Source organism: Bufo gargarizans, chromosome 2, assembly GCF_014858855.1.
Source record: "Bufo gargarizans isolate SCDJY-AF-19 chromosome 2, ASM1485885v1, whole genome shotgun sequence".
NCBI lineage: Eukaryota > Metazoa > Chordata > Amphibia > Anura > Bufonidae > Bufo > Bufo gargarizans.
The window spans coordinates 76795167-76849274 of NC_058081.1; the positions used below are offsets into that span (position 1 = coordinate 76795167).

At 45.8% G+C, this 54108-nt stretch overlaps 1 protein-coding gene and 1 long non-coding RNA gene across 2 annotated transcripts; one reads left to right on the forward strand and one right to left on the reverse strand.

The window, feature by feature from the left end:
- Positions 1-2421: 2421 nt before the first annotated feature.
- LOC122925567 lies at positions 2422-4999 on the forward strand. Its single transcript, XR_006387636.1, has 3 exons — positions 2422-2574; positions 3854-4082; positions 4192-4999. It is a non-coding gene; the product is annotated as an uncharacterized LOC122925567 (long non-coding RNA).
- Positions 5000-9506: 4507 nt separating this feature from the next.
- VAMP8 (vesicle associated membrane protein 8) lies at positions 9507-51073 on the reverse strand. Its single transcript, XM_044279218.1, has 3 exons — positions 50970-51073; positions 14823-14987; positions 9507-13045 (listed from the first exon to the last, which is right to left on the reverse strand). The coding sequence occupies exons 1-3, from the start codon at positions 50982-50984 to the stop codon at positions 12902-12904; spliced, it is 324 nt and encodes a 107-aa protein (XP_044135153.1). The 5' UTR covers positions 50985-51073; the 3' UTR covers positions 9507-12901.
- Positions 51074-54108: the final 3035 nt, after the last annotated feature.

Consider the following 54108-nt stretch of genomic DNA (forward strand, 5'->3'; position numbering starts at 1 on the left):
CACAACATATAAAGAGCCAAGAGGCCACACCCAAGACACACCTAAATCCACACCAGCCAGATAATTAACCCCTCCGGTACCTGACAGGGAAGGACCCAGGGGAAAGGAGGAGCCACCTACATGCTGCAACAACACAATGCCGCAGGCAACAGCATGCACGGCAACCGTGTCACGGCGCACACTACAGAGGCCGTAACATGTACTTGGGCTCTTCCTGGAGGCGGTCTTTGACTCCTGGAACTGTTATCCACACCCCTGCTGAGCACTTTGAGGCCTCTTTAGCATACAAATCATAGTAACATAGTACATAAGGGCGTTATCGGCCTGTTATCCTGCGGCATTGTGTTGTTGCAGCATGTAGGTGGATCCTCCTTTCCCCTGGGTCCTTCCCTGTCAGGTACCGGAGGTGTTAATTTTCTGGCTGGTGTGGATTTAGGCTCACAACACAACATATAAAGAACCAAGAGGCCACACCCAAGACACACATAAATCCACACCAGCCAGATAATTAACCCCTCCGGCACCTGACAGGGAAGGATCCAGGGGAAAGGAGGAGCCATCTACATGCTGCAAGAACAAGTTGATCCAGAGGAAGGCAAAAAAATACCTGTGAGGTAGAAGCCAATTTTCCCCACTTTAGGGGAATAAAAAAATCCTTCCCGACTCCAATCAGGCAATCAGAATAACTTCCTGGATGAACAACCCCTCTCTAGTAACTATAGCCTGTAATATTATTACACTCCAGAAATACATCCAGGCCCCTCTTGAATTCCTTTATTGTACTCACCATCACCACCTCCTCAGGCAGAGAGTTCCATAGTCTCACTGCTCTGACCGTAAAGAATCCTCTTCTATGTTTGTGTATAAACCTTCTTTCCTCCAGGCACAGAGGATGTCCCCTCATCACAGTCACAGTCCTGGGGATAAATAGATGATGGGAGAGATCTCTGTACTGACCCCTGATATATTTATACATAGTTATTAGATCTCCCCTCAGTCATCTTTTTTCTAAAGTGAATAACCCTAATTTTTAATCTTTCAGGGTACTGTAGTTGCCCCATTCCAGTTATTACTTTAGTTGCCCTCCTCTGGACCCTCTCCAGCTCTGCTATGTCTGCCTTGTTCACAGGAGCCCAGAACTGTACACAGTACTCCATGTGTGGTCTAACTAGAGATTTGTAAAGTGGTAGGACTATGTTCTCATCTATGCCCCTTTTGATGCAACCCATTATCTTATTGGCCTTGGCAGCAGCTGCCTGACACTGGTTTTTGCAGCTTAGTTTGCTGTTTATTAAAATTCCTAGGTCCTTTTCCATGTCAGTGTTACCGAGTGTTTTACCATTTAGTATGTACGGGTGACTTGCATTTTTCCTTCCCATGTGTATAACTTTACATTTGTCAGTGTTAAATCTCATCTGCCACTTATCTGCCCAAGCCTCCAATCTATCCAGATCCCTCTGTGATTTCTGGAGTTCTAAACTAAGGATAATTCTAACAAAGGCATGAGTTTGATCATAGCATTGCCAAGGGTTAAATAGAGTCAAACTAGGTGACAGATTCCCTTTAAAGAGGTTCCCTTTAAAGACAATCAGCCAACCTTTCACCACGGCTGCCCTATAATCAGATCACCCCTGCTCGTACATTCCAGTGATAGAAATATTTTGGGGAATTGTTATACAAGCAATTTCCTGCTGTAGAAAAGTGGATTGATGTAAGGGGGGCTGTACTTCTTGTAGTGTCATAGCCGGCACCAATGCTCTCGCTTATCTATATTTAGAGCCACCTGTCCGGATCACTAACCATTGGATGTCAGCTCCACCAGAGCTGGAGACATCACCCTCGGCCCATACGCTGTTTTCTTCTCTATTACAAAAAATCATTTGAAGTTATAAGATCTGGGAGCGGATAAGGGCAGGACAGTTGCCTATTCTGGCAGCACCAGAGATAAATTATTTTACTGTAAAACCTTGTTCACACTCTTTAAACTTACATCTCTTTGTAGTTGTAGGTTTTGCTGTGTTGTAACATAGGGGTGTTCCATGCCCTGAGTGACGTTGCTGCTCTGATGCCACCAATGTGCAGTGGCAGAGGCTACTGCATGCTACAGGGCGCAGCCTGCACACAGGAAAGTGGGTGCGCCAGTGCCAAATGCTGTGTACAGCCCCAGGGGTGCACCACTGAAAAAGAGCTGCAGACCAAGCCTGGCTAGGGATGTGGAGCTGCAGTGACCCAAAGATGGTTGTGTGTGTACGTGACAGCCCACAGTGACGTGGTGGGAGACCTGTGATGTGAAGGGGCTGCCGGAGCTGTGGTATGGGAGGAGAGGGAGTCTCACTTCCTGTAGGTGTGCCACCAAAGCAGATGGGCACAGCAGGAGGAGTAAGTGTGAAAAGCTGATCATTTTGAGGAGACACAAAGCGAAGGCACTTGAGGTCAATTATCGCCCTGGATAAGGAGGATAATATAGACTATTGTGTATTCGGAGAGTGCTATCTGAGAACAGAGCCGCTTGTCTACCCTTAGGAGACTGCAACCACTAAGAGTACTATGCCCTCTCACTGAGTGAAGTAACTGGTAAGCATATATGTAGTACCCAGGGGAGTGTTGGCAATAGACTTCCTTTCTACTGCTGGCCAAGTAAGCTGTCAGTGGTAATTAATGCTGTGAGAATCAAGTACTCATGTACCCAGGCCAGGGACCAGACATGCCCCCTAAAATTCAACTGGTGTGGCCCGCATCTCACCTCCTGCCACCTGCTGCGTATTTTAATCAGAAATAACTGGAGGAGTTCAGAAAATGGCATCTATTGAGGGTCACAACAGAGATTGTTTAGGGCAATATATCGTGCTGCTTTGTGGTATACGGTTCTGCTGGGACTGTATTTTGCGCTGTGATATGCTGACCCTGACCACTTGTGTTGCCCTGCCTTCTGTCAATTTGGACCCCCCCCCCCACACACACACATAACATGGGGCCACTTAAAATTTTATTTTTATTTTTGCAGGGCCACTTTAAAGGGCTTCTGTCACCCCCTAAAAGTCATTTTTGTAGTGCGATTATTCAATATATAGTGCTCTTACCTTTTTGTGTGGCTTAGTTTCTATAAAAAACGCACTTTTTTCATATGTAAATTACCTCTCTACCAGCAAGTAGGGCGGTTACTTGCTGGTAGCCGCCGCATCCTCCTTTCAAAAAAACGCCCCCTCCTCCTGTTGATTGACAGGGCCAGTGAGCGCTCTCCTCCTCCGGCTGGCCCTGTCTGCATTCCAAATCTCGCGCCTGCGCCGTACCGGTCTTCAGTCGGCGCAGGCGCACTGAGAGGAGGACGCTCTCTCTGCCGCTCCTTCCTCAGTGCGCCTGCGCCGGGTGTAGATGTGACGTCATCGGCCCAGGCATACTGAGGAAGGAGCGGCCGAGCGAGCGTCCTCCTCTCAGTGCGCCTGTGCCGACTGAAGACCGGTACGGCGCAGGCGCGAGATTTGGAACGCAGACAGGGCCAGCCGGAGGAGGAGAGCGATCGCTGGCCCTGTCAATCAACAGGAGGAGGGGGCGTTTTTTTTAAAGGAGGATGCAGCGGCTACCAGCAAGTAACCGCCCTACTTGCTGGTAGCGAGGTAATTAACATATTATAAAAGTGCGGTTTTTATAGAAACTAAGCCACACAAAAAGGTAAGAGCACTATATATTGAATAATCGCACTATAAGGATTATAATTAGCCCAAAAATAAAAAATGACTTTTGGGGGGTGACAGAAGCCCTTTAAGTTCCCAGTCCGTCGCTAGCAGTACCCCAGACTGGGGTTCTGCAATTGCATGTAGTGTACATTGTTTTATATTGTTATGTATGTTTCCAGATGATATTTCCAGCAAAGGAATGGATGGCAAATGGTTGACCAGGAACAGGGTGGTTAGCCCCCCTCTTGATAGGGGTGGGCCAGTCCTGCTTCCTGCCAGGATGAGGAGTCCCGGTTGGGCTACAGACTAGAGAGGAGGCACACTACAGAGCTCCTGCATCTAAAGAGGATTCTCCAAAGTAAATTACAGTTATATACTGCCTGTGTCCTCTCTATATCCACTCATTGAGTTAAGTAACTGTATTACCCAATATATGTAGTACCCCAGACTTCGGGGAACTACAATTGTTTATAGTTTGCATTGTTTTATATTGTTATGTATGTTTATATGTTTCCAGATGATATTTCCAGCAAAGGAATGGATGGCAAATGGTTGACAAGGAACAGGGTGGTTAGCCCCCCTCTTGATAGGAGTGGGCCAGTCCTGCTTCCTGCCAGGAGGAGGAGTTCCTGTTGAGCTACAGACTAGAGAGGAGGCACACTACAGAGCTCCTGCTCCTAAAGAGGATTCTCCAAAGTAAATTGAGAAGACATACAGTGGAATGAACAGCTACATCCAGCATCTGAAGACACTGCTGACACCCAGGACATTACTAGGCCAGTACAACCTAAGTGCTAAACTGCAGCCATCCAACCTGCCTCCATATTTTTTATTGGTGCCAGAAGATTTCCCTCAAAATATGCTGCTACTGGGTGTATTTAAAGTTCTATGTTGCATTTAGTAAAAAAAGATGATTAATTCTGGCCTTCTGCGATACCTCATTTCCGCTGCACCAATCCCCAGGGAGCAGTGGCCTGAGGGAGTACACTGTGACACAACACCTCATCAGGGCCACTACCACTCCCATTCTCTGCACTGCCTCCTTTGGGGCTTGCAAAATATAGGCTGCGATATGTTAGTGATACAGTGTTTTTCACATATCATGCCCTCCCGTGGAGTATGGATACTTTTATACTAGCGTTGCCGGAACTTCCTGCCAGATCCGGAAAGCCGCGTACAAACGAAAAAACTTTTTCCGAATCCGTTAGTCGGATCCGATGAAATACTGGATCCATCTCATCCGGAATAACAGATCCGGTATTCAAAGATCAAAAGCAAAAATAGCTCCTCCTATGTCCCGGCCCATACGCAGACCGGAAAACCAGATGCGGCAATTTCCGGAACACTTGGTACCGGATCCAATACATCTCTATTGAAATTAATGCTGGATCCAGCAAGTGTGGTAATGTTCCCGGATTTTGTCTGGTTAAATACCGTACAAGGGACGGAACGTAAGACATCCTGATGCATACTGAACGGATTGCTTTCCATTCAGAATGCATTAGGACAAAACGGATGCGTTTTTATTTTGGTATTGAGACACTTTACCGGATTTCAATACTGGAAAAGAATAACGCTAGTGTGAAAGTACCCTACGTTTGTGTAACATATTGTGCAGTAAAGTCCTGTGTTTGCTGCACGTGCCTCTGTCTGACTTATTCTGCGCTATTCAAAGAACTCGTAATTTTTTATGAAAGGGAAGTCCCCAAACTGATTTAATTACTTACATGACCAAAAGTTGTATTTTTTTTTCTTATGACGAGAGCTGGTTCCAGGGTGGGAGGGAGTGATCTGAGGGTGCTTACTGTCAGTGATGAGTGCAGTGCCAGCTCTGACACTACACAGATGCCTCATGTCCTGCCTGGAAATGCCAACTCAGACAACTGCTTTCCTAGAGAAATGTCAGCATTTCTGCTTAGAACTCACTCCCACATGCAGCTGCATTGGAAAAACTATAGGAAGAGAACTTACATATACTGCATACTCCTCAACATTGAAATTGCAACACCAAGAACACAAGCCGTAAGGTTATGCAAACCGAGAAAATCTGGAAAAGATTACATTTTCAACTACCTGTGGCATCTTGGAGGGGCATAAAAGCCAGATTAAAAGCAAAGTTTTATAGCCACATGAAACCTCAGTAATTGAGTCAAGTCGTGTGGGATGATTGTGTGATGCCTCATGTTCTTCAGCGTGTCAGGTATCTCCACTGAGAGGGACAGAATCCTTAAACTAAGAGACCTAGTTCAGTTCATTACTGCGGCAGATTGCTACGTGTATAGGCTGAAATATCAGCACTGTTCAACGTTGTGTCCAGGTGGTTGGGAGAACAATGAAGAACTGGAATGACAGCAAGAGGTGGACAGAGGAGAACCTCTGCATGGACGGATCGTCTGATTAGAAGAATGGCGCGTCGTGATCCATTCTGTACTGCAAGTGAAAGTGGACGTCACATCCCAAGCCTAGGGCGGCAAACAGTGTCTACACAAACCATCAGGCATCTGCACGACATTGTCTCAAAGCTATCATGGTGTACAATAAGACGACAATGGAGATCCTCTTCAGTGATGAGTCCCACTTTCGTCTCAGATGCAATGATAGCTAGAGATTCATCTGAAGACCACATAGGCAACATCATGACAAGGCCTTCACAAGGGAACATCAAACAAGTCCTAGTCCTGGGATTATGGTGTGGGGTGGCATAATGTATGGTCATCAGAACCCTCTTGTCATTTCAGGTACACTAACAGCTCACAAAGAAAAAGAGGGAGTAAGCACATCCCAGTGCGCAGATGCACATCACCATGGCTGAAAGCACAAAAGCAAAATTATTTTTGCCTGTCCACCAACGACAAGGTGATCTCTTTAGGACAGGAACCTACACAAAATACTACCTCCTCTGGTGCCACTAACGGCGCAGCGTTGCATTAATTTGGTCATGGAATCAGTTTTACTGCCAATTCTCCAAAGTGTCCCAGGAGCCATTTTTTCAACCGGACAATGCCAGGCCGCATGTTGCTTGTGCTACTGTGAGCAGCATGTGGCCTGCAGCATCTCTGGACTTGTCTCCTATCGAGCACATCTGGGACATCATTGGTTGGAAATTGCAAAATGAGCTGCCAGCAGTGGATCTTGATGATTTGTGTGCCCAAGTACATTCAGCATGGAAGAACATTCCTCATACCACCATTTATAACCTCACTGATAGCTTGCCAAGGAGTGTAAGTGTATTACTGTGCGTGGCGCTCATACTCGGTACTGAATAAACTGAGATATTTTTAATATTTTGTTTCCATTTGTTATCATTTGCATATCATTATCATGTCTGACAATCCTGTGATTTCCAGAATTCCTTGACTTTTCCTTCTTTTCCACTTTTAACAGCCCATCACAGGCTACAAAAATAGAGTGATTTTATAAATACATTGCTTTACTTATCTAGTCCTGATTTTTCTGTAACATGAGGTTTTCTTCTCCGTTCACTTCATAAGCTAAACTCTGCTGCCTTGTTGTTTACCATGACGCTGTGCATGATGGAAACTCAGATGACACAATGGTTTACATTTAGTTTTTTTGTGTGGTGAATAAAAAAATGCAAAACGCTGTAAAATTTTTCAAAAAATGAGCCTTCAAAAAGTTGCAAGGCCCTATAGTGCAAGTTTTTTAAGCCAAAATTCTGTAGCGCCGGTCTTGATAGATTTCCCCCTAGTGTCTAGCATAATGGCAGCGGTGTGTATATGTATTCATATTGATTTGACTGATGATTTGGTTTCACATAATGTCCCTATAACAAGTCTGACCAAAGTCCAGGGCACAGGCAGGAAGTGTTTTCAGAAGGAAGAGGGGCTGAAGGCCTTCGATAAGTCTAATACTGGTCAAATACATCATATTTTGGCTGAAAGCTCTCTCTCGCTCTCCTGCCCCTCCCATACACATGCATGCTCAGTTCGGCCAAGCATGCATGTAAAAGGGCAGAAAGACGCCGTCAGACTCATCTAGCAGCAACTTACCCTCAAGAACAACAAACCGATCAGGCAATGGAAATCCAACTGCCTGATGAGGTCGGATGCTGACCCATTCATATCAATGGAGCTACAAAAAAGGCGGACAGCAGGCCGTGTGCGGTCCGTATGTTCGTTCTGGCAAAAAGAAAGAACATGTCCTATTCTTGTTCGTAAAAACATAGGGTGGGATGTGTGGAACGGAAAAATGCGGAACACACACAGCCGGTATCTGTGTTTTGCGGATCCACGGCTTGCAAACTGCAAAACGGATACAGTGATGTGCATGGGGCCTTAAAGGGATTGTGCAGGCAGTATATGTTGATGACCTATCCACTGGATAGATCATCCATATGCAATTAATGGTGGTCGAAAACCTGGTACCCCCGCCAATCAGCGGCCGCGCTCCATGTGAGCGCTGCTTCTTCTTCTTTACACGGTGTGTCGTCTCCCTTGCGGCGGTGGCGTAGTATGAATGGAGTGAGGACTAGTCATTACACTACACTGCCAAGACTTTCAAGATAAAGAGCAGTGTAATGAAGCAGTTCTCGCACGGAGCGCTGCCTCCTCTTTAAAACAGCTGATCGGCAGGGGTGTCGGATCCCCACGATCAGATATTGATGACCTATCCTGACGATAGGTCATCAATATATACTAGCTGTACAACCAGTAGAAGGATTGTATCACAATCTGCAGCCCTGGTGCCCTGTAGATTGGAATGACCACACACATTATCCATCTCACGAGCCATGGACTGGGCCTGTGTGGAGTGTGATGTGACACCATGCTCTTGCATAGGCCAGGGGTACTCCTACTAAGGCTCCATTCACACGACCGCAAATGGGTCCGCATCCGTTCCGCAATTTTGCAGAACCATTCATCCTCTATGGGGACAGAATGGATGCGGACAGTACACAGTGTGCTGTCCGCATCCACAATTGCAGAGCGTGGCCCCGATCTTCGGGTCCGCAGCTCCGCAAAAGATAGAACATGTCCAATTCTTGTCAGCAGCTGCGGACAAGAATAGGCATTTCTATAGGGGGTGCCGGCTGGGTGTGTTGCGGATCTGCAACACACCACGGACGTGTGAATGGTCCCTAAATCCTAAGAAGGATTTGGAAAAGGGAAAAGCTTCCGCAGGGGGAATCTGTGAGGAGGGGCTGCACGGCCCTGGAGGAGAAGGGCAAATTCCAATGTATCGAAGACACCTGTTACTGGGGAAAATATGGCCTCAATGTTCTGCTCTCAGGAGCACAGGGATCAATAACCGGTTTAAAGGGGTTGTCCCACGAAAAATATTCTACAGTTTTCAAACCAGCACCTGGATCTGAATACTTTTGTAATTGCATGCAATTAAAAATTTTGCCTAGCCACTGAGTTATTCAATAAAATGTATCTGTATAGCGCCACCTGCTGTTTGTTGTTTCTTATTTCTTTTACCTGCTCACTGAGATGGCCGCACATGCTCAGTTTCATCCTTCATCCACCTCCTGAGCTGTGATAGGGAGAGCTGGGACACGCCTCCTGAGCTGTGATAGGGAGAGCTGGGACACGCCTCCTGAGCTGCAGAAGAGAAGACACTCCCCTGAGCTGTCCGCTTTATATAAATCTAGTAGAGCAATGAATGGGGAGATCTCTGGATCAGTGTGAGGTACAAGGCTGGTTCTAGCTGTGTTAGAAAGAGCTTTTCATGTACTATAGGATGTCTGGTTTTCATTTTTTTACATTAGTCATGGGATAACCCCTTTAAAACATCTCTATGGTCACCAGAAGAATCACAGGAAAACTATAGGAAAGAGGTCACCGCAAATCAAATCACACAGAAGCTGAACTAATTTAACTCTTTAATGCCAAGTCTTATAAATAATTCCAGTTAAATTATAGAACAAACAGCTTCATATTCATTTATTTGAAGACAGATTTACAGGACTACAGCGGAGGCTAAAATCCCATGGCATCCCATATATTCTGGTGTACAGCAGGAATGGTATTGTACAGTGCTTCCTCGCTGAGATTTATATTGCACATCCGCCCTCTGGTGTTTGGATTGAGTATAGCAAGTATATATTTTTAAATTTCACTTTCATATTAAATGGCGCTTCTTGGAATTTTTTTTATAGTCATATATATCTTTTATTAGATAATGACATGAAGGAAATCTCTGGGGCAAAATTGTATATTTTAATTCTCCATTCTTAGTGCAGGAGTACTAAACCTCTCCGTCAAGGAACCTAAAGGAAAATGTATCTAATAATATTTAAATATATAGACATGAACTGGAAATAGTAAGTTTCTCTTGGCTGAGAACTAATTTTATTTTTCTCCATACTATAATTCATGTGCAGTAAATCCTCGACGCTGCAGAAAAATCAACTGTTGCTCTTAAAGGGGAGTCAGTTCTCCTGACTTGTCTGTCTAAGGCACCATTCACACGTCTGTAAAATGGGTCCGCATCCGTTCCGCAATTTTGCGGAACAGGTGCGGATACATTCATTTTCAATTGGGCCGTAATTTGCTGTCCGCATCCGCACTTCCGTTCCGCAAAAAAAATAGAACATTTCTTATTCGTGGCAGCAATTGCAGACAAAAAAAAAAGGGTATTTTCCATGAGAGTGACGGCGATGTGCAGTCTGCTAAATGCGGAACGCACATTGCCAGTGTCCGTGTTTTGCAGATCCGCAAAACAGATAGGGACGTGTGAATGCACCCTTAGTTTATGCTTGCATTACTCAAAAAAAACAATGCTGGAACATCTTTGTTGGCATGTTGCTCTGTTATTCCTCCCTGAAATGAATAGATTGACAAATGGGTGTTACTGTTCAGCTTTTCAGAGGGATGTGTCCCTACAGTATTGAACGGCCCAATCAGTGCTGATAGAATGACAACACCTTCATTCAGACATTTTCCAGGAGGAATAACAGAGGGTCAAGCACAAGCATTTATTTACTAAAGCAGACATGTCAAGCAAAATTGTTTTAACAGTAGGTGGATTTACCTCTCAAGAACCTATCGGCACAGATTTGTGGCAGCTTAGACTCTTCATCTAGTGCCCTGGATGTCCTCCTGTAACTGCGCATGGCAGGCATTCGCTATAATTCAGGGATGGCCAACCTGCGGCTTTCCGGCTGTTGTAGAACAACAACTCCCAGCATGCAAAGGCTGCCTACAGCAGGGCATGGTGGGAATTGTAGTTCTACAACAGCTGGAGAGCTATATACACACCAGCAGGGTTGTCACCCTTCCCGACAACTGCTGCAGTGTCACACCACTTAGTCAATGTGAGATCGTGTAGTTGAGCTGGAGTGAAAACACCGGTGAAGCACAATCACGTATCAAAAAGGAGAGAATCATGACATAAATGTTCTCCGCTTGCATAGGCGCAGCCTGCTGATATAACCGGAGAAATATAAAGAGGATGCTCGACCCGGCTATTAAAAAGACAAAAAAATAAAATAAAAAGCACGAAAATGTTACAGTATGCTCAGGCCGAGCTGCCAGAAAGGATGTTTAGGAGACATTTTTTTTTTAAAGGGATTTTCCAGGTGTATAATATTGATAATCTGTCCTCAGGATAGGTCATCTATATCTACTTAGTGAGGGCACCGACGAGCCCTGCATGGCATACCAAGCACAGCGCCGTACATTGTATAGAGGCTGTGCTTGGTATTGCAGCTCAATTGTATAGAGGCTGTGCTTGGTATTGCAGCTCAATCTCATTTACATGAATGGGACCGAACTACGCCTAGGCCACGTGACCGACCAGAGGCCTCTTCAAACGGTCAGACCCCCAGAGAGCAGATATAGTTATGACATGTCCTCAGCACAAGTCCTCTACATTATACTCCTAGAAAACCCCTTTAACATACATTTAGCTAAATTACATTCTTTTCGCATCAGTGATACATTTATTTTGTATGTACAAGCACAGGCCTTCCTCATCCCCACTGTGGTGTGACTTCCCTGTCAATTGGGATTGATTATCCACCATGGCCAAGCAATCAATTTACACTAAAGAGGTCCAACTTTTATTATCCCATTGTTTTTAGGTCTAAAATTCTGCGCAAACTAATTCCTTCATAGCGATTGGAGCCCTTAGTCCTGTGCATAGACTAAATACCTGTAGCCGCCACCAGAGGGAGCTTACTGAATACTGTGTTATTGCTGTGATCAATATATATATACACAATATGCAGCCTGCTCCCTCTAGTGGTGGCTACAGGTAGTTTGCATATTCCTGCTTAAAGGGGTATCCCCATATAAGAAGTTACACCCTGTTGGTGAGAGTCTGATCGCTGGGACCCCCAGAATCACGAGAATGGAGAGAATAGATCGACTGGTCAAGCATGCCCCATGCTGCTCCATTCATTCTGTATGGATTAAGTATATCTCCAGCAGTCCCAAAGAGAATGAATGGAGCAGAAGTGCACATGCTCGACCTTGCTCCATCAGGACAGGAGTACAGGACCTCTATTCTCAGGATCAGTGGGGGTTCCAGCAGTCGGACCTCCACCAATCCTTTAGTCATCTCCAGTGGATAGGGGATAAGAAGTTAGCGGAATACCCCTTTAATGGTTTGGTGACTGTAATATTACAATAGGTAGTAAAGCAATACATTATAAGAGGGCAAAGGAGAGTAAAAAAAGTAAATAAAGGGCAGATAAGATTTAATAGTACCGTTTACAGATCACAGTGGAGGCCGCTATTTTGTAACGTCATGACATATGTCCAAGCTTATAGGGTAACTCTGGGCAAAAACTGAAATTATCTTCTGCCTATTGTAGACTCTAGTCTCCCGGTCTGCTTGAAGCATAGTCATGACTTGCCCCATACTCTGCATGAATAAATACTCCCTCTACTGGACAGATCAAGAGCCAGCAGGGCACGTCACATAGCCATTACGTGGCCCTAATGCGTCACTTTAAACTACCACCTCCACTGTAAGCAAGCGCTGGCCGCCCCAAAATCCAGGCAGCTTGGCACATTGCAAGAGCACAAAGGGTATTTGATCGGCTTAGCGATTTTCTGAAATTACATAACATGGAAACCAGACATACATATAGACATGGCGGATATTAAAAACAGGATCCATTCATACACAGACAATTTATATCCCGTGGAGGGCGCACACAGTCGGTCACAATATCAGGATTCCTCGCCAGGGGTTCATTCGGGATCAGCACGAGTCTTCAGGGAAGGGATGAAGAAGAGCGTGGATATAGAAGATATCTATGTGGGGATGACCCCGGTGGCCAAGAGGATGATGAGCAGGAGTATGACCCCAACAACGACGCAAATTATAGCGATCATCTTTGCGTTTTTCCACCAGTATTTCCTGGCAACTTTCTGCGATGTCGTCTTGAAGTGTTCAGACTGAAAAAAAAAGGGACAATAATAGGGATAAGAGACAATGAAGTAGATGATCGGAGACATCAGGCTACCTGGAGGGGAGAAGAGGCGCTCCACATATCCACACAAGCTGCCCACTTCATGGAAACCTCCTTCGAGGAGGACCCTACCATAAGGGTATGGCCGCACTGTGCGGCGAATTTTGCTGCGGATTTGCGGTGGATTTCAGCCTGAGGAATATATGGACATACATATGGATTTGAAATCTGTACCACGGGTCAATTTCTGCTGCAGAGGAGAGTGGCTAAGAATAAGATATGCCTAAATCTCCAGCAATTCTGCTGAGGAAAACGCACAGTGTATACGCCATGTGTGAACCTGCACACGTTGTGGAATATGCAAGAGTTTTTCACGTGGATTCATGTTCAGAAAAACCGCCGTGTGTTACAGTACCAGCAAAGTGTATAAGATTACACAGATCCCATGTACACTTTGCGGATATTTTCTGCGTGGAAAATCTGCAGCAAGTCAATTAGGTCTGCGTTTTTCACCCTTTTTAGTAGAAGGGTGAGATCTCCAGCAAAATGGCATCTAATTCGCACAAAAATCCGTAATTAGAAATAAGGATTTTGGCGTGGATATGCCGCAGAAAGCCACACATCTCTGCATGGAAATTCGTGTGGATCTTAAAGGCTACCTTCACACGGTTTACAGATTTTCGTGTGGATTTCTCTGCATTTCCACACCAAATCCATGTGTTGCTTGCAGATTTTCTTACCGATTTTAACGCAGCGCCAATCTTACCCTTTGTAAAGAATAAAAAAATTCACTTTAAAAATGCACACAAACAACTGACGTGCTGCAGGTTTTTAAAATCAGCTTGGTCGGTTAATTTCCAGATGGAAAAAGTAAGTGTACATGAGATTTAGCAAATCCCATTCACTTTGCTGCGTTTTTGTTGCACGAAAATCCGCAGGGAAAAAACACGCATAGTCTGCAAGGTGTGCAGATACATAGTGCGCATTACGTGCAGAGTAACACAGTGCCAGATTTTCAAAGTATTATGTTCACAGGGTGGAAAAGTTGGTCTGCGGAGCGGATATTGAAATCTGCAGCAGGTCAATCCTTTGCGTGGCTCTTCACATCATATTTCACTCTCTGCAATGCAAAGGATAGTATCTGGAGCAAATCAGAGTCTAAATCCGTAAGACATGCAGATACGGTGCGGAAATGCAGCGAATTCTACATAAACTATACTGCCGTGTGCACATAGCCTTAGTGTTGCCCAACAGAGCAACTATAGGAACGCACCTGCTGCCCAGCCAAGCCCCCATGGTCCAGAGCTGCAGCAACTAGCCACCATACAGCTGAATGGGTATTCTTATCTTCCTCTGGGAACCCCACCTAACCTGAAAAGGGGGGTCACTGTGTCCCCTTTATTGCTTTGCTCTGAACATCAGCACCCTAACTACCTCCATGCAGGAACTGCAGCATGGGCCCGAGAACTCTGAAGGTGACCGGACACTAAACCAGCTCTGTGACCCCTTACTTTTCAGAATCTGTGGGGGTCCCAGAAATCAGACCCTTGTGACCATAGACTGATAGCCTACCCTGCCTGCTAGCTGGTATCACCACAGGTGACCTGAAGCGTACTGCCTACCTTCTTTACTACTCCTGCAACAGCATCAAAAGCTTTTACAATACTGCTGGGCCATGTGGTGCGGATCCCCGGAGGTCATGCATGTAGGTCTGCATGCTGGCTGCAATCACTCGGGGGTCCTATATGGAGAAGCATACTCACACTGGCCTCCAGGTCCTCTGTCACATTTCTCAAGTGGTCCAGGTTCTCCCCTCGAGCTAGGATTCGCTCCACATTTTGAGACATAATATTCTTCACACCCTCCACCTCACTCTGCAGGTCCCTCACGCGATCCGGGGCCACTTGGGCCGAAGGCCCTCCTGTCTCCTGAAAATACAAAAATAAAGGAATGTTATTATACAGCATGACCGCAACCTGCAAGACAATTCCTTAGTTCTCAGGCACGTTATATAGGTTATACTTACCCCGCTCCCCGGAACCCGCGTTGCTCCTGATGCCCGCATGGCCGCTGCAGCATCTGGCCGGTGTGCGTATGAAAATATCCGGCCATGAGGGGGGGGAATGATGGGATCTTGGCCAGCCAATAGCAGGCCGCGATGGGAACAAGCCTCCCTAGCGTCACCTGCTATACTAGGTAGGCTCGTCCGATCCCGGCCTGTGATTCGCTGACCAGAAACCCCCCTCCAAGCCTATACCACCCTCGTTGCTGGATGTTTTGATCCACGCAACGAGGCGATGCAGCAGCGGCCATTCGGCCATCAGGAGTGACGTGGGTTCCACTATAGCCATCATACATTTTACTTTTTATAACATGCATTTCAGGAGGACTTATCATCTGCACTTTTAATGCTAGTCTTGTACCTAAAAGTGTTGTCCCACGAAATACACAAAAAAAAAAAAAAATGCACCTGGATCTGACTAGTTTTGTCATTGGATGTAATTAAAAACATTGTATGGCCACTGAGTTAATCTATAAAATCAATTTGTATAGCGCCACCTACTGTTTTTTCTTTTCTTTATTTCTCTGTCCACCTGGCTAAGGTGGACGCACATGCTCAGTTCCATCATTCAATTTGCTACAAGTTACAGGGCGAGAGTGGCAGCAAAAAGGATGTTCCCCATTGAGCTGCCAGTCTGATATAAATCTAGCAGAGCAATGAATGGGGAGATCTCTGGATCAGTGTGAGGTACAGGACTGGTTCTGGCTTTGTTAGGAAGACATTGGCATGTACTATATGATGTACATGGGATAAGTATAAAGTGGAACTCTGGACAAAGACTGAAAATTCATCTTTAGATCATATCCACGTTTCACATATCACATGTATGTGGTTATTCATTCAAATTCAGGTCTAGGCTTCAGCTGCGGCCTAGTAGAGGACAGTAGGTAATCTATGAAAAGGTTGAACTTCTGGTACAGAAAATTTTGAGGACTGACCCAAGCAGAGTTTACTAAGTGTTTAACGTGGCTGAGGTGCCGTGGACCTTCTTCAGTCATACGCCCTTCCCCTGAGGGTTATATCAGTGCATAAATGGAGAGCCAGTCAGCTCTCAGAGATTGCTACCTGACGACCACTGTGAATTATAACCATACTATGGCCGTTCAGCCTACAGCCCTCTCTCCACCCTTCCACACACGTGCATGCTTGGCCTCATCCAAGTATGCATGTGTCCATAACAGAGAGAGGGGAGAAAGAAAAGGGTTCAGGCAGGGGAAATTCAACATGCTCAATCCTCATCTCCCACAAACCCCGAACTGTCAGGGAAAAGTCAGGGAAAAGTCAGGAGACCCCCCCCCCCCCCCCCACACACACACACACACACACTCACTAGATCAGGCATCCTCAAACTGAGGCCCTCCAGCTGTTGCAAAACTACAACTCCCACAATGCCTTGCTGTAGGCTGATACCTGTAGGCTGTTCAGGCATTCTAGGAGTTATAGTTTTGCAACAGCTGGAGGGCCGCAGTTTGAGGATGCCTGCTTTAGAGGGTTAGCAGCTGCTGCCAAAAAAATAAAAAAACACAAAAAAACGGCAGCCAATATTTATCTAAGAAACGTAGATAATTCAGGCATCAGATTTACTGTGCCTTTAACAGGACGGCGCGCGTCTGGTAGTATGAACCCAGCTCTGGCCTCAATAAGCAAATCTATGTAAAATGAGTTTACTGAACATCTTGTTCTTCAGGGTGAAGGAGGTTAGAGATCACAGAATATGTGGGGTGGGGGCGAGGAAAAAAGAGGAAGGAACAAAAAATGTAAAAGGTCGTTAAGGATGTGGAAACCGCTTCTGTGAAAGATTTCAACCAAAGGCTTAAGACACAAATGGCGCCAAGTCATTTACGACACACAGCCAAATGTGGTACTGCAGATTACAGGCAAACCCTCCGTCGCAATGGTATAAATCAGCAGGAACATTAGGCAGTCTGTGTGCCGCCATATGGTACCTCCATAAAGCACTGCACCAATTCAGCATCCGTGAGAAGAAACCTCCATCTGCCTTCATTTTATTTCTTAGCAGATGCTCCTGGAACTGGATTTGAAATATCCCTGTATATCTATTTGGTTCACATAAAAAAAAAAAAAAAAGAAGATCTAAAAACTAAAGCACCAGCAGGAAACATCATAAAGTACACATGGCTGCTAGTAGTCCTGGAAACTCATACAGGCCTTGGAATTTTGAAAAAACATGCGTTGGGTCCACATGGATTAATGATTAATGTGGCATTAGCAGGGGTGTAACAGGGATTGCGGGCGACCCCTCATCACTATTCGGCTAGGTCTACACGACGACATTTGTCGCACGACAATTTTTCATATGTCGTTGTAGGCCTAGCCTTACTTTCATCAGCAGTTGCAGAGCATGAAAAGCACAAAATTATTTATTCTTGATGTGCGCAGTGATGTCACGGCACAGGGACAAGGCGCGCAGTGATGTCACGGCACAGGGACAAGGCGCGCAGTGATGTCACGGCACAGGGACAAGGCGCGCAGTGATGTCACGGCACAGGGACAAGACGCGCAGTGATGTCACGGCACAGGGACAAGACGCGCAGTGATGTCACGGCACAGGGCCAAGACGCGCAGTGATGTCACGGCACAGGGCCAAGACGCGCAGTGATGTCACGGCACAGGGCCAAGACGCGCAGTGATGTCACGGCACAGGGCCAAGACGCGCAGTGATGTCACGGCACAGGGCCAAGACGTGCAGTGATGTCACGGCACAGGGCCAAGACGCGCAGTGATGTCACGGCACAGGGCCAAGACGTGCAGTGATGTCACGGCACAGGGATAATACACAAGATGGGGGAGATGTATCATGATCTATGTATGCTAGGTCAGTCTATATATCTCCTGCGTCACCAGAGGATGCACTTGAGTTATGGCGAGGGGTACAGCTAATCAGGCATTAATCTTATCCTCTGACAGACTGTGTGCCCTTATTAAAAACTATGCCAACTTGTAGCTGGTGCAGACTTCATTCATCATTTACTCCAGATAACTGGCGTAAATTACGATACATGTGGTGGGGTGACAACGGCCCTGCCCATACCATGCCCTCGCCACGTCCACTTTTCAGAAAGGGTGGTGTAGAAATGCCAATTGTGGCTAAATTTAGTCAAAATGCCGTCCAAAAATTCACAAATTTTGCAAATTATGGGGAAGATCAATCTCACCCAGTGATTTCGTAGCCCAAGGGGTCACCAAAGGTTACCTGTGACCTCACAGCATAAAAAATTATGTCGTCACTGGCAGGTATAACGCACTCATGATGTCACAGTGCAGGAGTAATGAAGATGTAACGCTGTAGAGAAGGGATCATTCAGACAACATTTGTCACAGAGGGTCCCCAAAATAACAATAGACTGGAACGTGCTTATATCCTATGGGAATGGAGAGCGGTTGAGGCCATACTTGGAAGCCACTCAGACAGCAGCATAGAGAAGTCTTTCTTTCCTATCAAAGTAATTAAACTGAAAAATCTTCATTCTTCAAGGGATTTTCTGCTCCTTACACAGAGTCCTTTATTCTGCACACAAACATTCAGAGGTTTTCTTTCACCACCCAAGATCTGGTGTCCCGAGCAGGCCAGCAGGGCACCCACCCCTGGCCACGGACTAATGATTTCTATGGAATATTTATATGCTCAATATTTATTTGCTCTTGTGGTTTCGTGTAATGACAAAACACCTCAAGTCTTCACATCTACATGATTACATCGGCTTCAAGAAGCTCACAAGGAAATGCTCTTTGTTTAGTTTTTTTTTAACTTTGGAAATGTACCTAAATCTACACTATACCGAGTACACCAGGAAATCAGGTGCAAAAAACAAAATCAAGCACACAGTCATGCAACCTCCATAGATAAACACAGGGTGCACCACCAATGAGGCCAGGTGAGGCGATCACCTCAGGCAGCACCAGGTAGGGGCAAGAGGGGAGGCAGCCGAAGGGAAGGGGTTAGGTTAAGAAATTGACATGGGAGGGGGGCGCTCTTTCAGTTTTGGTCTTAGGCAGCTTAAAAGATTAGGTGCACCCCTGGGTAGGGCTGTAACTATTAATCGATGTAATCGAGAATTCGTTTTGATCATGTGACCACGGAGCATGAGTGAAGTGAAGCCTATCACTCACCGCTCCATCGCCTCCCGTCGGCACTGCGCTGCACTGTCCTGCTGTGCACACATCGTCAGGTTCCAGTGCATGTTGGGAAGAAGAAGATGCTGTGGTCCTTCTCCTGGGGACTCCATACCAGCCAGCCATGCACTGTGCTGGGAAAGGTAAGTATTACAGGGGGGACATGATGGCATAGAGGGGCTGATGGCAGTGGGGGGACACGATGGCATAGAGGGGCTGATGGCAGTGGGGGACACGATGGCATAGAGGGGCTGATGGCAGTGGGGGACACGATGGCATAGAGGGGCTGATGGCAGTGGGGGACACGATGGCATAGAGGGGCTGATGGCAGTGGGGGACACGATGGCATAGAGGGGCTGATGGCAGTGGGGGACACGATGGCATAGAGGGGCTGATGGCAGTGGGGGACACAATGGCATAGAGGGGCTGATGGCAGTGGGGGACACAATGGCATAGAGGGGCTGATGGCAGTGGGGGACACAATGGCATAGAGGGGCTGATGGCAGTGGGGGACACAATGGCATAGAGGGGCTGATGGCAGTGGGGGACACAATGGCATAGAGGGGCTGATGGCAGTGGGGGACACAATGGCATAGAGGGGCTGATGGCAGTGGGGGACACAATGGCATAGAGGGGCTGATGGCAGTGGGGGACACAATGGCATAGAGGGGCTGATGGCAGTGGGGGACACGATGGCATAGAGGGGCTGATGGCAGTGGGGGACACGATGGCATAGAGGGGCTGATGGCAGTGGGGGACACGATGGCATAGAGGGGCTGATGGCAGTGGGGGACATGATGGCATAGAGGGGCTGATGGCAGTGGGGGACATGATGGCATAGAGGGGCTGATTGCACAGAGGACTGATGGCATGGGTGGGGGGGACCTGATGAGTTTTTATAAAGGAAAATGTTCTTTTAATTCATTTTTTTATTTTATTAGAGTACTCGATTAATCTTTGGAATAATTGATAGAATACTTGATTACTAAAATAAATCCATAGTTGCATCTCTACCCCTGAGTAAACACTGTTAGTAGCAAGCACTATACTGAAGAACTCATCCTATGCCACAACACTTGGAACATTTGTGATGTGCTAGATCTGCAGTACCCTAAAACGAGGACACCTCAAAAGGTTGATTGTTCTAATGTTGTATTGCTAAATGAAATGTTGTGACTTATTGCATTTGTATGCCGAATAACAGTCAGGGTTAACTCCTTGACTAAACACCTTTGAGGTTACTAGAATATGGACCTGGGTCCACCCCCCTCCCCCCTCTAGTTAGTGGAAAGTCTATTCTAGCTGTGCTACTGAGAGGACACAGGATTAGGGCTAAGTCCAAGAGAATGATCATCTCTGAAACACTTACAGCTAAGAAGAAGTTAGAAGGTCAAGAATCTGCACCTTACAGCCTGGGAATTGCAGAAATGGTTAACGAACACAGAATTGCATGTCTGTGGTTATTTGGGAAGATTGCAAAGCGAACTTATGGGCTCATGTACACGAGCGTACTGGCTCCGTGCCCGTATTGCAGACTGCAAACAGCGGGTCCGCAATATACAGACACTGGCCTTGTGAACTCCATGTAGCGGATATGGACCCAATGACTTCAATGCGTCCACAATCTGCCAACTACGACCAAAGATAGGACTTCACCTATCTCTTGCGGAGTGGAGATACAGATCAGAAACACTATGAATCGCTTCAATTGGCTTTCTGTTCCGTGCCTCCGCACGGAACATGCTCTGTCTTTGACCGCATCTTGCAGATCATGGACCCATTCGAGTCAATGGGTCAGCATCCGTATACAAAGGCACTGAGCCATTGCGCTTGTGTGTATGAGCCCTAAGGCCCCATGCACACGGCCGTGTTTCACAGCCGTGTGCGGGCCGTGGAACCGCGGCCTGGATCCCTCCTGAGAGCAGGAGCGCACGGCGTCACTGGTTGCTATGACGCCGTGTGCTCCCTGCTGCCGGCACAGTACAGTAATACACTGGTATGATCTATACCAGTGTATTACTGTATTGCGGCGGCAGCAGGGAGCGCACGGCGTCATAGCAACCAGTGACGCCGTGCGCTCCTGCTCTCAGGAGGGATCCAGGCTGCGGTTCCACGGCCCGCACACGGCTGTGAAACACGGCCGTGTGCATGGGGCCTAAGAGTGAGACTCATGGAGGACTACTACTACCACCATCATTGTTGCCGTTTATACACAGATATTGGGAAAAGACTACACTGTAATGTACTTTGCCTATTGCTACTTGTACTACTACTCCCATCATCAATTCAGTAAAGAGAGACTTTATTGTAACCAACAGGCCTGGTTATCGACTCCATCATTCATTCACTTGCCCTCCATCCATCCATCCTGGCTCCCCTGCCATCCATCTACCATAAAGGGCACCCCAGCCACCACCAGGATGAAGACCCTAAAAGTCTAGGGAGAAGAAAGGGCGTGCATGATATTCGCAATAAATTCCTGAATTCTAGAATTTGTGATCTTGTCATTTTTGCGATTGCGCAAATCGGCACTAATAATGCGCATATTTTTTGCGCAAAACATGCAACTTCACATTTTATCAGGTCTGAGTAGATATTACTGATTGGTGCACTAAGTATTGTTGTGACATCACAGCACAATGTCTGTAGCATGTATGTATGGACAGCAGAGAAAATGTAACTCCTATCACACTACCTAACACCCTGCACTGGAACCTATCAGCTACACTATATCACTATCTAACCTACACTGACTATCTGTATTATATATAAGAACTAACTAATGTAATGTAATTGAATAAGGTACAGGATCCAGATGAAAGCACAGAGCACAGCAATGTCACTGCTCTCTCTCTCTCAGAACTGCAAAAAATGGCTGCTGGGGAGGTTCTTATACAGTAAGGGGTAGGCAGCTTTCCTATTGGTTGCTAGGGGTGTTGCTAAGCTGTGACAAAGACATTGCAGCCTTCTCATTGGCCCACAAACAAGAAGGGAGGTTACTGATAAAAAAATAAATTAAAAAAAAGCTAGAATATTTGCGATTACGAATATATAGCACAAAATTCTACAACTTCGCGAATTCTCGAAGTAGAATATTCGTGATCAACACTATTGTGCACCCGCCATGGCTTCCCTACTGCTCTGTACAATATACTGTACAATGGTGGAAGTCTCGGCAGTGACAGACTCTGCCAGTATCGGTTATGCAGGCAGAACGAGTTCTATGACTGACAGTGTCATCCAGTGTCGCAATGTAAGCTGAGGATTGTGCTGGCCAACCCTTGTCTCCACATCACTACACAAGAGCAATTAAAACGGCTCATGCAGGTTTTAGGAAAAATGCTCTTAGAACAGTTTATAGTTCAGTCTATGGGCTAGGGACTACAAGTCTAGGGACTACAAGTTCCGGCAGAGTTCGAATGGGCAGGCTTAAAGGGAACATGGATTTTGGGTATAGAGCTGAGGACATGGGTTGCTAGATGGCCGCTAACACATCCGCAATACCCAGTCCCCATAGCTCTGTGTGCTTTTATTGTGTAAAAAAAACAACGATTTGATACATATGCAAATTAACCTGAGATGAGTCCTGTACGTGAGAGGAGTCAGGGATAGGACTCATCTCAGGGTAATTTGCATATGTATCAAATTGGGTTCTATACACAATAAAAGCGCACAGAGCTATGGGGACTGGGTATTGCGGATGTGCTAGCGGCGATCTAGCAACCCATGTCCTCAGCTCTATACACAAAATCCCGGTGACAGGTTCCCTTTAAGTAGCTGGTGTACTTTACATTGAGGCTATAGGTCACAGCAACTGTGGACAGGGTCGTACAGCAGTTACACATAAGATATGACTGTGCCCTTAAATCAGCAGGCACCGTACAGGCTGTTCCAGGGCACACTCGCTTGCACAAGTGAATTCCTTTGTGCGCAGTATGGGACACCAGGGAGCTCAGCAAATAAGCTTTCCTACGGAGACGGCCGCATTGATTTTTAGCATGTGTGCCATCATGTACATGTGTGGACCCGCTGCGCCTATATGCACACTATCCGGTATATTTAACCCATTCCGGTGCCCGAGAGGCACACAGCTCTTGACGTCCCCGTCATGAAAGCATAGATAAATGTTATGCAACAGATTTGTAAAAATTACACAATTCTTAGCTCCATTAGGGTCATTGATGGCATGGGCCCCGCTCCACCAGGACCATCATTTCCCTTCCCCTGGTCTCAGTATTTGATTTTTCACTCTCCCCTTCCCATCTTGCTAGGATATGCCATTGCCTTATGATCAGTGGGGGTCCGACCTCTGCGAGCTCCACCAATCTGGATAAGGAAGAGGCTACAGAGCCGCCCGCTAGGTGGGGAACTGAAGCGTGGCCTCATCTAAGTGAAACTTAAAGGGGTTAGGCTACTTTCAGACTAGCGTTTTTCTTTTCCGGCACAGAGTTCCGTCCTGGGGGCTCAATACCGGAAAAGAACTGATCAGTTTCATCCCCATGCATTCTGAATGGAGAGAAATCCGTTCAGGATGCATCAGGACGTCTTCAGTTCAGTCACTGAACAGCGTTTTGGATGGAGGAAATGCCACATGCTGCGGTATTCTCTCCGTCCGAAATTCCGGATTAGTTGCCGGAATTACATTGAAATGCATTAGGGCCAGCCATTAAAAATACCGGAATGCCAGATCCGTCCTTCCGGTCTGCGCACGCGCAGACTGGTAGAAATGTGAAGTAAAAATTTAAACTGATCCGTTTGTCCGTATGACAAACGGACAGACAGATCCGTTCTTGCAATGCATTTGTGAGACGGATCCGCATCAGTCTACAAATGCTGTCCGTTTCCATGCAGATTGCTGGATCCGGCAGGCAGTTCCAGCGACGGAACTGCTTGCCGGATCACTCTGCCGGAAGTGTGAAAGTAGCCTAATCTGCAATTTTTTTTTTTTTTTTTTTTTTTTTTTTTTAGTACCGCCCCCTTTAACGGATTAAGCGCTTTAACAGGTTAAGGTTGAAAATGTTGCTACCAGGCAAAAGCTGTGCTCCCCGGTGTATTTAGGTGGTAGGCACTTCCTGGACCACGTGCCATACATTCGGCATGCGATCCTAGCCTGGTTACAACATGGGCTGCACCTGCGCAGTCAAGCAGCTTCTGGAGCTGTGAGCAGTCAGTGCCAGAGGCTGCCTGACTGCGCAGACGCAACCCATGTAGATCACGGGTTGTAACTAGGCTAGGATCACATGCTGAATGTATGGCACATGATCCAGGAAGTGCCCACCACCTAAATACACCGGGTGCTCAGCACTGGCCCCGTAAGAATATTTTCAACCTTATCACTGTTAGGGCTCACGCACATGACCATATGCGTTTTGTGGTCAGCAAAAAAAACACGGATCTGCAAAAATAAAAACGGATTACATCTGGGTGACATCCATATTGCATCTATTTTTTTATTTTTTTCCCAAAACCATTGTAACAATGCCCGAAGGAGAAGAATAGGACATGTTCTATTTTTTTGAGAAACGGACATGTGGACATACGGAAACTGAATGCACACGTAGTAGTGAAGTGAATGGTTCCGCATACAGGTCTGTAAGAAAAAAAGAACACAAACAGAAAAAAATATGTTTGTGTGCCTGAGCCCGTAAAGTGCCTGGGGCTCTTGCACACAACTGTATCCATTTTTGCGATCTGCAAATCCCAGAGATTTACAGCCATCTCCAAGCCTTAAAGGGGTTATTAAACCAATAACACTGATCCACAGGAGGAAGGATAATTGTGTAATCTCTGTTGGTCCAGACACCGTGACCTCCAGTGAGCACGAGAGGAGGGGGCCACAGAGTGCCACATGTAACTGTAGCGGTAATGCACATTGACATCTATGGGAGTGGCGAATACATGATTCTCATAGAAGTAAATGGAGTAGCGGTCACACATGTGCACTATTGCTCCATTCACCTGGAAGACATCATCATGAAAACCATGACTGTACAAAACAAGCATGAAAGAATTTTTTTTATATGTGACAACAAGGCACAAAACTACAAAAACAAAACAACTATAAATGTATATGTAATTTAACACCCTGACTACTAGGACTGGGAATTTAGGCTTCTGATTAAGGGCTCTTTCACACTTGCGTTGTCCGGATCCGGCGTGTGCTCCATTTGCCGGAATTACACGCCGGATCCGGAAAAAAGCAAGTGAACTGAAAGCATTTGAAAACGGATCTGTCTTCAAAATGCTTTCAGTGTTACTATGGCAGCCAGGACGCTATTATAGTCCTGGTTGCCATAGTAGGAGCGGGGAGCGGGGGATCACGTCATCCATGCGTGTGGGGCGCCCTGACGTCACTCTGGAGCGCCCCGGGAGCCGCACGGACGGTAAGTATACCGCTCCCTCGCTCCCCGCTACACTTTACCATGGCTGCCAGGACTTTAGCGTCCCGGCAGCCATGGTAACCATTCAGAAAAAGCTAAACGTCGGATCCGGCAATGCGCCGAAACGACGTTAAGCTTAAGGCCGGATTCGGATTAATGCCTTTCAATGGGCATTAATTCCGGTACCGGCCTTGCGGCAGGTCTTCAGGATTTTTGGCCGGAGCAAGAAGCGCAGCATGCTGCGGTATTTTCTCCGGCCAAAAAAACTTTCCGGTCCTGAACTGAAGACATCCTGAACGGATTTCACTCCATTCAGAATGCATTAGGATAATCCTAATCAGGATTCTTCTGGCATAGAGCCCCGACGACGGAACTATATGCCGGAAGACAAGAACGCAAGTGTAAAGGGGCCTTAGCTGGAGGAGGATCCAACTATTTATTAAAGGCTATGTACACCTTTGGAGGCAATTTTTGTTTATGATTGTATTTTACTAATTTTTGGCTAAAAAATCATATTTTCAATTGGCTTTTATAAAAAAAAAAATATTGAGCCATTCTTTCACAAAGGGTTAACTGTTTAGCTAGCTGTGTGACTTCACTTTGTGCCAGTCATCTAATAAACCTGATCTCTAAACTACTGAGAAGTCATGAACACTTATTTTATCAGTAAGAGAAGGATTGAGCTAGAATGAGTGTTTATAATGTCAGAGAGCAGAGATAAGGAGCCTGTCTGCTCCCCAGATGACGGGAAAGACAGAAAATCCACAGGCTGCTACTAGAGCATCTCAGCTCTGTGCACAAAAAAGGATTCCATATTTTTAATAAAGAGCAATTGAAAAAAGGATTTTAGCTCAAAATAAGCATTGCAATAATAATAAAAAATTGCCCCCAAAAGGTGTACACAGCCTTGAAAGAGAATCTGTCATCAGCGACATCCAGGGGCAGCTTGGCCATAAACCTTACAGGGAAAGTTCCCGGCGGGCTGATGCCCAGGGGGCCGCACAGGCCCTCCTCAAGGCCGGCCAGTGGAAGTTTTTGGGGATGTATTTTGTGCTGCTGGTGGCAGCATTTTGTGATGAACTATAGAAAACCTCCGATACGTTGCCAGGACTCAAAATGCTGCAGGTCCCAAAAAGTGATGTGGGTCAAATTCACACAGTAGAATTATGCGTTTTGTGCTTGTCGTGTTGGAGGAAGGAAGCTTATTGGTGGAGACTGAGCGTCTTCTAGGTCTACATCTGCTGATGAAAATCCTGTGATATAAAGAAGGTGTCCGGACAGTCCAGTAATCCTGTAGTAGCGCGGTCCTATCTAAAACGCAGTATTTTGTGATGGACTGTAATTTTTGGCTCTGTTGGGGTGGTATAATGTGCCAAGATATGGTATTGCTGGCCCTGCCTTCCATCAATTTGGACCCGACTACAAAACCTTTAGTGTTTTATCCATCCAGGGGCACTTTAAATCCCCAGTCCGTCCCTGGCGACCTCCCTATCAAACTGTTTGCATAGACACATAGCTGTGGTTCACCAAATTCAGTTTTTCCTTTTGTTGATCTGAGACTTTGTTCCAGTTATCATACTTTTTTCTTAATATGCAAATTAGGCCTTTGGTGCAATGAGGGTGTCGCCATTGCTCTCGCTGCACCCAAGCGCCACTCCTTTCTGTGCCTCCCTCACTGTTTTGACACTGCCTGGCCTCCCAAGGCATCAAGGGAGGAGCTGGCCACAGAACGGAGTGGTGCTGGTGTGCAACAAGAGCAATGGTGATGCCCTCATTGCACCAAAGGATTAATCTGCATGTTAAGAAAAAGTATCATAACTCAGGAACGGAGACTCGGATCAACAAAAGAAAAACAGAGTTTTAATCAGGTGAACTACAGCTATGGGTCTATGCAAACAGTTGGATGGGGAGGTCGCTGGTGACAGATTCCCTGTGACAAAATGTGTGACTTTTCTACTAAAGAAAACTGGCAAAGTTAGCACATGACCCCCCTGTCATATGGATCCTGAATACTATTGTATCATAAAACTAAAAGCTGAGTGGAGTGGCCCCAAAAATATTATCTTGTCATGTCTGTTTCTTTGGACGTGTTTTGAAGGTGCATGTACTATTTAACCCCTTAAGGACTCAGCCCTATTTCACCTTAAGGACTTGGCCATTTTTTGCAAATCTGACCAGTGTCAATTTAAGTGCTCATAACTTTAAAACGCTTTGACTTACCCAGGCCGTTCTGAGATTGTTTTTTCGTCACATATTGTACTTCATAACACTGCTAAAATTGGGTCAAAAAAGTGAATTTTTTTGCATAAAAAAATACAATTTTTACCAAAAATTTCGAAAAATTAGCAAATTTCAAAGTTTCAGTTTCTATACTTCTGTAATACATAGTAATACCCCCAAAAATTGCGATGATTTTACATTCCCCATATGACTACTTCATGTTTGTAGAATTTTGGGAATGATATTTTATTTTTTGGGGATGTTACAAGGCTTAGAAGTTTAGAAGCAAATTTTGAAATTTTTCGGAAATCTTCAAAATCCCACTTTTTATAGACCAGTTCAGGTTTGAAGTCATATTGTGGGGCTTAGATAATAGCAACCTCCCAAAAATGACCCCATTCTAGAAACTACACCCCTCAAGGTATTCAAAACAGTTTTTTCAAACTTTATTAACCCTTTAGGTGTTCCACAAGAGTTAATGGCAGATGGAGAAACAATTTCGAAATTTCTATTTTTTGGAAAATTTTCCAATATAATCAATTTTTTCCAGGAGTAAAACAAGGGTTAACTGCCAAACAAAACTCAAAATGGGTTGCCCTGATTCTGTAGTTTGCAGAAACACCCCATATGTGGTCGTAAACTACTGTTTGGCCGAACGGGAGCACATAGAAGGAGGGGAACACCATATGGGTTTTGGAAGGCAGATTTTGCAGGACTGGTTTTGTTTATACCATGTCCCATTTCAAGCCCCCTGTTGCACCCCTAGAATAGAAATTTCAAAAAAGTGACTCCATCTAAGAAAGTACACCCCTCAAGGTATTCAAAACTGGGTTTACAAACTTTGTTAACCCTTTAGGTGTTTCACAAGAGTTAATGGCAGATGGAGAAACAATTTTGAAATGTCTATTTTTTGGAAAATTTTCCAATATAATCAATTTTTTCCAGGAGTAAAACAAGGGTTAACTGCCAAACAAAACTCAAAATGGGTTGCCCTGATTCTGTAGTTTGCAGAAACACCCCATATGTGGTTGTAAACTACTGTTTGGCCGAACAGGAGCACATAGAAGGAGGGGAACACCATATGGGTTTTGGAAGGCAGATTTTGCAGGACTGGTTTTGTTTATACCATGTCCCATTTGAAGCCCCCTGTTGCACCCCTAAAATAGAAATTTCAAAAAAGTGACTCCATCTAAGAAAGTACACCCCTCAAGGTATTCAAAACTGGGTTTACAAACTTTGTTAACCCTTTAGGTGTTCCACAAGAGTTAATGGCAGATGGAGAAACAATTTTGAAATTTCTATTTTTTGGAAAATTTTCCAATTTAACCCTTACTTTATTACTGGAAAAAATGGGTTAACAGCCAAACAAAACTCAAAATGAGTTGCCCTGATTCTGTAGTTTGCAGAAACACCCCATATGTGGTCGTAAACTACGGTTTGGCCGAACGGCAGGACATAGAAGAAGGGGAACGGTTTTTGGAAGGCAGATTTTGCTGGACTGGTTTACTTACACCATGTACCCTTTCAAGCCCCCTGATGCACCCCTAGAGTAGAAACTCCATAAAAGTGACCCCATCTAGGAAACTACGGGATAAGGGGGTTGTTGTTTTGGGACTATTTTAGGGGTAAATATGATTTTTGGTTGCTCTATATTACTCTTTTTTGAGGCAATGTAACAAAAAAATTCTAAAATTGTTTCTACATTCGCTATTTAGTTTGTGGAACACCTAAAGGGTTAACATAGTTTGTAAAGTAACTTTTGAATACCTTGAGGGGTGTAGTTTCTTAGATGGGGTCACTTTTTTGGAGTTTCTAGTCTAGGCTACATCAGGGGGGGCTTCTAATGGGACATGGTGTCAAAAAAAAAAACTGTCCATCAAAATCTGCCTTCCAGAAACCGTATGGAGTTCCCTTCGTTCTATGCCCTGCCGTGCGGCTATATAGCCATTTACGACCACATATGGGGTGTTTCTGCAAACTACAGAATCGGGGCAATAAATATTGAGTTTTGTTTGGCTGTTAACCCTTGCTTTATTACCGGCAAAAAGGATTCAAATGGAAATTTTGCCCAAAAATTGTTGTTTTGGCACCGTTTTTTTTTTATATTTTTAACACCGTTCATCCGAGGCGTTTGGTCAAAAGTTATTTTTATAGCGACGACTTTTACGCACGCGACGATGCCCAATATGTATGGCTCTCAGACTTTGGAGACACTAAGCAGGCATCCTAAAACTGCGGCCCACCAGATGTTGTAAAACTGCAATTCCCACCATGCCCTGCTGATGGCTGTAGGTTTTTCTGGGCATGCTGGGAGTTATAGTTTTACAACATCTGGAGGGCCGCAGTTTGAGGATGCCTGCACTAAAACTAATATTTTTTGGGGGAAAAAAAAATGTTTTCGTGTCTCCAAAGGCTGAGAGCCATAGTTTTTTATGTTCTCTAGTGGACTGTTGGGGATTATAAAAATTTAGTACTCCATGGAAGTGTGATACTCCCTGAAGCAATCGATAACGCAGAGGCCCGGATGATCGGGGCACGTGTCGCACTGAGTGGTGGTGTCCTTCCGTATCCCCCTCCTGCGACACACTCTGCACTTTTTTTGGGTTCGTCCCTTCTTTCCAGTATGGGGGACCACACCTGGAAAGTGTTGGCCAGGGACGATCCGGGCGCCTCCAGTTCCCGAGGTACTCCGGCCTGCTCTTTCCCGGTCCGAAAAGATCAGGTCCTTGAGGACTGCCTCATAGAATTGGAGGAATGTCCCTGTGCTGCCAGCGCTTCGGGATAGTACAAAAGAGTTGTACATGGCAACCTGCACCAAGTAGACCGCAACTTTTTTGTACCATGCCCGGGTTTTGCGCATGGCGTTATATGGCGTGAGGACTTGATCAGAGAGATCAACTCCTCCCATATACCGATTGTAGTCGACGATACAATCGGGCTTGAGGACCGTTGCCGTGGTACCTCGCACAGAGACTGGGGTGGTGCCGTTACCGTGGATTGTGGACAGCATAAGGACATCCCTCTTGTCCTTATACCTGACCAGCAACAGGTTTCCACTGGTAAGTGCACGGGTCTCACCCCTGGGGATAGGTACCTGGAGGGGGTAGGCAGGGAGGCCGCGTTGATTTTTCCGCACGGTCCCACAAGCGAACGTGGATCTGGCGGCAAGGGACCTGAACAAGGGAATGCTGGTATAAAAGTTATCCACGTACAAGTGGTAACCCTTATCCAGCAGTGGGTACATAAGGTCCCACACGAGTTTCCCGCTAACACCCAGAGTGGGGGGACATTCTGGGGGTTGAATACGGGAATCTCGCCCCTCGTACACACGAAATTTGTAAGTGTACCCTGAGGTACTCTCACAAATTTTGTATAGCTTCACGCCATACCTCGCCCGCTTTGTGGGAATATATTGGCGGAAACTGAGTCTCCCCTTGAACGCAACGAGAGACTCATCAACCGCGACCTCCCTTCCAGGTACGTAGGCCTGCTGAAATGTGGCCCCAAAGTGATCGATGACCGGCCGTATCTTGTACAGCCGGTCATAGGCAGGATCACCTCGGGGGGGACATGCTGCATTATCGGAATAATGCAGACATTTCCGGATGGCCTCAAACCGGGGACGTGTCATGACCATACTGTACAGTGGGGTCTGGTATAGGACGTCCCCACTCCAGTATTGCCTGACACTGGGTTTTTGGACTAGACCCATATGCAGCACGAGGCCCCAAAATGTCCTCATTTCGGCTGCACTGACCGGCGTCCAGCCACCGGGTCTAGACAAAAATGAGCCTGGGTTTTGAGCGACGAACTGTTGGGCGTACAGATTCGTCTGCTCCACCATCAGATTCACCAGTGGGTTACTGAAAAAAAAACTAAAATAGTCTATTTCAGTAAACCCCACTGTGGGAATCTGGATTCCAGGATTGCCAGCAAAATCCGGAATCTCAGGCTCAAAGTCCACTGGGGGACACCAGCTAAGTTCATCGGCAGGGGGCTCCGGTGAACTTATTTGGTGGGCCGGGAAACCAGTACGAACCCCAGGGCGGCTCGTACTAGGGTGGGCCACAGGATCCCTAGCATGTGGGGCCCCTGGCTCCGCCTGGCGGCGTCTCCGCCGCCTTGGTGGCTCATCGTCATCCGATGATGATGAGGAGGATGCGGATGATAAAAGGAATGTGGGGTCATCCTCATCCTCACTGGGGCTCTCAGAGTCGGAGGCAATCTGGGCATATGCCTCCTCGGCCGAGAACACCCGGCGGGCCATGGGTGTGTGTGCGTGTAGGTGTGCGTGTGTGGCAAACTTTATTATATGTGCGTGTGTGTGGGGGCAACGGGTGTTCGCGTACTAAAAAAGGCAAGAAAAAAAGGGCAAGTGTTAGGAAAAAAAGTTAAAACTTGCTGATCAGCGGTACAAGGCTGATCAGCGGTGGGGTGGTGGGGCGCTAACAGTGGGGTGGCGGGCGCTAACAGTGGACGGACACTAAAAAGTGCCGACCAGTCAGTGCACGCAGAAAAAAAAAAAAGGGGGCTGGTGGTGAAGTGGGGGGGGGGGGGGGGAAGGGGCTGGTGGGGGGTGGGGGGGCTGGTGGGGGTGGGGGGCTGGTAGGGGGGGGGCAAGTGGCAGGGGGGAGGCTGGGGTCTGATAGATGGATCAAAAAAGTTAGGAATAAAAGTTTTTGGTTTTTTTTCTAACTTTTCCCTTCTTTCCCTGCCTAACGGTGCCTCTCCCTCACTGACCCTAACCTACCTGGGTGGCGATGGGTGCAGGAGGGTGATGGATGGCGATTAGGGGGACACAGGAGCTGGTGCTGGACGATGCTGCCGGGTGCTCGTGCAGAACAGGAAGAGGAGGGGAGAGAGGAGCGCAGGAAGTTTGAATCTCGCGCCTCTCTCCCCTGCACCAATCAGCACCCTGGACAGCAGTGTTCAGCACCAGGGCCAGCACCGCCTCCTCAAATCCTCGGACTGCGATTGGTGGTGTATAATTACGCCACCGATCGCAGTCTTTTTCCGGTTCATCGGGTCACAGGACACCCGAATGGACCGGAAACGCAGAAAACCGCAGGTCTGAATTGACCTGCGGTTTTCTGCGATCGCCGATACGGGGGGGTCAAATGACCCCCCCCTGCGTTGTTACGGGATGCCGGCTGAATGATTTCAGCCGGCATCCCGTTCCGATTAACCCCCGCGGCGCCGGAATACCGATTTAAAGTTAGGACGTACCGGTACGCCCTGAGTCCTTAAGGACTCGGGAAATAGGGCGTACCGATACGCCCTGCGTCCTTAAGGGGTTAAACAATGCCATTATTGTCATTTTGTGGAGGAGGATTCTAAGTTTACTACATCCTTCTGTATGGTTCTTTAGTATACTTCTCAAGGACGAAGATTCAGTTACAGTAATCTGGAGGTGTAATTACATCCAGGCCAAGGGCAATAAAAAGCAGGATATATAGGGCCTCAAGTATACAAGCCCTCATGAGGTGCAGCACAATATTGTGTAGGTATTAAAGACAGCTATTGAGGGTATATAGGCACTCCTAAAAGGGGTTCTGCCATAATGTTAAAAATGAAAATCATACATCATATAGCACATGACAATCTCTTTGTAACAAAGCTAGAACCAGCCCTGTACCTCACATGGGTTCAGAGATGTTCACTGCTCAAATTACTCTGCTAGATTTATTTTAAGCTGGCTGCTTGGGGATGGGGGTGTCCTTATAGCGACAGCTCAGGGGGGAGTGTCCTTTTCCTAGCACAGCTCAGGGGATGCCTTTTTCTCTGCTGCTGCTCTCTCCCTAGCACAGTTCAGGGGATGCCTTTTCCGCTGCTGCTCTCTCCCTAGCACAGCTCAGGGGATGCCTTTTCCGCTGCTGCTGTCTCCCTAGCACAGCTCAGGGGCTGCCTTTTCTGCTGCTGCTGTCTCCCTAGCACAGCTCAGGGGCTGCCTTTTCTGCTGCTGATCTCTCTCCCTAGCACAGCTCAGGGGCTGCCTTTTCTGCTGCTGATCTCTCTCCCTAGCACAGCTCAGGGGCTGCCTTTTCTGCTGCTGATCTCTCTCCCTAGCACAGCTCAGGGGCTGCCTTTTCTGCTGCTGCTCTCTCTCCCTAGCACAGCTCAGGGGCTGCCTTTTCTGCTGCTGCTCTCTCTCCCTAGCACAGCTCAGGGGCTGCCTTTTCTGCTGCTGCTCTCTCCCTAGCACAGCTCATGGGCTGCCGTTCCTGCTGCTGCTCTCTCCCTAGCACAGCTCATGGGCTGCCTTTCCTGCTGCTGCTCTCTCCCTAGCACAGCTCATGGGCTGCCTTTCCTGCTGCTGCTCTCTCCCTAGCACAGCTCATGGGCTGCCTTTCCTGCTGCTGCTCTCTCCCTATCACTGGTAAGAGAGCATGTCTATTCTCAGGGGACGTATCCTTTCTGTTGCAGCTCTCTCCCTATCACAGCTCAGGGAACAAATCCTTTCTGCACCAGCCCTTTGCCTGTAAATGTCACAACTTCTAACAGTAGATACGGCAGGTAACAGTCCAAGGACGGAACTGAGCATGTGTATCCATCTAAACAAGGTGGACAGAGAAATAAGGAAACAAACAGCAGGTGGCGCTATAAAGATACATTTTATTGAATACCTCAGTGGTTAAACAAAATTCTTAATTCCATGCAATTACAAAAGTTTTCAGATCCAGGTGCTGGTTTGAAAAATGTAGAATATTATATGATGGGACAACCTCTTTAAGTGCCTATGCTTTTTTTTACTCCACAGAAGTTGTATTTAAGATGGCAAGGTAAGCCTGCATATGCTGTTACTATGCCTATTGTCTTTAAATATGACGATAAGAGGTTTGGCTGCCTTAACTTTTCTATGTCCGCCCTAGTGACTTAGTAAAGTAGAAGACAGACATAAGTGCATCTAGTTCACTCATAAATGCCTGCCTATGAGTGTGCTGAGATTGACATGTTCATCATGGTGCCGTCCACGTGCCATGAATATTTATATCCATACGACCGTACACGCTCCAGCACATGGCTGTAATATGGCTCCATAAACCCCTATAGGAATGTACCATACCTCCATAAGCCTCTTTTTATTAGTAGGTGTACTACATTGAATGTCTCTCCCGCGGAAACACTATTTGTCGAAGGAAAGATCTGCAAAATACGGTGCCTTAAGGAGCCCCATATGGCGGCACATGTTATGCCTACAGTTCCATTCTGTGGAGGTAGTTCAATCAACAAGGAGATAAATTTACACAGGTAAGTGATCTAGCAGGGACAGGTAGACAGAGGACGCTGCAGACATTGTTTTCCGTGACGTTTTCAGACACCCCCATAGTTAAGGCTCCAACGTCCTCTCATTCGCCCTGCATAACACTGGTCAACATTCACTAATCAATGGGACAGAGCTGCAATACCAGGCACAGCCTTATGGACAAGAGTGGCGCTGTTTCAGTGAAAAAAATAAAATAGACCCTTTTTTCCCTCTAACCCCAGTATTTTGCTACTCTATTGTATTATTGTATAGTGTTACCTTTATCTGAATTAGCCAGGATCCCTGTTTACTCAGTAAATGATCTCCGCGTGGCTTGCCCTATGCTGGAATTTACTCTGAAAGCTAAACCCACATGTGACGTCACTGCCATGCAGGGTAAATAGCCCGCCCTGCCACCTGCCAATAACTGGTATGTCTAATAAACCGATTATTACCACCAGGTAACACAATTTACTTTTATTATACACAAAACAGCTTTCTTCAAGAACCGTACCCTAATAACAGTATACCGCACCATGGAGCCTGTGTGCCCCACAACGTACTGGACATATTTTTGCGGAATAGTTTTCACCTTTGGGGGGGGGGGGGGGGTGCGGCGGACAAAAGCATGATGTGGCTTTGATAGCAGTGGAAGTTTTTACAGATGCTCTTGGCAATTTGCTCCCATAGGACCTCATGTTGCCAAAATGCATCAAAAACTAGAACCACTGTGTGAATGAGGCCTCAAGCAACAGTGCAGCCTTTAGGGGAGATTTAAAAAATTGGAGCTAGGGCTGAAATGATTACTCGATTGAATCAAGTAATTCCACACCAGAAAATCCTCGATGCATCGAGGATTTGTTTGTGTTATGTGGCCACGGAGCAGGAGCGAAGTGCTTTCCACTACTCACCGCTCCGTGGTCACCCGCCGGCCCGCGCGCTGCACTGCCCTCCTGACACATCATCAGGTCACGAGTGCACTATGTCCTGATGATGTGCCAGGAGGACAGTGCAGCGCGCGGAGAAGAAGACAGAGGAGTTGTGGAGGGGCGCCCCTACAGGAGAGGTAAGTATTAAAGGGCTGCTGGAGACTAGGAGCGGAGATGGTGGCACTGGGGGAGCTGAGGGCACGCTGGCATTGGAGGGGATGATGGCACAGAGGGCTCATGGCATTGGGGACAGATGGCACACAGAGCTGATGACACTGGGGGACTGATGGCACGGGGGGGTGATGGCACAGAGGATGGATGGCACTGGGGGGGTGATGGCACAGAGGACGGATGGCACTGGGGGGTGATGACACAGAGGACGGATGGCATGAGGTGAGCTGATGGCACAAAGGATTGATGGCACTGGGGGGGAAGTGGTGAACTGATGGCACAGAGGACCCTCAGCGATGCAGGCTCCCATCAGCTTTCCAAGGACAGCGCCGTACATTGTATAGTGGCAGTGCTTGGTATTGCAGCTCAGCCCCATTGACTTAAATGGGGCTGAGCTGCATCTAGGTCATGTGATCGATGTACAGTGATGTCACTGGCCTAGGAAAAAGCTGCAGCCCTCTGGTAACAGCTAATTGGCGGGGGTCCCCAGTGTCGCACCCCCGCAGATCTGATACTGATGACCTATCAGGAGGATAAGTCATAAATATATTTTCCTGGATAATCTCTTTAACTGTGCTACCTAGGACAGTAACCCCCAACACTAGTGTGGCTGCTGCTGGTACTGCAGCTCGGCACACGTCACATGCGCTGGTGGTAGGACCCCCGAAAGGGATAAGCTATCAGTTGAAAATCCTGGACAACCCCTTTGAAAGTTTTAGTTTTCTTTTTATCCAAGGAATTTTTTAGCTTTTTAAAGAGAATGAAAACCTAATGGACTTTTATTCCGATTTGCATCAGTTATCCTATCCATTTTGTATATCTTAAGGGGGTCTGTCAGCAGAAATGATAGGCCTAGTTCACAGTATTAGGGCTCATTCACACGACCGTATGCGTTTTGTGGTCTGCAAAAAATACGGATGACAGTGTGCATTCCATATTTTGCGTAACGGAACACCTGGCCCCTAATCGAACAGTCCTATCCTTGTCCGCAATGCGGACAATAATAGGACATGTTCTATTTTTTGGCAGAAACGGAAATACGGAAACGGAATGCACACGGAGTAACTTCTTTTTGCAGACCATTGAAATGAATAGTTCCGCATACAGTCCGCAAAAATAAAACAGAACGGACACGGAATATGTTTGTGTGCATGAGCCATTAGTCAGTGTTTGGTCAGGGATTGTGAGCCAAAACCAAGAGAGTGAAGGCTACACAGAGATGAGGTATAATGGAGGGATTGCCACCATTTCTGTGCATTTGACCCATATCTAGTTTTGTCTCACAAACAATCCCTGAAGAAAATCACTGACCGAACACCGACTGTGTGAACTAGGCCTTAAACCAGGCACAATAGGGGGCCATTTACTGTAGCTCCACACCAGTTTTTCTGGCATAGAAAAGTCACAAAATTTGTTGGAAGTGCAAGTTTGTGACTTTTTAGTCTTTTCCAACACTCTCGCCATTTTTCCAAAAAGTGGTTAGGTCATAGGCGAGAGCTCTGCAGCCAGACTCGTTACACTAAAGATCTAGCTAGCCCTACAAGGCACTGTGCCTGGTTTAGGCCACATGGACACAACCTTATCCATTTTGTGGTCCACAAACTGCGGATCTGCAAAATACGGATATCGGTCCTATGTATGCCACATTTTTCTATTAGAACTGGCTATTGTTGTCTGAAAAACGTTCTTTATTTTGCTGAACGGCCATGGATGTCATCCATATGTTGACCACACATGGATGACATCTGTCCGCAAAAAAAAAACCAGAACGGACGTGGACCCAAAATATAGTCGTGTGCATGAAGCCTTAACAGGGAATTTCCTGGTGACAGACTCCCTTCAATTAAAAAACTAAAAAACTACCCCCTCCGAGTGTCAACCAAAAAAAATAAATAAAAAGATACCCGCCCCAAGTGTCAACCAAGCCTAAAGATATAATGGGAGGCAATACCTATTTGTTGCCTGCCTATGTATGGTGGTTACATACTAGGTGGCTAGTTTTTTCAACTAAAAATACAATATCCTTGTTGCCAGCAGCTTTGCACCTAGAGCATAGGCGGACAGGTATGACGTCACGGCTATTTACAGACAGATGCATGTGACAGGTATGCACTGCGTGATCAGAACATGTGTCACCAGACAAGACTGATCACTAAAGACTCTTTTGCCGATACCCAGGCAATTATCAAGAATCAACCAAACGTTCCTGATGACTGACTGTTCGTGAGCGGAAGTGAGAGCTGCATTTACATATAGAAATCACCTCCACTGCATGGGGGCAAAAGATAGAAGTAGCGTTCACCCATCCCCATACACATTCATCGTTTACATAGAAACAATTGCAGTGCCCCAGACCTGGAAGTATCTGCAATTGTTATATGATGTTCTGCTGTGTAGTCCATCGGAGGAGGGATGGTTGGCAGGAACATGGCTAACCATCCTGATACTCCACTCTTGGTAGGAGTGGCCTGATTCTACTTCCTGCCAGGAGTGACAGTTCAAGTCCAGATCAAGTAGGGGTAGGTAGCACATGCTTGAGCTCCTTCAAGGGACTGTATGCAGTTCTCCTGTGAGACCTTTAATACAAAGAGATTGCCAAAATCGAGAACACTACTTTCCAAAAAGCTACAGCACCCAAAGTGAGCAGCAATCACAGCTTTACAACCCCTGCTGCAGGTGAGGGACTACGGCTCAGACATCCATCACCTAGCAAACATCCAGGCCACACTAACTTCAAGCCTGTATCACACAGTGGACACTTATATCCCCAAGTGCCTACAAATTTCATTTAATTGCCACACAACCAGCCACCATACCTCCTCATTTGGTGCCAGAAACTGCACTTTGTACTTAATACTGCTGGATGTACCACAAGTTATATTTTGGACTAAGTAGAGAGAAACTGTTATACTTTTACTTCTGGTCTAATTCTTTAAACCACCAATCCCCCAGGGAGCAAAGGCATGAAGGAGTACACAGTGACAACACCTCATCAGGGCCACAACCACTCCCATCCTCTGCGTCAGCTCCTCAGGGACTCGCTGCACAATGTTTTTGGGTACCACATCAATGATGCTTTCCCCCAGCAAATGCTTGTTCATCAAGTGACCAGCGGCACATATTCACTGGGCAATTATTGGGAACAAGCATTCATTCCTGATAACGTGCCCCTGCAAAAGGGTCCTAAATCATCAATACCATGTATAAACTGCTCATCTAGATAACCCTCCGTCAAGACTGTTAAATGCTTATCTGGTTTATCAGGATAAGAAACCTTGTGTCATACGTCAGATGATACATCATGAGAGGGCGAGAGTTGGCAGGGCGGAAATGAGAAAAGATGGTAACATACATTTGCACATTTTACAAGCCCTTCTGGATGAGCACGACATGTTCTTACCAGCGTTGTATGACCAGTAAGCAATACCACTGGTGGTGCATGTACTGGTCACATTTTATCTAATGTCGTGATTGATGTAAAAAATAAAAAATCGGACATCATATAAAACATGACAATACCTTTCTAACAAAGTTAGAACCAGCCATGTAGCTCACAAGGATCCAGAGATCTCCTCAATCACTGCTTCTATTGCTTTTCTGCATTATCCTCGGCTTGGCAGTTCAGGGGGCATGTCCTTTCTGCTGCAGCTCTCTCCCTGTAACTGCTACAGCTTCTTACAGAACATATGGCTGGTGAAAGTTAAAAGATTTAAACTGAGCACGTTCGACCAGCTCAGTGAGACGGACATAAAATAAGGAAAAGAACAAACAGCAGGTGGCGCTATACAGATACATTTTATTGAATAGCGCACTGGCTATACTAAATTTATAAATACATGCAATTACAAAAGTATTCAGATCCAGGTGCTGGTTTGAAAAAATATAGAATATGTTTTGTGACTCTACCCCAACCTGTTTAACCCCTTCCCACCCATTGCCGGCCACTGAACGGGTTTTTAAAGATGGGAGACATCTGGGGTTTTAAAACCCAAAGTAATAGATCGCAGACCAAAGGATGGATGTTAAAAAAAAAAATGGATGGAAAAGGCTGAAAAAAATGCCATTTAATGGTGCAGTGTATCAGACCTATCATGGCACCAAACAATGATGAAATGATCATTCAAAACCTGACTGCTGACCTCAGAGGGCAGAAAAATAAATAAATAAAAATGCAACTTTTTTATTTACTTTTTTGCATTTTTAATGGCACCATATGAATACAGCCTAACGAATTGTGAACCAATCATCGTGCAGTAAGATGGATCATAATGATTAGATCGGAAAAACATCCTTGCCCTTTGTCCTGCCACCTGCTATATATAAGCAGCAGGAAGACTCCCTGTGACTTACACTTCTCGGATTTCACGGGTTCCATACAAATTGACCTAGCACAGAAAATGTCCGGCCCAGGTCAAGAGTCCACAGCAACATAACACGCTATGATTACTGCACTGCGTAATTGGCTGTTGCACATTTTATTCCATGCGCCATCTCTTCCATGCCTCTTCTTATCTCTAATGCCAATTGTCGCAGAGCCCCTAAATATGCGTCGTTTAAAGGGTTATTCCAGGGTTTGGTTTCTTTTAAATCAAGAATCACACTCGCCTGCTCACTGCCGCTCCGGCATCCTTTGCACACAAAGTAACTTCTATTTTTTTTGCTGCCCCATTAAGTAAAATTCTTTAATTAAGTACCACATACTAGGGGGGCTTAATTAAAAAGGGACCAAATCCTGGAAACCCCTTTAGGGCTCGTTCACACGAACGTGTGCTGCCCGTTGCCGTATTGTGGACCGCATTTGCGGATCTGCAATATACGGGCACCATTCCGTGTGCATTCCGCATCATGGATGCGGACCCATTCACTTCAATGGGTCCGCAAATCCGGAGATGCGGAACAGAACACTACGGAACATGCTCCATCTTTTTGCGGAACGGAGGGATTAAGTGAATGGGTCCGCGATCCCCATGCAGCTTGGCCAAGGTCGGTGTCCGCGCATTGCGGACCACAGCAAGGGCTTCACACGGTCGTGTGAATGAGCTCTTCGGCTACCTGCATACGTTGCAGATTACGTGCGTTTTCTCTGCGCAGATTTTCGTGTGGAAAAAGCATAACGTAATACAGTACCAGCAAGGTGAATGACATTTGCCAAATGTAATGTATACTTTTTTTTTTTGCAGAAATTAAACCGCTTTATAAACTAGGTTAATATGTTTGTGTGATTTTGCACCTTCTATAGTGGTTTCCCCATAGACTTTAATGGGACTGTTAACATAAACCAGGCATGCTCAACCTGAGGCCCTCCAGCTGTTGCAAAACTACAACTCCCATCATTCTCTGACAGCCTACAGCTATCATCCTACAGAAGGGAATCGTGGGAGTTGTAGTTTTACAACAGCTGGAGGGCCGCAGGTTGAGCATGCCTGACATAAACAGAAAATCCATGCGTTTTTTGTGGATTTTCTGCTTACAAATCCACTACGTGTGCAGGTAGCCTTAGGCTTCTTTCACAAGAGCGTCGCATGTGAGGGCCGGATAAGATGCGGGTGCGTCGCAGAAAAATGGTGTGATTTGGCCTGCGAGAAGGGTGAGTTTTGTATGCGATTGCGTTCTTCAGTTTTTTTCCGCGCGAGTGCAATGCATTTTGCACGCGCGTGAGAAAACACTGAATGTGGTACCCAGACCCAAACCCGGACTTCTTCACTGAAGTTCGGGTTTGGGTTAGGTATTCTGTAGATTTTAATATTTTCCCTTATAACATAGCATTCTTAATACAGAATGCTAAGTAAATTAGGGATGGAGGGGTTAAAAAATAAAAATTAAACTGGCCTCATCCACTTGTTCACGCAGCCCGGCTTGTCAGCTTTCTTCTTCTTTGAGGACCTGGGGGAAAAGGACCTTTGGTGACGTCACTGCGCTCATCACATGATCCATGGTAATGAGCGCAGTGACGTCACCAAAGGTCCTTTTCCCCCAGGTCCTCAAAGAAGAAGAAAGAAGACAAGCCGTGCTTGCGAACAAGTGGATGAGGTGATTTTTTTTTTTTTTACCCCCCCATCCCTAATTTACTATGCATTCTGTATTAAGAATGCTATTATTTTCCCTTATAACCATGTTATAAGGGAAAATAATAAAGATCGGATCCCCATCCCGATCGTCACCTAGCAACCATGCGTGAAAATCGGATGCTTGCGATTTTTATGCAGCCCCATTCACTTCTATGGGGCCTGCGTTGCGTGAAAAACGCACAATATAGAGCATGCTGCGATTTTCACGCAACGCACAAGTGATGCGTGAAAATCACCGCTCATGTGCACAGCCCCATTAAAGTGAATGAGTCCAGATTCAGTGCGGGTGCAATGCGTTCACCTCATGCATTGCACCCGCGCGGAATTCTCGCCCGTGTGAAAGGGGCCTTAGACTGGAGTTAGCATCTGCATCCACATGTGAATTATTGTGATGCAGTTTGCACTGCAATCTTATGTGGTATCGCATTGAAGAAAATTGCAAGTTATTTTACCTGCGATTTAAGCCTAATTCACACGTCTGTGGAACACGGTCCGTGAGATACCGGACTGGCATCCTGCTTAGTGCAGGAGTGCACGGCATCATTGGTTGCTATGATGCCACGTGCTTTGTGCCGCCGCCACAGTACAGTAATACACTTGTATGATCTATACAAGTGTATTACTGTACAGCAGTGGCGGCGGCACAAAGTGCGCGGCGTCATAGCAACCAATGACGCCGTACCAGTCGGGTATCTCACAGACCGTGTTCCACGGACGTGTGAATTAGGCTTTAGAGTCAGAGCCTTGTTTTTGTTAAAAAAAATAAAAAAGTAACAAGCACATAAAAACCTAGGGAATAACTATCAGATTGGTGGGGGTCCTACCGCTGGAACCTCCACCAATCATGTGAACAGGTACCCCGTACCCCCCGCTGCTCCGCTGAAATAACTGGAGTGGCCGGTCACACATGCAGGCAGCTACTCCATTCATTTCTCCATAAGGAGATATAGCATCTCCCAAATCCTGGAGCCTTTGTAGTATTTCTTCTCTGTACACTAAAAGCGACCTTCTGTTCCAGAAGAAAATAAATTCACATTAACTGGGGAATGAACAGAACATTTACCAGGTGCCCTCCTTTTCCTCCCTTATGCTGCAGATCTGCCAGTTCCTGGGCTCCTCCTGTACCATCCAAGATGGCTGCCCTGCTTCCCAGACTGATGCACACTGTCCATTTGGTAGCCCAAGACCCTTCCTGCTGCCCTGGGATTGGCCACCACTGCTCATGTGTAAAGTGCTGGCCAATCCAGGAGCAGGACTGGACAAGTAGGAAGGGTCATGTGCAACCAAACGCACAGTGTGTACCGGGTGGTCTGAGAAGCGGTGTGGGCATCTTGGATGACAGCAGAGGAGCCCAGGAACTGGCAGATCGGCAACTAAAAAGATGAAAAGGAGGGCACCTGGTAAATGTTCTGTTCCTACCCTAGATAATGTGAACGTTTGTTTTTTCTTTTTTTTGAAACAGGAGGTTCACTTTAAAGAGGTTGTGTCAAGATAAAAACTTGATAAGTATGGGGATAAGTATCTGATCCTTGGGGGTCCAACCACTGAGACCTCCACCAATCACAAGATCAGGGGCCCCATGACCTCCTATGAAAGAAGCAGCAGGCCGAGCATGGGAAAACCTACTGATAGGAAGTACTGTTTATGCAGTATTACATATAAGGGAAACTCTCCAAAAGATTTCATTGTACAACAACAACAAAAAATCCCCAAAAAACACATGTATCTCTAGGCTGTAGTCATGGCAAAAGCAGTGACTTCACATAACTCATGTGTTATACAGGCCTCCACACCTCTGAATTATCTCATACAATGACGGAGACATTTGGGCCGTATCGTCGCCCCTTCTCAGTCACCAAACAGGTTCTTCAGTACTCACATTACTCATCTGGCAAGAAGTCGGAAACAGCCAAAGACAGGAAGCAGATAAGAGAGCAACGCCAGGTAGAAACCTGGAAATTTTTGCATTTTGCAAGACTAATGGCGGGTTTACATTGCTCGGTTGCCTAGCAGATTATCGGGGATGAACGTTATCACGAATGCTTGTTGCCGGTGATCTGCCCACGTAAAGGTGCGGCCGGTCAACAGATTAACGAGCAGAAAGCCTCAGTCTTCGCTCCTGGGCAGCAGATCTTGCTGTGTGAACAGCGACCTGCTGCCCAGAAACAATGCACCAGTATGAGGACAAGCGATGCTGGTCCCCACAAAGTAAATGCAGCTCTTACCTCCACTGACGAGCAGGTGATTATCAGGAAGGAAGGCTTCCTATCGGCACAGTGTGAAAGCACATCAAGGCCTCTTTCACACGAGCGAGTTTTCCGCGTGGGTGCAATGAGTGACGTGAACGCATAGCACCCGCACGGAATCCTGACACATTCATTTCTATGGGTCTGTGTACATGAGCATTTTTTTTCACGCATTAGTTCTGCGTTGCGTTAAAAACGCAGCATGTGCTATATTCTGCGTTTTTTCATGCAGCCCTGGCCCCATAGAAGTGAATGGGGCTTCAGTGAAAAACGCATTGTATCCGGAAGCAAGTGCGGATGCAGTGCGTCTTTCACTGATGGTTGCTAAGAGATGTTGTTTGTAAAGCTTCAGTTTTTAATCACGCATGTGAAAAACGTATCAAAATGGATTGCACCCGCGTGGAAAAAAACTGAACAACTGAACGCAATCGCAGACAAAACTGACTGAGCTTGCTTGCAAAATGGTGCGAGCTTCACTAAACGCACCCTGAACGCATCCAGAGCCAATCCGTCACCCTCGTGTGAGAGGCCTAAGGCCTCTTTCACACGGGCGTCATATTTTTGGCCCGGATAAGAGGCGTGTGCGTTGCGGGAAAATGCGTGATTTTTCTGCGCGAGTGCAAAACATTGTAATGCATTTTGCACTCGCGTGAGAAAAATCGCGCATGTTTGGTACCCAAACCTGAACTTCTTCACAGAAGTTCGGGCTTGGGATCAGTGTTCTGTAGATTGTATAACATGGTTATAAGGGAAAATAATAGCATTCTGAATACAGAATGCACAGTAAACTAGCGCTGGAATGGTTAAAAAAAAATAAAAAATGATTTAACTCACCTTAGTCCACTTGATCGCGGCCCGGCATCTCTCCTTTGTTGAATAGGACCTGTGGTGAGCATTAATTCCAGGACCTGTGGTGACGTCACTCCGGTCATCACATGATCCATCACCATGGTAAAAGATCATGTGACGTACCATGTGATGACCGAAGTGACGTCATCAAAGGTCCTGTAATTAATGCTCACCACAGGTCCTATTCAACAAAGGAGATATGCCGGGCCGCGATCAAGTGGACTAAGGTGAGTTAAATCATTTTTTATTTTTTTTTAACCCTTCCAGCCCTATTGTACTATGCATTCTGTATTCAGAATGCTATTATTTTCCCTTATAACCATGTTATAAGGGGAAATAATAATGATCGGGTCTCCATCCCGATCGTCTCCTAGCAACCGTGCGTGAAAAATCGCACCGCATCCGTACTTGCTTGCGGATGCTATGCGATTTTCACACACCCCATTCACTTCTATAGGGCCTGCGTCGCGTGAAAATCGGACAATATAGAGCATGCTGCGATTTTCACTGAACGCACAAGTGATGCGTGAAAATCACCGCTCATGTGCACAGCCCCATAGAAATGAATGGGTCAGGATTCAGTGCGGGTGCAATACGTTCAACTCACGCATCGCACCCGTACGGAATAGTCGCCCGTGTGAAAGGGGCCTAAGGGTCTTTTCTCTGTTTTTTTCCATGCCATTTTCTGGGCCAAGAAAAAAAACTAAAAATGAGATCACCACGACGGCCCGTTATTCCTTGTGGCCGTCATGGTGATAATATGGAAAATGGGAATTAGACTTACCGGTAATTCGGTTTTCATGAGATCACCATGACAGCCACAAGGAATAACGGGCCGTCATGGTGACGATATGGAAAGTTTTTTTGTAGCGTTTTTTTTTAGGTGTTTTTGCATATATAGTGTGTTCTAGCACTTTGCATTTTTGCATGTTTTGACTAGAGGAATGCATGTGCCCACCTGTTTGTCCTACGTTTAATATTTTCAATAGACTTCCATGCAATATCTGGAACTGGTGTGTGTTTTTTTGCGCAAAAAAAAAAAAAAAGGCAAAGACAAGCCAAAAAATATGAACCAAAAACCTCTATAAAAAATAAAAGCTGAGCCGATTAGGAGTCTTCTGGGCAAGCGCGACTATCGGGATTTTGGAGAAGAGTGGTGGTTGTAACCAGGGGAGACCGAGTCACAACAATAAGGTAAGTGGGGATGAATTTTATCCTAATTGGTGGGAATTTGTTAATAAAGTATATTTACAAAAATGATCACTGTCAAATCATTAACAGATTTAACAGTGATCATTATGATGGGATAACCCCTTAAAGCATTGTGTCAGTGTTATCCAATACATTCCATACTTCTAAGGGTTACATAGCTTAATAAATCAATATAATGCTATGTGACCCCGGCAGTGCTGGGAGGTCAGGACGGGAACTGTCTTATACTCACGGAGGGAGTCCGGAGTGTGCAATTCGCTCGTCTGAAAGCGGCCTTTCAATGGAGTTCTGGATGCGGATTCTGCACGGAATTCGCATCAAGAATGAACAGGACATTTCTTTATTTTACAGTCTGTTTTATAAAACCGCATGCAGAAAAAAACTGCACCGTATGGTTCAACATGCAGATTCCTCATTGAAATCAATGGGGAAGTTCTGCAAGCTTTTTTAACAAGGATTTTCGGCTCGTAATCGTTGCAAAAATCTTTGCCCCCAAATACTCCATGGGATTGGGAACCTAGCTTTGCATTAAAATACGTCCCACTTACAGGTCCCTGTCCATAAAAAAAATACCACAAAAATCAATGAGCGTGTGGAAGGAAATATTTATTTTAAAATGACAGTACAGAGAAGCATTAGTGTGAACAGAGTCTAAAGGGTCCTACACCGTCATGGTTCAGCGCAAGAACAAGTGTAAGGCCTCATGCACATGGCCGTTGCCTGGCCATGCCCATATTGCGGCCCGCAAACAGTGAGTCCACAATATACAGACCCCGGCAGTTTGTGCACCACATCACAGATGCGGACCTATTCACTTGAATGGGTCCGGAATGTGCTGTGCGGACTGGAGGTACGGAACCCCATGTAGTTTTCTCTCCGTGCCTCCACACCGCAAATAGATAGAACATGTTCTATTTTTTTGTGGTGTGGACGGATCACGGACCCATTCAAGTTGAATGGGTCTGGATCCTTCTGCGGAATCCGCACGGATGTTGCTCCTGCATTGGGGGCCATGTGCATGAGTCCTAAAGAACATGTCCTCGATGTCAGGACACAGATGAACAACCCCTGGACATGGTAGTATATCTATAAATTCTCTTGAGATTTATCAAAACTAGTGTGAAGTGAAGTAGTTGCCCATAGCAACCAATCCCAACTCACTTCCAAACAGCCTATTAAAAAATGAAAGCTGGGATTTGATTGGTTGTCATGGGCAACTGCTCCACTTCTCCCAGAGTATTTCTGTGGGAAACATGGAGGCCCTAGAAGTAAACCAAGTGTGGAATATCTACACGATGGGGCGGATTTATCAAAATCGGTGCACAGGAAAAAACTGGAGCAGTTAACCTATAGCACCCAATCAGTTCACTGCCTTCTTTGCCAAAGGACCTCTAAAAACATGGAATCCGATTAGGTGCTACTGGCAACAACGGCCCTTTGCTGTGCAATAGTTTTGATATATCACCATGATCCAAAAAAGGAATTAGGCCTCAAGCACACAACCTATACACATTCTTTTCTAAATTCCACAAATTACATCCTATTCTGGTCCACATTGTGGGTGAAAAATAGTCCTTTGAGTGAGAAAAATATGGAATTTCTGGTGAGGTAGCACTTATTCTATGGGGGAACTTTATCAAACTGGTATAAAGAAAAACCATTTTTTTTTTGTGTGCCAGAAGACCATTTAATAGATTTAAAGGGGATGTCCTGTGTCAAAAACACACACCAACTGTTCAAAGGTTGTATGTGGTATTGCAGCTCAGTCCCATTCACTTCAATAGAGCTGAGCACTAATACTAAACGCATGGACAGGTGCGAGGCTGTTTCTGGAAGTAAACAGACATATTTTTCTAATCCTGGACGACCCCTTTAAGCTCATGTTTCCGACACAGAAAAATACAGTAATCTGACAACCCGGCTGAGCCTTCATATGCATGCCCTCGTATCTCCACATGATTGCTGTTTAGGAATCTGGGAAAGATGGGTGACAACTAGTGTTAAGCGAACTTGTGTTCTAAGTTCAGCGTCCAAAGTTCGGGTTATTGAAAAATCCCGTTATGGATTCCGAATTCCGTTATGGTCTGTGGTAGTGGAATCCATAAAAGGGATTCTTCGATAACCCAAACCCGAACTTTGGACACCGAACTTAAAACACAAGTTCGCTCAACCCCTATGTTCGCTTTATCAGGGGCCGCATTAGCGGTCACCCAACTTTTTTTGAGAATATAAAAAAAAAAACAAAAAAAAAAAACAACTGAAAGGAATATTATAAGCCTCACATAACAGGTGTTATATACAGGGGAAAACTAGGATGTCAAACCGGCGGTCTTACCAATCTTTCCTATAGGCCTGAATCCACCTCGTTATGCAGCAATATAGGGATATATTAGGGTTGTACTGGTTGTCACCCAGCTTTCCCAGAAACAGATAAATACTATTCACCCTTTTTTATAGTTATTATAACAGCAGCAGAGCGGTGGATCATTAGACCCTTTCGTAGTGACTGGTTAGCACTAAATAAGTTACCTATGGATCCTTGGCTGTTTATTAGTTTTATCTCAGGTCAAATGACTATGTTTTCTACCATCTATGACAATCAAAATATCAGTCACATAGCAGCAGATGTCGGCTCTGATTAGAGGGGTGTTCGGTGATGGTTCATGGCTGGCTTACATAAATAATATTAATATATAGTAATAAAACAGATGAAGCTAAGAGGCGGCTGACTAAAACATTTCTTGACAGCGGATCTATTAATCTATAGTGTCTCCTCTAAAACATTTCTGGTCATGAAGGGGTGGCGGGCCACTGCTTGCCCTATGTGTCACTGTCAAATAACCTGACGTCATTGCACGCACACACCTAATCTGTGTCCTGGAAAGTCTACAGTCCTTTAGCCGCCACATAAAGGAGAGTTAACTCTCTCATTGCCAGGCCTTTGATGTGAAGACAAAGGCAAGACATAATGACATATAATGCTCCCTATAGAAACGATTTCCATCGCTCCTGTGAAGGAATCTGCCCCCTCGTTGTTACACGACTGACAGTCGGGGCGTACAGCAGCTGTGTCCCTGACAACATAATACCGCCTGCCCATACACAGTCTGTGTGCTCTACAAGAGCTGGAAACAGACAAAGTCCAACAAGAGTTCCTGGTGTCTGATATCGTCCAAGCACCATGACCAGGAACTATAAGTCCCAGCAGATCAACTCTACTCGTCTAGTTCCAAGTTGTCTTGGAGCCACGACTGCCGGCACACTAATCCTCCCTATTTCATTAGGAGGCTTCTTTACTCAGCTTTCCAACACAACTAAAATTCTCAAAATCTTGGACTACCTATTACTAGTTCCCCCTAAGGCATCAGCGTTCAAAAATCTGAGCGGAAACCTAGCGGACCCCATTATAGTCTATGTGGTCCGTAGGCTCCATTCTGCTCAGTTATGTACCTAAGGCTACTTTCACATTAGCGGTTTTTTGCGGATCCATCATGGATCTGCAAAAACGCTTCCGTTACCATAATACAACCGCAATGCATCCGTCATGAATGGATCCGGTTGTATTATGTCTTCTATAGCCATGACAGATCCGTCATGAACACCATTGAAAGTCAATAGGGAACGGATCTGTTTTCTATTGTGCCAGAGAAAACAGATCAATCCCTATTGACTTACATTGTGTGTCAGGACAGATCCGTCTCGCTCTGCGAGAGCGCAACCAAACGGAACGGAATGTATTTTGGTGCGTTCCGTTTCGTTCAGTTTTGTCCCCATTGACAATGAATGGGGACAAAACAGAAGCATTTTCTTCCGTTATTGAGATCCTAATAACGGATCTCAATAGTGGAATTGAAACCGCTAACGTGAAAGTAGCCTAATCCGTCCTCCTGCTCCTATTACGGAGCAGGAGAACGGAGAGGCTGAACGCTGATGTGAACTTGGCGATCCCAGACCTGCTTAAGATTCTGAGGAGCTTCAAGATCTTGTGGTTCCACAAACGTTAGGTCAGGGTCAAGATCTTGAAGTTTGTAGTTCCATTTGTAGGTTCCCCAGTCTCATCAGCTTTGGCAATTCTATCAGTAGGCTTGTTCTTTAGCTTTAGTAGAACTACAAGTCCCATCTTGGTAGACCCTACATACCACCTCTGTTAACAAGCTTTAAGAGTGAGATACAATGTTGATTTGCACACATCACATTCAGCATTACACTTAGGTTAGGCAATGTTCTCTACAGGGAAGCCTTCTCATCAAGCTCCCATGACAGACAACCCTCCCCCAGGTCTTATTTAAGGTTTCTTTAAAAACTCACACGTGCCTCACAAGTATTTCAGTCCTTCTAGTTTATGTGACTGCCTCCCCCCTTTATTGTTCTACCCCCAGCCTTGTGCAGCACTCACCGGCCTCCTGTCCATGACTGGTCCTCTAGCTGTCTCTGAGTTCCTCTGTGAGTTTGCTGCAGTCTCTTCCTGTTGTGTGAGAGTTATGAAACTAGCCCTTCCTGTTCTACACTTGTCTTCCCTCCTCCCTTCTTCACAAGAGGGAGTGGTGTGAGGAGCTCACCTTCCTTCAGGTAAAGCTTCAAGGAGCATTCCATCTATCTGTCTCTGTTATTACTGGAATGTAGTCACCGAACGTGTGTTTATTTTGCATTAACCCCTTAAGGACCCCGGGATTTTCTATTTTTGCGTTTTATTTTTTTACTCACCCCACTTCCCATAGTCCTAACTCTTTTATTTTTCCATTCACATAGCCTTATGAGGGCTTATTTTTTGCGGGACAAGTTGTACTTTCTAATGGCACCATTTACGGTTGCATACCATATAGTAGTAGGTAGCGGGGAAAAAATTCTACATGGGGTAGAATTGGGAAGAAACACAATTCTGATAAAGGTTTTTATTTTTTACACTGTACACTATGCGGTAAAATTGACCTGTTATCTTCATTCTCCGGGTCAGTACGGTTCCAACGATACCACACTTGTATAATTTATCTTGCGTTTTAATACTGAAAAATAAATTAAAACCTTTGAGGGAAAAAAACATAACCATATTCTGACTCCTATAACTTTTTGGTAGCTATGTGTATGGGGCTGTTTGAGGGCTCATTTTTTGCGGGACGATCTGTTCTTTTCAGTGATGCCAATTTTAAGTGTGTGTGACTTTTCGATCACTTTTTATCAAAAAATTATTGGGTAGTTGAAGTGACAAAAAATGGTAAATTGGCTGTTTTTATTTTTTTTCCCTCTACGCCATTTGCCGTATGCCATTAATAATGTTATATTTTAATAGTATGGGCATTTTCGCACTCGGCGATGCCCATGATGTTTTTTTTGTATTGGTTAAGTATTTTTATTCTTATTTTAAGGAAAGGGGGGTGAATTGAACTTTTATTTTTTTTATATTTGTAAAAACCTTTTTTTACTCTTTTTTTTTGGTCACCTTGGGTGACAATAACTGGCAATCATTCGATTGCCCATAGTATTCAGTGATGGCTAAATAGCCATCATTGAAGACTTCATTTGCACTATACAATACAATGCTGCCACCTGGTGGCCTGTATTGATATATACATCTAATTGACTCTGAAGCCTGCTTGAGGCTTCGGTCAGTTAGCGCAAGGTAACAGATTCCCAGATCTCAGCCGGGGAAAGCTGTTACCAGACCAGAAGCGCGCGACTTCCGGTTCTGATCTGCGCAGATGCCTTGGTCACATTTGACCACTGCATCTGAAGGGTAAGATGTATGCAATCAGCCTTATGGCTGATCGCATACATGTGCCGCGGGTCTCTGCTATTTCAAATAACAGAAACCCCGCGGCTAAGGCGCCCGCAGCGCGTACGGGCGGGCGCCATGTTTAGGGATCGGACCCATGACGTACAGCTACATCATGCGGTGCATTGACGCGGAGTGCACACGGGCGGGTCTGCAATGCGGCCACGGGCACACAACTTTCGTGTGCAAGAGGCCTAAGGCCTCATGCACACGGCCATTGCCATATTGCAGACCGCAAACAGCAGGTCCGCAATATGCGGGCACCGGCCGTGCGCTCCCCGCATCACAGATGCGGGCCCATTCACTTTGCCCATTCACTTTAACGGGTCTCAATCCGTCCCGGCGCCGCATGGATCAATTTTTTTACGGTGCGGACGGTTTATGGACCCATTCAAGTTGAATGGGTCTCGATCCGTCCCAGCCGCCGCATGGATGTTGCCCGTGCATTGGGGACCGCATGGAACGGCTGCACAACGGCCGTGTGCATGAGGCCTAAGGCTGTGTTTGCATCACGTTTTTACCTCACATTTCACGTATACACATGCCGTATAGCGGCATCGGTCACCATAGGGTTCCATTGTAAAAAAAAAAAAAATTTGCCCGTTAGAGCTCATGCACACGAGTGTATGTATTTTGCAGTCTGCAAAACACGGATCCGCAAAAGTTATGGAGGACCTCCGTGTGCATCCTGTATTTTGCGGAACGGAACAGCTGACCCCTAATAGAACAGTTATCCTTGTCGATTATGCGGACAATATTAGGACATGTTATATTTTTTTGAGGAACAGACATGCGGACATACGGAATGCACATGGAGCAACTTCCGTTTTTTTGGGGACCCATTGAAATGAATGGTTCCGCATACGGTCCACAAAAAAAAAACGAAACAGACATGGAAAGGAAATACATTCATGTGCATGAGCCCTTAGGCTACATGCACACGACCATACGTATTTTGCGAAGCGGACATACGGAAATGAAATGCACACAGAGTCACTTCTGTCTTTTTTGCCGACCCATTGAAATAAATGGTTCCGCATACGGTCCGCAAAAAAACAGAAGGGACACAGAAAGCAAATATGGTCGTGTTTAATCTGTACGTTTTTGCTGGATAAAAACAAGCTTCGTACACTTTTGTATCCTTTTCTATCCCAGTGTATATGTTAACCCCTTCCCGCGCATTATCCTACACACTGTATATGGCAAAGGGCAGGTCTTAAAAGATGGCACACGCTTGCTTGCGAGCAATGTAGGGGCCATAGCCGCTAGGCTATAATGATAATGTCGATTGCATACATTTAACTCCTCAGATGCCAAGGTCAAACATTCTAAAGCATCTGGGAGCTCCCCCTAGAGGGGCTCGTGGAAGCTGGAGGGCCACAAGTTGAGCGTCCCTGTCATAGATGAATGCATTAGGGTCTATGAGAGAAGCAATCTTATGGTTGCTTGTTAAAGTTCCCTGTGGGAGCTATAAAAAAAAGTGTAAAAAAAATGCTTTAAAAACAAATGCTTTAAAAAAAAATTCAAATCACCCACTTTCCCCACAATAAAAATAAAAATATATACGGGTATCACTGTGTGCAAAAACGTCTGTACTATTAAAATAAGAAAATATTTATACCATATGGCAAATTGCGAAACGGAAAAGTAAAAATGGACAATTTGCTATTTTTTGGTGACTTCAGCTCCCGCAACAAAATTTAATAAAAAGTGATCAAAAAGTCATACACACCCCAAAATGGTATCAGTGAAAATCGCCCGATTG

Excerpts from the sequence above, each read along its gene's own strand:
- VAMP8 (XM_044279218.1), bottom strand. Across the intron at positions 13,046-14,822 it reads CAGAGGACCTGGAGGCCAGT|TCTGAACACTTCAAGACGAC; the intron begins GTGAGTATGCTT and ends TTTTTTTTTCAG.